At 45.6% G+C, this 60948-nt stretch overlaps 3 protein-coding genes across 4 annotated transcripts; 2 read left to right on the plus strand and 1 right to left on the minus strand.

Annotated features, from left to right (window-relative positions):
- Positions 1–11656: 11656 nt before the first annotated feature.
- LOC144740923 (polyunsaturated fatty acid 5-lipoxygenase-like) lies at positions 11657–40319 on the plus strand. The gene is made up of 19 exons (XM_078623881.1): positions 11657–11734; positions 12475–12515; positions 12912–13047; positions 17713–17865; positions 18575–18650; positions 20011–20223; positions 20699–20843; positions 22335–22476; positions 26362–26452; positions 27305–27468; positions 28152–28284; positions 28709–28852; positions 30853–30972; positions 31357–31565; positions 32253–32568; positions 33901–33992; positions 35223–35314; positions 36412–36562; positions 37079–40319. Exons 1-19 carry the CDS (start codon positions 11657–11659, stop codon positions 37244–37246), a joined length of 2664 nt encoding a protein of 887 aa, XP_078480007.1. The 3' UTR covers positions 37247–40319.
- A 6504-nt stretch (positions 40320–46823) lies between these two features.
- RRP7A (ribosomal RNA processing 7 homolog A) lies at positions 46824–50156 on the plus strand. The gene is made up of 7 exons (XM_078598564.1): positions 46824–46957; positions 47541–47683; positions 47903–48028; positions 48460–48583; positions 48674–48771; positions 49205–49403; positions 49758–50156. The coding sequence occupies exons 1-7, from the start codon at positions 46876–46878 to the stop codon at positions 49841–49843; spliced, it is 858 nt and encodes a 285-aa protein (XP_078454690.1). The 5' UTR covers positions 46824–46875; the 3' UTR covers positions 49844–50156.
- INTS15 (integrator complex subunit 15) lies at positions 49978–56557 on the minus strand. 2 transcript variants are annotated; one of them, XM_078598551.1, is made up of 8 exons: positions 55955–56557; positions 54772–54996; positions 54131–54296; positions 53416–53625; positions 52373–52500; positions 51658–51877; positions 51094–51133; positions 49978–50432 (listed from the first exon to the last, which is right to left on the minus strand). In XM_078598551.1, the coding sequence occupies exons 1-8, from the start codon at positions 56150–56152 to the stop codon at positions 50288–50290; spliced, it is 1332 nt and encodes a 443-aa protein (XP_078454677.1). In that variant the 5' UTR covers positions 56153–56557; the 3' UTR covers positions 49978–50287. The 2 variants fall into 2 exon arrangements, with proteins under 2 accessions (XP_078454677.1, XP_078454684.1); XM_078598558.1 differs by having other exon boundaries at positions 54772–54993; positions 55955–56549.
- Positions 56558–60948: the final 4391 nt, after the last annotated feature.

Genomic DNA, 60948 nt, shown 5'->3' on the forward strand with positions numbered 1-60948 from the left:
GCTGTCTCCACGGTGATGCATTGCAGGCGTGCGCCACCACCGCCTGACACAGATATGACCTTGGTAGCAACATTGCAATATGAGTACTTGATATGGATGTGTTTTTACTCTACACTTTACACAAACGATGTCCCAATCATATGGCAGTGTACGCTTTGGCTATTGGAACAAAGGGAGCAGATGCAACAGAACTGGAAATACAAAACAAATAGCACAGACAGAACAAAAACAGATATAAGGTGCGAGGTCTTGTAAACAAGATGACATAAACAAGACCGACAACGCAAACAAGACAGACGAAACAAACGAGAGACAGACAATCAAAAATATAAGGAGTGCAAATAAGACAGACGAATGAGACAGTCCAATTTAGACAGTAGATGCGCGAGTAACAATGCTCAAGAGTCAAACAAATGATTATTAAAATAAAATTACGACATAATTGTGACACTTCATCTCATCACGTGGGAGGTGAATTGCATGATGTGTTGTTATTTTGAATATGACTCTAGTAGAGGTCTCCTTATGTCAGCAGTGGCATGGAGCAAGCAATTGCAGGGTTGCACCTTTACCAACACAACAATTGTTATTGCGCTTTTTGCCCAACTTTAATTTATCACGTTCATCAAATCACTGCGAGGTGAACACACTCCCTTCCACGTAATTTATTACCACGAAATCTCCAGGGGCTCCCAACGAGTGAGAGACAAATCAGATCTGCCTGCTGAAAGCGAACGGCCATTTGTCAGGAGTCTGCTGGTGACAGGAGCAGTGTGAGAGAATAGTTTAATTGGCAGCTTCTCTGCACATTTACCGAGCTAAGAAGAGTGGATTACACTTCAGCGGGGCCGAATAGCCAGCCCAAGCCTCCGAAATGTTCACGCGCAGGGCGTCGGATGCTGTCGATGCACTGGAGCAGCTTGCTGGCCCAAGCGGGAGGAGGTTTGCCTCCTGTTGCAGAGGCTGCGGTTCGACCCCGGTGGTCGCGCTCGTTAATACTCAGTGGATGTCATCCATAGGCGGCGTTTGACTTTTAAATTTGGGGGAGGACGGGGGTGGCAGAGGTTCGCTTTGTCCCTCACATTAGGAATCGCGGGTGCATATAATTAATTATTATTTTATTTTAAACGACGGAAAATAAATTAATAAATGTGCCCTATTTTGGGGGGAGGTTTCCCCCCCCCCGCCCCCCGTGCTCCCCCCACCCCAAACTCCGCCCATGATGTTGTCCTCACCTCCGATTCGCTTCCCCTGCCTCCGATTAGCACGGTCGACTACGTACGTATGGTGCGAAAGAAGTCCAACACACATACAATGCACGCGTGTGTACTCTTCACAGTGTACCTTGAAGATCCCGTAGAGTTATTCGCAAAAGAGTTGCCGAAACTAAAAGATTACTTGCAAATGTATCAATTGCTACAGCAACAACAAAAAACACCACCGCAACATTGCCCCCTAACTGGCAAGCTATATAATTAGACTCGAACGAGCTGTGAGGTCAAAATCATCTGTAACTTGCCGGGTATCTGTGAAATATAAGACTTTTACACAATACGTATAGCGCCGATATGAAATGTTCTCAATTTCAGTAGTATTCATACGCGACTTTTGTTTCATCACGATGTTTTTAAATCAGCCACATGAAGGGTTAATGAGGCTGCCGTGTCCCAGAATCATGTTAAGTGCACAAACACACACATACACACTTCATGAGTGCAGATGTTCACAGGCTTGAGAAAATAGAAATTCGAACCATTATGGGATAAAGGCTATTTAATGTAATGTAATCTATAATGAATGAATGTATAATCTGTGTACTGTATTTAAATATTGTTTTCATGTTAATCTCTCAAATCCCTTCCGCGGAAGGTAATCGTTCAAGCCACGCAGCGGTGACACACATTATGTCATGTTTGAGTTATGGATGTATTGTTAGAATTATATAATGGGCATCTACATTGTACTTTATAGGAGCATTTTTAAGCCAAACGTCAAACTATAGATGGAGCAAAACGTCCCATCGTGTAGTCGTTAAAGTCTATGTTTTTTATGAATATGAGCACTGATAAACGAAAGAAAACAGAGTAGCGGACAATAATCAATGAGATCCCCTTGGAATTCACTTCTGGATGCAGCCCCCCCCCCCCCCATGGGGGTTATTCCACGGTGGCTTCACTGTGTCGGTCAATGAAGGTTGCTAAAGGAAAGTCCCAGGATCGGTTCAGATATTGCTCGCCAATCAATGGTGTTCGCCGTGGCCAGGAATTAAATTCGGATTGTGCTTTGAACCCAGTCACCCGATTTAAATTCCTGGTCATGAAGAACGTTTGTGGTATTGAATTGGTGGTCTTGGTGCCCCCCTTCAACGACTGCAACTCCGCAACATGATCAAACAATATTAAGCATTGCATTGACTCATCGTTATAATTTGTTAATAATTGTGCAGTTGGTTAATCACGATTGTAACATTCATTGCATTCATTCAGAATCTGAATCTCGATTTATCCTCGAGAAATCCAATGAGCTATGAAGCTCTTTTTCACATATGTCCAGTAATATGTATGTTGAACTTCTTTCGCACCGTACGTGCCAACCGTGCTAATCGGAGGTGGTGTAGTAATGAACAGTAGTATCACTTCAACTATTGTATACAGTTTTATTCATGGCTGATTCCAGCCAAAACTTTTTTGAAGCAATGGACAGAAAAAAAATTCCCAAGTGAATGAGCTTTTCACCAAGTCATTGAAAGCCAAACTAACATGCCAGTAAGAAGAACAGTCTGGGCACTTCCCAATCATGTATGCCAACATAAGTGGGATACGCTCCGTAAAGTACTACAGCTAAAATTCTACCGAATTACCTTCAACTCAAGAGCCAAAAGCTACCGCTAAATCGTAAAATCGGCGTCATTGCAACAAATCATTTATTTAAATGTTAGCAATGTCACGGGGATTAGCAAAGCGGGGTGGATAATTATTTGCGGCGCTCAACGCGCCCACGTGCAATTTACGCCCGGGTGCCATTCTGAGCTGTGAGAAGGTTTCTCTCATCGGTCGCGAGCACAGCCACATAACAAGCAAAGACGGCAGCCCGTGGATCTGCCGTGTCAACAGTGGCCAGCGCTGATGAATTTCGGAACCGTCAGTCCTGATATAAACAACACATCATTTCATTGCACTGGGCTTGCCATATGTCCGGAGTTTGGCCAGGTACAGTCCGGGCATTGCCATCTGGGTTTGGGTGGTGGCAGGAATTTATTTGTACCAACATCTGGCGCTGGTAGTGTTGTTGAACTTTATTCCAGGCTACTGTGCAGTTTTGTATAATAGACCGAGGCCGACTGAAAAATATGTCTCAGCTTGGTCTAGTAGACCAGGTCTACAGTGGAAAGGTGGCAACCTTAATTGCAATGGTAGTGGGGGGGGGTAGCAAAGGGCAAATGATGATACAAGTGCACTACTTTGGATAGCAGCACAGCTGGACTTACTCCCAGGTGGTGTATTTATATGCAGCTTCGACTGTGCGTGCACATTCTAACAGCACCCTATAAACGAGCTGAGATCTTCATCGTTACCATCGACCATGATCAATCCTCTTGTGGATTAAGCTCTCTCCAAGTCAGTGCCATCTCTCGCAGCCTCAGGATGCAACAATTCATCGAGGCCACTGCACCACGAGCTGATTTTATTGATCCATCTTTCGGGCATGTTCCCCTCCCTTAGCTCCCATGTCCCCTGCATTGAGCTGAGATATGGGTGTGGGGTTTTCTCTGCTGACTCCCAGTTTCCTCCCAAAGCAGAAGAAATCTGGTCCTCGATTCCAAGTTGCCTTAGCACGAACAACGCACTCGGTCTGTTTATGCAGAATCTTTGCGGCACAAGTCTGAAACTTTGAATGTCTAAAACAACAACTATCGACAGAGGCATTAGTCACTGCTTAAACAAATTGACTTCATGTCACGACGGTCGAAATCTATTCTACAGGACTCGAACTTCCTGATCATTTGCATTTGTAGGGAAATCCAGCATTTCCGTGAGAGCAGTTGCAATGACACTCCTGTTCCAATCATGCAATTATCCACGTTAAATTACTTTGGAATAAAACGAATGTTGACTTTTTCTTCATCCACGAGTATTACGTTTATTTTTCAAAATAGATAATACGTTACATCGCGTGCAATGGATTTCGGTAGAAACACGTGATGCAACACCAAACGCAGCTCTTTGGAAAATAAATCCCATAATGTCGCCTAATTGTGTGCAATGTTGCTCAATATTGAAATATTTAATAATTCAGAGGTCATCTTGGCCAGGACACAGCAGGAAAACTATTATAACTCTACGAGTACATTTGAAAATTACAACAACATTGCAAAAGACCCAGACGAATGAGCTCAATCACTATTTCTTCATACAGAGACATCGGCACGCACAACAACGTCAGAGAAATATATAGGCGGTTCGAAGTCGTGAGCAACACGTGAAGGAAGGTGGACTGTGGAGTGGACGTGGAGATGATCGCCCAAGGACAGGATTGAGTGGAGAGGGATAAATGGGAAGGCAGACTCCAGATGTTCAAATGCGGGTTCGAAAGCTGCCCTTTTCTCCGCTGCGAATGATTGGCTGCCGATTTCAGTCCTGGCTGCCGCTTTCTCGCATTTTTAGGCAATTTTGAAAATCAAAATTGTGTTGTATTTCACGTGTGAGAGAGTTCCAGGAAGAAAGTGCATAGCTTTTAAACCATTCGTCGCAAATTAGAAAACAAAATCAATCTTAAAATTGTGAGTTGTCCTTCCCCCGCACCTCCGATTCGCACGGTTGGCTATGTGCGGTGCGAAATAAGTTCAACATCATATATACAACTCAATTGTCAAACGTAACGTATGCAGCTTCTCTTGCTCGGTCATTAAAAAAATGTAATGAATTAATAAATGTGCCTTTCCCCGTGTAGTGCATAATTGAAGCTATAATTAACTGAAAGTTCATACATCTTAAATACGTCTTCATTTATCACAGCATGCTATTTGTGATATTGTACTTCATGTTATTCCTGGCTTTTCAAAGAGCATTTTGGAGTATGATAAATTTGATATCAATAAGGTGAGCGTATTTAATTAAAAAAATGATGCGTACGTACATGTCCTGCACAATTTAGAAAGATTTCCATTACCCTCAAGGTGTGGAACGTGCAAATACATTGGCAAACACTAAGCTTTCAAGTCGCTTACCCACACTAACAACAGCAACTTACATTTGTGAAGAACACGCAACTTTATACACCCATCAAGAGTGCATCTGCAAATACAATAATCTTATTGTTATATCGGCCTTGTACAATGCAGTCTAAATATCTTTAGAATTCAACCCATTCATTTAAAGCCAGGATAAAACCTGTTCAGACTAAAAGCCTATTTTTCTAAATCTGGATCACTTGTTTTTTTTCCCACTTATTTATCCAGAAAAGCCACACCGAGTCGTAGGATTATTTTACAGGAGGGTCCTCTTTGTTCAAGAGTGATCACAAAGCATCACATTATACAATACAAATGTGAACCATAATAACAATGCTAAATTATCCAATGCAAATTGTACAAGACTGCAGCTAAGTGCTCAACATTGTAAATCTTGCCCACCTCATGTTCTGGATTTCCCATTGTGCAATTTAATTCGCTTGTATGGTTACTAATGGTATGCAAAGTACAACCAATTGCGACATTCTTTAGGTTGTGGTCCACATTAAAAGATTTTCATCACAGAGCTGAGGGTGATTCACAGATTTATATTCCATGGTTAAATCAGTTTCGCCCACCAGCGAGCGAGCGAGGTGGTGGCGCAGGAGGGATTATGCTCGCTTCAGATCTGTGACCATTGGCACAGCACACCTCATGTGAGCTTTGTTCCATTCATTTCATTAGCATGGTTGGCTACGTATGGTGCGAATGAGGTTCAACTTACATACATACTTACATAGAGTTAAATTCTAAAACTAAAAACTGAAGTGTCCCCTTTAGGTGGCGAGATGTTAACTACCTCGCCTGGTATAGAGTAGATCGTGGGTTCGATCCCGATTCCGATCCCGACCCTGACGCCTGCTATATATTTGGAATGTGCGTGTCTCTCTCCCCGTGGTCGCGTGGATTTTCTCCGGGTCCTCCAGTTTTTTTCCTCCACATTTAGAAACTTGCGTTCAGAGTATTTGCCTGATTTAAATTTCCACGTGATAAGCCACTTCGTTGAGCTATAATGTGTGGCCAGGTCGCTTCTGAAAAATAACCTTAGCTGGTGAAATCAAATCAAATAGTTTAGTTTTATTTTAATGCAACAGGATGCTGATGTCTTCCAACCACAGAATCAGTTCCCCCTACTTTGATATTTGTAAACGTAAATTGACTTTGCGACTGCAACTATATGATTTAACTAATAAATATAAAGGTGCAGCCCTGCAATTGCTTGCCGATGCCACCACTCCTGGCTGAAGAATCTACACTTAAGGGGCCCTCTAGAGGACACATGGCCTCCTCTTCCACGCCTTAAAAAACGTGGAGCTGCCCACACTTTACCCCACCACATGTGATCTGCCAATCGACGAACTACAATGTACCCATGTATACTGCTGGCTGGACAGAGGCTGGTGGATTATAGAAAGTCACCCCATTGTTGCAACTGCTGCGCCGGGGAAACAACCCGGCTACCTCCGGATTGCAGATACACTCTGCTAACCATCACACCATGGAAGCATCCATCGTATTGCTGTATACATGTGCAGAGAGATATTGTCCCGAGCTCACCCCACGACCCCTTAATCCCCCCCCCCCCACTCATAACCGCCACCGTTACTTCCCCCTCTTCATATTCTCAAGATATGGCTTTCACTCATTCCCCACTTCATTCAATCAATTCATCATGATTTACTGCCGTAAATTTCGCTTTCAGCGAATTCAGCATCATCGCAGATTCGCACCCATTGCTTCCTCTCCTTTATTTCATTCACCTCATCTCCACCATTACGTTCATATATACCATTGTTAGTTCTGTGTATAGCACCTCGGTTAAGGTGTTATATAAATTACGTTAAGATAAAATAAGGTTTGTTTTAATTAATTACACCGGTTAATTAAAAGTTTAACATGAAAATGTACTACTTTACTTCGTAACATTACAGATGTATGTTTAATAAGTAATGCTTTATTTTATTCTATTAAGAAGATAGAAGTACTGCAGGACTGCATCGATGGATCCATGGATCTCTCTGCGTGGAGCTTTGAGTGCCGTCTCCTCACATCCACGGTGAGTTTTCTGAAAGTCTAATTTTAGTAATGATTCACTTGTGGCTTCATGAAAATTATCTCTGCTAATCATAGTTAAGCACACACATCAATGTGCCACGACTATGTGCCCCTCCTGGCAATCGCAACCCTTCTTACAACACCCACGGACGGACTGTCACGCAAGATGGGCAAGGAATAAACATTGCAAATTTACGCATTCCGATTGTGAAAGCGTGATTCCATCCTGAAAATAGCTAAAGCCAATCTGACACCAAATCCTATCCACTGTCCAATAATGTTTGAATGAATCTGTCTGGGATGGATAATTTAATTAAAAGATGCAGTTGGCCCGCATGACAAGAATTACTTCAACCTGCGACTGCCTGAAATGTATATGTAAAAATATTTTTTACATATTCTTAGGTTTTTTCGGTAAAAAACATTAAAAAGTAAAATAAAATACCACCACCTCCTACAACCATTATATAAACGGAGTGGTGGCTTCTGCAATCTCTCATTTACTTGATACAGCTGTCGTGGCTGTGACGGTACCACCTGAAGACGGAAGCTTGTGTTGCCTCCGAAACGTCGTGACTTTTATTTTATTTTACTTTTTAATGTTTTTTACCTACGTGACTTTACCGAAAAAACCTAAGAATATGAATCATTGCAGTCACGAAAGCTTCAAATCTAGAATAATTTTTACAGCAGACGGGAGCTCACCGAAAGCCAACGTCTGTAAGAGGAGACACGGATGGGCACTGCAGTAATGAAAGCAAACTGTACGATGATGAAATAATTAAGGTTTGACCAACTGGTTATGTTGGAATACTGCATGTTAGCAAATTGTAAACGTGAAGCCCTGCAATTGTTTGCTATCACTAATACTGGCACAAGAGACCTCGACCTAAATAGGGTGGGCCAAAAGTCAGGACACATGGTAATTTAATTTATTTAAAACACTGGCATTCAAACATTTTAATTGTTGTATTGTTTAAGTAAAATATGTTGTAGATTATTATTATTATCTGTCCTTATTCCTGTGGGGTCTCCTTAAATTTGTCGTTTACAAAACTTGACCAAGAACCCTGAATTAATTAAGACAAAACATAATTGATGAAAGTTCAAAGATTGCAGCTGTAATCTAAACAATATATAAGTCCTAGATTAATTTAAATAGAGAATTATTGCAAGCACATGTTAACGGAAGTCAGTTTGAACATTTGTTAAGATAAACTAAATCCCCCGAAGTGATTTGCTAAAATTCAGTAAATAAAAAAACCCTCGGTGTGTCCTGGATTTTGGGCCACTCGACTAAAGCGCTCCCTCGAGTAGATGTTTGGGCCTTCTCCACGCTGGCCAGATGTCTTGGGAGAAGTAGGAGTACCCACATTTTACCCCACCACACGCAACGTGCCGACCAACTGTGTTGTAAGCACATTTACAGTATGCTGAGTGTAGGGATATAGCCCTGGATTGCAACGTCCGGTGCAGCATTCAATTACACATTTGTAATTAGTAGTATTATTGACGTGCGGCCTCTAAATCAGGCATATATCAGACCATTCATGACAACTATGTTGCGTGGTCTTTGTTAGCATCTAATTTAGCAAAAAGCGAACAATTGAACCGCCAGCCACAAAGCGGCTCATGTCATGTAACCCTCTGACTAGCCACGCGTCGCACTCGAATCCCCTTCACGCGCTCTCTCTCTTCAGCACCCACTCGCCTGGCGCCAACATCCACCGCCTCTGCTCAACGGGGGGAGGTCGCGCCTTCTCTGCCGAGAGGTTTCTCCTCCACCGTCTACAGAGTGGTCTAGATGTCTTGTGACCCGTGACCCTCCAAAATAATTGACCCCTAGTTTTTTTTTCCTTTACATATTTATTTATGTTTTAAGAAAAATCTTAATTTAAAAAATACATTTTAGAGAAATAAATGGGGGTAACAAGACATTCGCACCACCCTGTAGAACTCCATCCCCCAGCCATCCATGCTTCCGACTCTCATCCCTGTTCAATCGCACCTTACTTCAAAACGACAAACCACTTCCCCCTTTCGTCCCCATGATGCGCTCGCGCTACTTTTTGGTATAACATTTCTGAGATGCAGTTGCACTTTATATAAATGATGATAGCTGCACCGTTAAAACAGGTGAAGGCAGTGCCGGATTATCCTAGGAGCAAACGTAGCTACACATGCTTTCAAGCTATCAATTCCGGTTCAGTGATCTGAACTTGCTCTATTACTATAGTACTATACTGCCTTCAACTTTTATGAACGACTTGATGTTTAAGGTTAGCGATTTTTCGTATTATCTGGTTGTATAGAAAATGAACAAATATAATACTTTACTATGCAAGTAAAACATTTGTCTTTTAATATTTACGTGTTTTTTAAATGTAGGGCCCCTTTATAACATGTGCTACAGGCCCCGCACTAGCTTAATCCGGCACTGGGTAACTCAAAATATGGAGCACAAGGTAACTCTTCCGTAGAGTTTTTGGCATACTCTTCCACGCTGTCGAGGCGCCTTAGAGGTGTGTGTACTCAAAACCTTACCCCAGACCACGCGACCTTGCCAATCGACTAACTGTGGGGCACCTGTTCATCCCGCTGGGTGGACCGAGGCAGGAGTGTTGAAATGAAAACCGCCCAAGTTCGTCAATTGCCGTGCTGGGAGATCTGTTCAAATAATAATAATCGCGTGTCAACCCCCCACCACCACCACCCAACAGGACGTAGCTTCCGTGGTGTGGACGGACAGAAACGCTCCCACCCAGGTGTGCGGTCAGCTGGGTGTGCTTCATGGAGCTGATTGGCTAAACGGGCCCTTTAAAGGTGACTCTTGCCAACGGTGAGCCTGCGAATTAAATTAGTCTGTAACTAGCACGGCACAGCCCCAGCTCACGCACAGGTAAGGAAACAACTCTCAGCAAGTTTGCCTCCGGTAATAATGTGCCAGCTGCTGTCTATTTGGGATTCAATAACTGATTATTACATTTTGTTTAAAAAAAATGTTTTTTTGTACCACCTAGGGGCATAACAGGAATTGTCTGCCACGCATGTAGTGTGACTGTATACCAGGTCGGCATTTGAAAGCAATGAAAGATAATATAACGTACAAAGTATAATTGATGTTTGTTTATAGATGTTTTTTTCATAGCCTAAAACAACATTCTGACATGAAAATGTTTCGTATTGAAAAATATGCTGCTGATGTACAAATAATTACCGTCAATGTGATGTACAGCATGCTGGCATCAAAAGCATTGCTGTTCGCCTCGTTGCAAATAATCCTAGTATGGTAACTGCATTGTCAATAGTTCTTTCAGGTTCACGTGAAGTTGTACGTTATTACGGGCTAAAAGTTCTGGAATGTATCTATGCCTTTCAGCTGAATTAACAAAAGGCAGATTTACAGTGAGAAATAATAACAAGACAGATTGTAAGCTGCCCAGTCAAAACTTTATGCGCTTCGGCGAATCATTATATAATCATGAAATGAAGAAAAGATTTGAGAAAAATATTCAAGGAAATTATATGGATATAAACGATTCAGTCTGTTTTAATATAGTGACCCCTTATATGAAGGCACACAGTATGCAGAATTTTATTACAGATTCATAAATATGGGGCTTCAATGTGTACTTTATATTACATTATCTTATCTTTTGTTATGATTATAATTTTTATTTATGAATAATTTTGGTTCTTTTATTACATTGTGGATCAGATTAACATCTTGACGTGTGACTATAAAAATGAATTTCACAAACATGTGCCAACATTTGGGCAGCAGGGGGGCACGGTGGTAACATGTGTGCCTCACAGCAACAAGACCCCGAGTTCGATTCCCGATTGAGGTGCCATTCTGCGTGGAGTTTGTGTTCTCTCTTGTTCTGCATGGGTTTCTTCCAAGTGCTTTGCTTTCCTTCAATAGCTAAACAAAAACATACAATGTAAATTGTATTGGACAAATATCCCAATGCCGAAAAGTTACTTGCCAATTACTCAATCGGGATAACACAAAGCAACATTGCAAAAATCTTGGCAGGACCCTTCTGATTATTGAGACTCATTGAGGCTTTCCTGGCAAAACAAGCTAAATAATAACAATGTAAATGAGCCAAAAATGTCAATATCATATACAGTTTCCCATTGCCGCATTGGCTTCACAGCATATTAAGAATATTTGCACAATCCCCGTTTCAACCATGCAAGATTTAAAAACAGAAAACTCAGCAAACTTATCTCACCAGGTACAGCAGAAATTCCATCTCTGAGCCAGAACGAAGCCTGGCAATGCTCTGACGTTAATGTCTCCGGAAGGGCTCGTTGAGGCGTACATTGGTTTTTTTCGCACCTTTGCAGGATACCGCATCGACCATGTATCGGACGGACGTGTCGGGTCTCGTGCGGGCTCCCATCGACAAAGTATGGACGGTATTCCGTCCCTTTGGCAAGGTAAATGATAATGCGTTGGGCACAACTCAACAGCGCACCGCAAAAGCCTGCAACAGGCCCACATTGTTCACCCATAACATTGCAAATGTTGTGGCTTGGCTCTTCAACACATCGGTGTGCTGTACTGGTAACGAATTGGCATGTTCTGTTTACGTGACAAACCTTACTTATTGGCTGTGTCAGGTGGTGGCGGATTTAACGACACATTTATATATTTACACTATCTACCCTAAACAACCTGTATTATGGATGATATTGGTCGCGAAAGCCTCCGTGTTAAACTCATATGTACTTTTGTCTACACGGGTTGTCAAAGAACCCTTGTGAGCACTGTTGTGTGTGTAGTGTGTGTCTCACGAGGCACACACAAAAGTCTGGAGGCACCACGATTCATTAATAACTTAACAGGGCTACGGGTTAACAATACTCGGGGTTATTCTAGACCTACAAAGGGATCTTTACATAAACTGAGTCACCGACGACCGACACTCCAAGACCCCCGAAGCGACGCCGCACGATCAGCTCTTCCCGCCAGACAACCCCGATCGCTCCGCCCCCGTCCCTCTTATTCTCTCGAGCGTGGCCTCGCTCCGCCTCCGGCCACGCCCCTTCCTCGGTCTCTCGCGACGGAACCGGAGCCAGCGTCACATGTCCCCCGGGTCCCCGTTTCCGGGTCCCCTTCACTACTCCGTGTCGGCACATCCCATCTCTCTCGTCTGTGACGGGACCCTGCTCTATAGGGCCTGCATCCCTGCCACGTCTCCGTCGGCCCCATCGAGAGGTACGTGCGCACTCATTCACCAGTTGTAGTTATAGTCGGCTTATATGCCGTAGAGATGCTATTTACGTCTCTACATCACCCCCCCCCCCCTTTATGAAACTCAGCCGTCTCGGCTGACTGACATATAACCCATGCAACGTGTGGGCCTCCAACTTTTAACACAACAGAACAACAACAACAATAAATAATTCCGAACGAGGAATAAACGATATTTACATTGGAGTGGGAGGGAAGGGAAACAAAAATAAAGTTGCAACTATTTACAATGGCCGACCCACCCCCCGGACAGCCCACGACTACACCCCGCATATGTAACGCCGCGCCCGAGCACAAGATGAGCCCGGGTCAGCCGTAGACCCATCTGGCTCGATCGGCGCCCGCGGACCGTGGGTGTAGGTGCACTGAGACGACGGAGGATGGTCATTTAAATCGAGCAGTCTTTGCCCGAGTCCTTGATGCCGGGCCGTTAAGCGAGGGGGGTGCGGACCCCTGGAAGTTCCGGGAACTGCCGGAAGACGACTCGATGAGCATGGTACCTCCCGAGGCGAAGAACCGCCAAGCAGTGGGGGGTAGGGCGATGGCGGCTTCGGACTCCTCCGTCCACCCCAGGCCGGCAATACTGGTGACGTTGGGGCCGTTAGGCACTTGGACCCTGTGGGCGGAACAATAGAACTGTCCTGAGGAAGGACATCGGCCGACGCGCGCCCCAGCTCTTCGGACTGACCAGACACCCGGCCCTCGGGAAGTGGAGATGAAAGACTAATGGCAGGTGGAAAAAAAGTTTTAGCCGTGACGGATACACAAACCAGTGGCGGCGACCACTGAATCCACATGCACTGCGGACTCCGCACCTCCACCACTTCAACCGGGCCCTGCCCTGGTTTGTGTAATTTCGGGGAGGTAACCATCGAGATATGGGGGCAGTGGAGCCACGCCTTGTCTCCTGGCGTCCATATAGTTGTGGACTGGCGGGGCTTGAGGAGCTGTTCGTTGGCCGCCTCCCTAGCTTCTGCCAAACGCTGTAGGGTAAGACGAATGGGGTTCGATATATTTGTACAATTTTCTAGCGGCTTGAGGTGTACATCAATTGGTGGGCCACGCTCCCTTCCATACATTAAAAAGAATGGGGAAAACCCGTTAGAAGCGTGCGGGGCAGAACTATATGCGGCGAGCATGCCCGGAACATGTACGTCTGGGCTTCATTGACATGTTGGCACAACATCGAAGTCAGGGTTCTGTGTAACCTCTCCACTATACCGTCCGTCTGAGGGTGATAAGGCGATGTGCGCACCTTCTTGGTACCCAATTGCTCGCAAATCTCTTTCAACAGCTTGGACGAAAATATTTTGCCCTGGTCCGTCATGAGACCTTCAGGGGTGCCTTTATCCAATACATAGCCATAAAGGAATGCGTCCGTGATGGTTTCAGCTGACTGGTTTGGTAGCGGCCTGTCCATTGGCCAATGCGACAAATACTCCACCCCCACCAATAATTCCCCAATGAAATTTCTTGCCTTTAGCAGTAAGGACATGCGGTGGTTTTGCGATAGGCGCAAAGCCGGGCACAAATCGACGGTAATAGGAGGCAAACCCGACGAAACTTCGCACTTCACCCACTGTCTTGGGAGTCGGCCACATACGCACACACGCCGTTTTGTCGGGGTCCGTCGCTATTCCCGATTCACTCACAATGTGGCCCAGATATTAGACCAGCCTCTGCAGAAAATGGCATGTTTGTGGCTTGAATTAAAAATTTGCTGCCCACATTTTGAAAAAGACTGCTCACATTTTTTATAAAGACTGCAACCGTTGTAGGTGCTCCTCGAATGCACGTGCAAAGACAATAACGTCATCGAGATAGATGAGGCACAAATCCCACTAGAACCCTGCGAAAACTAATTCATAAGCCGTTGGAATGTGGCTGGGCTGTAATGGAGTCCCATGGGAAGGCGATTAAACTCCAACAAGCCCAGGGGAGTTCGAAATGCCGTTTTAGGCTTGGACCTATCATCTAAGGGCAACTGCCAAAAGCAGGAAAGCAAGTCAAGGGTAGAAAAGAACCGTGCCCCAGACAGGGCATCCAGGGAATCATCCATCCGCAGAAGTGGGTACACGTCGGCAACAGATATCTTGTTTAACTTTCAGAAATCCACACAAAACCTGAAGGTGCCATCCTGCTTTTTGACAAGGACAATTGGAGCCCCCCACGGACTGTTGGAAGGGGCGATAATATCCGCGGCTAGCATCTCCCCGACTGCATGGCGAACATGCTCCTTCTCAGTCGGGCTCAGCCTATACGGGTTCTGACGAATGGGGGCCGCATTGCCTGTGTCGATATGATGGTGTACCAACAACGTGCGGCCAATGTCGTATTTGGATTTGCTGAAGATTTCCGAAAATTCCTTAATGAGCGCACGCAATGCAGATCTCTGCACCTCCGACTAGTCAGGGCTTTCGGCACAGAGTGCGTCCACCCACGTGTCGTCGCAACTCTCACCCTGCTCCGCAGCTGTGACCATCTTGACGGGGTCCGTCATTACCACATCGCCATCTGCTGGTGATGCGTGAGCTCGGACCGTGCCCACCTGTATGACAGTGGGCCCAAGACCAGCATTTAAAATTTGAATGAAAGGCTGCTGGTCATGTCTGATGATAGTCTGGGCCCCTACCAACGTAAGGCCACGGCTCACTTTGTTGGATGGTATTAGAAGAACACCTCCCTTGGTGGCATCCCCATCGAGTTGCCTCCTGAGGCGCAAAGGCACCAGCATTTGCGCTCCAGGGGGAATTTTAACTGTTTTCTGCACGAGTGCTGGGATCGCAGCGTTTACTTTACACAGTCGAGTGGGGGAGGGCAAAAAGGCCATTCTATGGTCGGACGGCAATTTCAGGCACCCCTGGTCAATGAGGATCTTGAGGGGCATTTTCCCTAGAAAATCCGTTCCAAGCAGGCAAGGCACGGCCAACGATTTTGAAACTAATACTGGGCCGGTTATTTGAATATCGCCAATGGCCACGGTAGCCGACATTTTCCCCATAATGCCCAAACAACCACCATTTGCCACAAAGCACGGGACATCAACTGGACAAAGGGTAGCTGATTTAGCAGGTAAGCAGTCAAAAATAATTTCAGATATGATGGTAGCGGATGCTCCCATGTCAATTAGCATCCACACCTCTATCACTTGCACGGTGCCAATGACGGCCGAGGATGCCACGGCTGCGGCCACAATGCATTGGCCAAACGCCAACCACTGACCAGGTCGCCTTGGCCATCCGTCGGCCGCCAATTTCCGAACTACCTGCCCCGCACCCCGAGCGGACGGCCCCACACGCCAATCAAGGCCGAGGCACACAAAGAAGTCTGGAGGCACCACGATTTATTAACAACTTAACAGGGCTACGGGTTAACAACACTCGGGGTTATTCTAGACCCCCAAAAAGGGATCTCTACATAAACTGAGTCCCCGACGACCGACGCCTCAAGACCCCCGAAGCGACGCCGCACGGTCAGCTCTTCCCGCCAGAAAACCACGATCCACTCCGCCCCCGTCCCTCTTATTCTCTCAAGCGTGGCCTCGCTCCGCCTCCGACCATGCCCCTTCTTCGGTCTCTCGCGACGGATCCGGAGCCAGCGTCACATGTCCTCCGGGCCCCCGTTTCTGGGCCCCCTTCACTACTCCGTGTCGGAACGTCCCCCCCTCTCTCTCTCTGTGACGGGACCTTGCTCTGTAGGGCTTTCTTCCCCGTCACGTCTCCGCCGGCCCCATCGAGAGGTACGTGCGCACTCATTCACTAGTTGTGGTTATAGTGGGCTTATACGCCGTAGAGATGCTATTTACGTCTCTACATATGTATGTTTACTTCTTTCGCACCTTATGTAGCCAACTGTGCTAAAATTGGAGGTGCGGGAGTTAATATTTAAATTCATTTTGCTCAGTGAAAAAGTGTCTCTAATCAGCCTTAGTACCTTGTTCACACCATCTTTGCTCAGGCTAAGAATAATGATAATAATTCCAGTTTTGTACCAAGGAAAGCTTGAGTGAGTCTCAAGACTCATTTAGAGGAAGGTACGGCATTGGGATGTTTGGCCAATTCCATAATGGGTGTTGGTTTTCATGTAGGAGGAACTGGAGTGCCCAAAGAAACCCCAGACCTCACAGCCCCAAACTTACATCTCACAAGCATCGATGGTCACTCATCCGAGCACCAACCGTGCTCAATCCTGCCGAGATTTCAGGAGATCTATCGCATTTTGGTAATATCGAAACGTCTACAAGTCCCCTGTTGATTAAATTACGTACACGATCTCCGAGTCAGCAAAAGCAAAAAGTCCTTCACATCGTGTATTCCTGCCACTTGTTTCATCTCTTTATTTTGAATGTTTGTGTTTTAATCAATTGAAATTAGACGTGTGGTCTCAATGGGTTCTTGCCTGCTCGGAATAAATGCAATTAATCAATGCAAATGCTGAACCCTGCTGAGCACAATTTTTTTAATTCGTTGAGGCTTTGCAAGATAAATATGCAACATGATAATTACTCGACCTTTTCCTACACTTGGGGCATCTCATCCACACAGTGTTCAACCACCACGCTTGCAGCTCATATATATTTCACTTCTTCTTTCCTCGCACTGCTTGACTTTGGAAATATCCTCCCATCATGTTTTCCCCACATTCCTATTAACCTTGGTTAGTTCAAACTAAACCTTTTTTTTCCAGGTAAGACCCACTGAGCTGTATAGATATTTTTCAGAAGCAACCTGGCCAAAAATGATAACTCAACGAAATGCCTTATCATGTGGAATGTATAGCAGTCAAACTCTAAAATGCGTAATGTTGATTATAATTGTGGAGGGGAAATTCCGGAGGACCCAGAAAAAAAATCCACGTGACCACGGGGAGAGAGACATGCAAAATCTAAATATACAGCAGGCGTCAGGGTCGGGATCCAACCCACGACCTCCTGTATACCAGGCGAGGTAGTTAATATCTCGCCACCGTGGATACGCATTGACTCGATCTAGTGTAGTGCTGTTTGTTGCTGGCCGCTTGGCAGTTTGGTTCCTTGGGCCTGTGCTCAGCAACTTTGATAATAGAAAGAAAAAAAATACCTCACTCACCTTCAACCCTATCGCCTCTCTCCATCCCTCCGCGTGGCTTCACGCGTCCTCGTTTACCCGCCCGGGTGGAATAGGAAATCATGAGTTGGTGGAAGATCTACGACTCGGTGGAGCTGGAGCACCCCGGGAAGGACGAGGTGGGAGCCGTGCGCTCCTTTGTCATCTCCTCCGACAAGAGCCGCATCCGCGAGGAGCTGGTGCTGCGTAACGACGCACAGCACGTGCAGGTACGGCGGCGCCCAACACTGCCACCAGCCTTTTATTGAGATTGGCCAAATATTTAAATCGTGACAAAAAATAAGAATAGGCTTTACCCCTTTACGCCAATAATACAGGAGGTGTTAATGATGTTCAAACTCCCAATAGGCACCAATTTAAAGTCATCATCAAGTCATCATCAAGTCTGCATTAACTACACATGCTTGTGGTAAAACATTGAAGCAAACAGACGTGCATTGACAATGTATGCATTGTACTTGAAACTGATTGGCCTCCACCACAGACAGCCTCCTTCATGGCCTCATCTCACCACCAGTGTTCGACCAGATGACAACGCCAAAAGGCGAAGAGCACAATGTCGAAACAAATATCAAAGCATTACTAGAGATACATATATTTATTAATTTACTCACAAATCACTCTTCTTCTTCTTGATGTAGAGCAACAGCTATCGTCTTACATTGAGGTGGTTGAGCCAGGCGATTGTGTCAGGAGTAGCGGGGCTTTTCGCTGTGACGACGCCTCCTTTATATTTGTGAATAGTGCATCAAAGATGGTAAATGCGTTGTGCACAGTGCTGGTATACATGTTTGTTTTTTGAGAAATGCCGATATATTTGATGAGAAACCTGCGTGTGTATTTCGACCACTGGTTAAAACCCATCGTTGGCCTTGTTACATTGATGACCGAGTGTCTGTCTCGTGCACAACTCGACAGGTCTACAAGCTGTTGTCCATGGAGCCTCAGACAGCTTCCATCCACAACGTCTCAACCTCCATTCGCATGAATGCATGTGAGTGTGCGTCCGAGTGAAGCCTGCACCTCCGATCAAACATTCACAAAGCCTCGATACCCAGCACGGTGAAGCATGACCATACGATCCCCACGCCCACCCCAGTTGTGGGGAGGCTTTCATTGACAAAGAGCTTCAAAATAACACTTTTGTGGACAATGGATTTACACGGAGCCCGGTTATCATAAACATTGCCACGACCATCACTTCGGCTCGTGTAACTCGCTAAAGTTTCTCGCACGTCGGTACAACACAGAGAGGCAATTTATTGACCGAAATAAATGGCAACTGTGCAATAATGCACAGTTGCCATTTATATAACAACGCTGAGAGTCTATCGAACTTTAATATATATTTTTTAACTATTTTCTGAAACTACTGAGTTTTCGTTAAATCCATCAACTCAAATATTCGCCCATATCCATTTCCATCGAGCAAATAATTCTAACACGCACTTCAGCCCCCCACCCATACACTGCCCGAGACCATATTTACATCGTTTTTAGACAACTTGAGTTGGTTATGCGACAGACTGAAGCTGAACAAAACAATACTACATTTCTGGGAGAGACCTGCTCAAACAACTGAAACAAAATATCAGAGAAGTGACACTTTCTTTACAAATTCGAGTCGTCTATTTACTCATTATTATGTATCCCCCCCCCCCCCCAATACTTACGTTGAACCATCAACTAGAGTTCTGGGGAATATCAGGGCAAATTGAGGGCAGTGGAGAATTGATTCGAGATGGCTGTTCATTGAAATGGAGATATTAATGTGGCGATAATGCCCCACAATGAGTAGCAGGGGGGAGGGGGGGAATTCAAATTTCAACTCCGTGTAAAAGAACTCTCATAGAGAGAGTGCACAGACCACGGGGCGACCCACTTAGCTAGATACCAAGGCTTCCGTCCATGGTTTGTCCACGTGTTGAGCATTTTTTCTTTCAACCTTTCGCAACACACAACTACGGGCATCTTCAGAGGTGTGCATCTGACGATCATATTTAATAATGGCGAAATTTACATAAAATAATACGTTATTTACTCATAGGATGGGACAACGAGCCATTGTGGGCAAACCTTCACGTGAAAGGTTCCCGCACTAGTGGGTGGCACAAGCTAGAAATAAATTACGCTCAACATGTGGCCTTACCAAGTAGGCCACCCTTGGACTGAAGCCTTGTGTTTAAGATTTCGGGCAAGTGGGGGTTATAGCCTCGTGGTCTTTGCACTCTATTGGCAGAGTAAATTCACACCAATAAATGAATTCATCTAATCTCCTGCCACGCAAAGCAAAATCAACCCTACGTTCTAAATACAAGAGGCTCGAGAGAATAATCGCGCTGTGCCGTTCGCAGCCGGGGTGGGCCACACGCGCGTGGAGTTCAACAACACCTTCGACTGCCCGAGCGCCGGCGTGGCGCAGGACGTGACCCGGCGCCAATCCGGCGCCTACCGCGCTGCCATCTCGGGCCTCGACCGATTCTTCCGGCCGGCTGTGGGCGTGCTGCGCATCCGGCTGCTGAGAGGCGACCTCCAGTCCCCCTGCACCCAGCACTACCAGCACCGCGGTGAGCTGGAGTGGACGCTGCTGTGCCCGCTCCATTATAATGATATGCACTGTCCTTGAAGTTGTTTCTTTTTGTTTGCATTTTGACTGCTTGTGTTGTGGTTATTGCAAACATGATGCCTTGTATAAAGTTGTCAGTTTTGTACCAGTTGAAAGGGTAAAAACCTATTACTATATTTTGCCACTGGTAAATGAGGTCTCATAGTGTAAATGACCTCAGAAATAGTTCCATGATTGTCACTTCTGCGGACCATTCTAACATAATGCGATGCACTGCTTTGTGAAAGCATGATATGAAAACGTTGTCTCGTGACGCGATTCCGATAGCACTTAGGTAACCCCATAGCAACAGGAAATGATGGACAGCATGTCAACGATTTTCTCAATTGAAACTTTACAAGATTTCAGATTTTTTTTTTGAATGCTTTTTCTCCTTCTTTGTGATTTAATTTTCCCGTGTGTGCCTTTCGCTGCAGGACTGCCCGGCGTGTTTGTGGTGCTGCAGATGAATGATGGGATAGAGCAAGTGTCCACGACATCTCCGCACAGCAACCCCATCTGGAACCAGAGCTTCTCCTTGGACCTCACAAAGGAGAGCACCCACGTGCAGCTCGCCCTGTGGTGGGCATCCCCCCCCCCCCCCGCTTGAACAATACAGCAACAGGACAACGCAACCCACAGACTACAAATGAAAACAATAACACCTTGGGTCGCACTACTAGTTGTGTTTTGAAACGTTTGTTTTGTTGTCATCCTGCTTACATTTGAGAACCAGGAGTAGTTAAAGGGGAGAGCTTTACACCAAAAAAATATGAGCAACTGTAATTCCGTGACCTGAGCTGAAGAGTGGGAGTGGAAAAAATCATTGAATGCAGCGACTAGTTGATTTTGATTGTGTGATAGAGACACCTATTCATGGATGACTGATTCACAATATTGTTTAAATCATCAAAGTACAGTACTGCAGTGATTATTTAATTCAAGGTATTTTATTTCACCATAACTGCTTTTAATGCATCCCATTTTTCTCCCATCATTCTGCTTCTAGCTAAAGGACCACCACATGTAATAACATTGATGTGTGTCATTGCAATCATCTCTGTGCTGAAGACGTCTTTCCAGTGTAAATGGAACAGTGACCTTTTTCCCTTTCTCTCGGAAGGGGGTTCCGATATTAACCATTTCTTCCTTAGCTCCGTGTCCAGATGCCCAGACAAAGTGGCAAGCTGTTAACTTCCTTGCCTTGTACACGGGAGGTGTGTGGGCTCAATCCCGACCCTGATGTTAGGTCTGAACGATTTGGGGAAAATATCTAATTGCGATTTTTTTTACAGATATTGCGATTTGATTTGCTTCAGTTCAATATTCACTGTGTAATAGATTTAAAACATGTGATATTTTAATGGTACCACATGATACCATGAAAATATTAACTGCTCTATATATTCTAATGCAAGGATGACAATTTAAAAGATATTAATTGCTTCCAACAATTCATATGCATTTATCAACATGTATTATGAGTTTTTTTTATTTAAATAGAACAATCAAACATAGAACAATTGTTAAGCTTTATTTTATTTTATACCTACGTGACTTTACCGAAAGAACCAAAGAGTATGGATTCCTGCAGTCACGAAAGCTTCAAATCAAGATTCAAATCAAGATTAAATAAATAAAGTTATAATAATTAAAAATAAAATAATTCCAATAAAAAAGTAATAGGACCTTTCACATCGCAAAAAATCGCAGCCTTTGCGATTTGCTAATCGCATTGTTCTAAATTGCGCTTTCGATTTGAAATCGATTAATCGTTCAGCCCTACCTGTATGTTCTCCCCGTGGTCACGCGGATTTTTCTGGTTTTTCCCTCCACAAATAGAAACATGCGTTTATAGTATTGGCTGCTGCTATACATTTCCACATAATGAGGAGCCACTTCGTTGCACTATCATTTGTGGCCAGGTCGCTTCTGAAAAAGAGCTATATAGCTGAGTGTGCCTTACCTGGAAAAATACAAAATAAAATCGTTGTATAGTTTATGATGCAGTAGGTGACGAAACTACAAGCACACGGATTTGATCGTTCACCTGTGACTCGATCGCGCCCGTAGGAGCGAGGAGAAGGGATACAACCGGCAGCTGTCGGCGGTCAAGGTGCTGCTTACCGATGTGAGCACGGACACGAAACACATGCAACTCAACCTGCCGGGCCACGGCTGCCTGGACGTGGAGATGCAGGTGAATATGCAGCAGGTACGCACGCACTCACGTGAGCAGGCAGCAGCGTTTATGTGAACACCAGATACTCTGAGCATCTATTAAGGCCAGTGGGCCACATGAGGCTCTTGGCTGCCTTTGTCTCCCCTGCGTTGAGGAGGCCCACACCAAACCTTGTATTCATTCGAGGCAAATTTTCCCTCAGAGGCTCTGGCCAGATTAAAATTATATTTTTACTTGACGTGCGTGGTCTGGTATCGAGCTATTCATGAGGAATTGTAATACGCCTGTTAAGCACTCGTGCATGGCGTAATGCGCAAGTTGAATAAATGAGTATTCGGGACAGGCATGCTGGCATGAGCAGCAAGTAAAAGACTCAAAGACATTAGTCCCGGTGAAATTCCACGGTCAATGACAAAATGAATTCCTTAATATGTACAAAATAAATAACAAGCAAGTAAGCCACTCGCACCCAACAATTGTTTTTTTGGTTTACGACAGCCATCACAATGATTATAGGACAGGGTTGCCACCTGTCCTGTTTTTTTTCCAGGATCACCCTCTTTTTAAGGTAGCTGCTGCCCTGGGAAATTTATAAATATTCTCGGGGCATTAAATTTAACAGATCTTTTTTTGTCAGTTGGGCAATAATAATAATAAATACACCACTTGAGATGATGCATGTTCATTAAGATCTCTTCTCCTTGTGGGATTTTGAGTTGTTCTTAATTCCATTGACATGTCCCAGGTTTTTTTGCACTTCAGAGGTAGCAAGCCGAGTATGAGAAGGGCCAATTTGTCTGAGTAATGGGTCAAGCTTTGGTTGAGTGACTTAGTGATTTGTTGTCGTGCCAGTACAGGCACGCCATGCAAGCCAATAAAAAACTACTAAATCACGCAGCACGCAGCACGCACACTATCAAGGGCCACCGCTTCACGATGGCTGACAGCCTGTTTGTCAATCCACTGTGGGATGAGGGCCTTCCCCATGTCGTGCAGGAAGTAAGGGTCATTTAACCATACTTCACCACACTGGTCAGTGCGGGTTGGTGAAGGTGGGTGCCCTCTACTGCCCACAATGCCTTCTACAGCTGTCTTATTTGTGGTTGTTGCTCATCCAAGTACTATCCAGACTCAATGCTGCTTAGCTTCATGACGTCGGGTGGATTCCAGGTGTTTGGTCAGAGGCCTCTGCTTAACAATGCTACAAATGAATTAACATAAAGTTAAGTAAAGCCCAATGGCTGTAATTCGTGTAATTCATGCATGGCATTTGTGAGTCAGACACCCTTGCTGTGTATCCGTAGCTTGGTTTCATGATTCACTTTCGTTTGGATGAACTGTAAGCACAGTTTTACCAAATCAACTGCATAGGAGCTGGACGCAGCTTGGATCTGACCAGTGAACCAGTTTTATTCCACTCTGGGATTTGTCAACGCTCCATGGCAGATGTAAGAAAAGTAACACTCCTCCAATTATAAACACAATTAGCTCACAGTTTTCTCAACCGTACCCTGCCAGGATAATTTTTTAAAGAACAATTTTCAAATCCTGTGAGAATTGTTTTTCTTTCTTTCTTTCTTCCAGCACCGTTTTATTCCCCGCACTCCAACCAGGCTTTGTACAGATTTGTTCAATATCCCAATGGGCAAACGTACAGCCCCAAGGCTGTTTTCACGAATGTTACCAAAGAAAGCAAATTTGAGGTGCAACAACTGGGCTCGTGATCGCGAGCGCATGACGCCCATTACAGGATTACAGCTTCTTTTTTATATTTATAATAAGCAGGGTGAATCTTGAAACAAGGCGTAGGTGTTCAGGAGATCATTCAGAACAAAGAATGTCACAAAGATCAGTGTAAAAGAGCAAATAACCACACACCTCACCGAAGTTATTTTAGTCAAACAAATTGAATTGCAGCTCTCCGACGTGTTTAGCGACTGCATTCTGGACGTGCAGCAAAACGTCAGACGCCAAAGTTGAGCCAGAAAACACATCAGAAAGTTCCGCAGCCAAATCTACTGCCAACACTTACGCAGTTGTAACGATGATAGCATGAGTATTAACAAGTACGGTATGTACCAAAGCAAACAATAAAATACTGTTTGACTGAACTTGGGACTTTTTTTTCCTTTATGTAAAATGGTCACTCTGTGTGCCCTACATTTGTGCACATAGCATATTTCCCCTGTTTAACACGTAGGCTTTCGCGACCAACATTATCCATAATACAAGGTTTTTGGGTTAGATCGCATAAATATATAAATGTCGTTAAACCCGCCACCACCCGAGAAAGCAAATTTTAAGGTTTGTCACGTAAACAGAACATGCCAATTCGTCACTAGTACAGCACACCGGTGTGTTGGAGAGTAAATCCACATAATGTACAATCTCAGTACGATGTTATGCCAGTAATTACCACTAGCATCATCAGGCGACGGCCAGATTTGTGAAACGTCGTTCTCATATTGTAAATGTTGTGGATTTATTCTCCAACACACCGGTGTGCTGTACTAGTAACGAATTGGCATATTCTGTTTACGTGACAAACCTTACTAATTGGCTGTGGCGGGTGCTGGTGGGTTTAACGACACATTTATATTTACGAGAACTAACCCAAAAAATGTGTATTATGGACATATCTCCCCTAATTGCTCTCAAGCAATGTGAACGGAGCAGTGTGTGACGTCAGCCGCACCGCATCGGAGTCGCGGAGTACATTATAATGATGATGATGACGGTGATGTGTCTGGCTGCAATTGGAGATTAAGTGGTCATCAACGTAATAATAATTGGCCTCAATCATTCAATCAAGTGACACGCCTGTAAAGTGGAAATCTTGATAAGGCAGACCATTAAACATCGAAAATAGCTGCCATATTCACCGAAATGACGAGCGATATTTAAATGCAGTAGATCCACACTTAGGAAAAACATTGCCACATCACCACCCATGACATACCAGGATTCATTGTAATAGTATTGAAAGACCAATTTGTATTAATTTTGTGGAATTGGTTAGGTTAATATAACCTCGTCATGGCTATGGGTACATTTCGTGCCCTCTGCCCGTTAAAAAAAAAAATACCTGATAAAACAAAGACTGTAATTTTCAAAGTATTACAGGCGCTAAGAAATGTTAACACCACAATTGAAATGTGCTGCTTTACATGATGTTCTGTGTATGATTCTTTAATTTATTTAGAGGTCGTTCTGACAGTTTTTTTTCCAATTTAATCATCCAAATCATAGGCTTGCTTGAATTCAATGTCGTTTGCATACAAATCACTTGCGAGTACAACCATGCGGAGGGAAGAACCCAGAGTAACAACGAACATCCGAGTTCATAGAAAATCACCAGCAACGGAATTCGTGCCCTGAAATGACGGCCATAAATCCGGAGGCCACGCACGCTGCGCAACTCTGATGGTGCGGGGAGTTCTTTGTATGTTGAACTTCTTTCGCACCGTACGTAGCTAACCATGCTGATGTGCGGGGGAAGGACAACAAACTAAACACAACAATCAGTTATTAAGAAATTAGTTTTCAATCTGGACGATTTAAAAGTGCAGAGCCCCAGTGGCTTCCTCATATCGGAAGGAAGAGCACTCCAAACGGCGGCTGAAGCGCATCTGAAATCGCGCGATGCAGTGACCGTCTTTGCTCGATGACCAGCCAAAAACCGCTGCTGCGAGCATGAGCGGAGTTCACGTGATGACGGTTTATGCTCATTGACGAGATCAGCAAGTTATTGTGGTTCATTCGTGGCAAATACTTTGTGCGCAATGAGCGCGACCTTAAAATGTGTTCGTTCGGCAACCGAAAGCCAATGCAGCTCGGCGAGCACTGGACGGACACGGTCGGATCTTGCAGTTACTGGTGTGCAGTGTGTGCCATTTGCGTCTGGTTGTGTGCGTCCAGACAGGAGCTGTGGCGCAGGCCACCCCCAGCGTGCTGGACACCATTCGTGACGACCTCCTGATGCTCGTGAGGTCCTTCATCGAGGACCCTGGTCAGACTCTTACCTTGTTACCGCCGGCTTGTGTTGACGTGGCTCCAGGTCAATCAGCTTGCCAGTGAATTCCACCACCGTCTTTTTAGCCACCCCTGGAAATGCATGCAGGCCTACGCAGGGGAACAGCACTCACGTGGTGCGCTATTAAAGATTGCCTCCACTTACCTGTTGTATTCCAATGATTGAATCCCTTCCTCATGTCACCCGCAATTTGAAAACCTGGGGTGCAGCTCACTTCCTACCTGAACTGGAGCCATGATATTACTGATATATAATTTTTCAACAAGAGCGCAGCAAGGCCAGTGAAAACAAAGTTAACATAAATAATGCATTGATGTATGTATGTATGTGGCAATGTACAGTAAAAGTGTAGGCACACATTCTTAATGATTAGGCACGTTTCAGGGTATACAAAATATGTGCCCCGAGTATAAATAAGCCTCTTGAAGTAACTTCAGAAGTAGTTCTGTAATGTCAGCTTCTGGGGCCGTCCTCTGATACAAAGTGATGTACTGCTATCTAAATATCCAAATGGAAATGTCCTTATGATGTAAATCGCGAAATTAGAATTGTGAGAAAAACAAATTCCAAGACCCGTGAACCACTGGCAGCCCCGTGGTGGCCTTTAGTGTGGCCCCCGACAAAACACAAACGTGAAAAGAACCCCAATCAGCATCGTGCTGCTGTCAAACCCCAATGGTTTCAAATGTGTGGCGGCCCTCGCACTGATGATGTCTTATTGGCGAAAGTGCCCCCCCCCCACCCACCCCCTCTGAAAATGCGTAAAGAACGCTGCCCTAATGGACCGTCGGTGACTGAAGGACGGCGAACGTGCGGCTCTGTGTGCAGACCACCCCTACACGTGGACCATCATGCCGCGGATGCAGTCGGAGCCCAACCTGGCGCTGGAGGCTCTGCCGGGCTACGCCGAGATGCCCATCTCCACCGAGATGCTCTCCCCGAACAAGATCGCCCGCGTCATCGAGCGCGCCACGGAGTTCGTCCACTCGCAGGTCACTCTCACAGACCTGTCCACCCCTTGTCAGTGCCCTACCTTATTACGGACCAATTCAGACCTTATTGGTCACCCCGTGCCCTTATACATCTCGACGTTCATCCTACAAAGTCCCTTCACAGGGGAGAAACACAAATAGACATTTTTGCTGTTGTTGCCCGTATTGAAACGGCTGTACGCCGTGTGGACCTGAAAACTCAATATCCCTGTACAAGAATACGGATAAGCGTATGGGTTGACAGGTGTGCTCTTGCCAAAGCGAGACTCACCCTGGCCTCTCGCGACTGCTCGCCTGGTTTCAACAAACACACGTGACTCTCGCATTGCGGACTTGTTGCATTGCTCGTAGTCATTATGCCGCATCATTATACGGAGAAATATCGAATAGTAAAACCGCACGAGCATCTCTCTCTCAGCTCCAGCCCCCTCGTCGTAGCCAGCAGCAGCAGACTGCGACGTTGGCTTTTAGCCCCTGAAATCACATTGCTGCTGCCATCAAGCGCACGCATAGAATAGAATTTCTACCGCTGATGATAATCGCGACGCTACCACATTACAGACAGGCGGACGACTGGACTGGTGGACTGGTGGACTGATTGAATAACCCCATTTCAAGCACTGTTGAAATTACGTTGAATCATCAGTCGAGGGTGCTGGCGTGCATGCGTGCGTGCGCTGCAGGCGGGCTTGACCCAGCGCTACAGGGAGAGTGAGGACAAGTGGACGGCCTTCTTCAGCGGCTTCCTCAAGCCGCCCTGCTCCATGATCGAGCGCTGGAGGGACGACGAGGAGTTTGCGCGCTCCTTCATACAGGGTGGGGGCCCTCGCTTCGCCCCGGGTCGCTCGCTCGCTCACTCACTCACACTTCGCCGTGGGGGTGAGCTGGCCACGCGCAACCAGCACCAGCGAGGCCACCCATGCGCCCAGTGGACGCGCTCCGAAACCCGGCGAGCCGAGTTCGATGCCTGCTCACAGCCGTCGACACCAGTGGCGAATATTTGAACTGGTTCAGGGCCTCCCCTACGTCGACTCAGCCTCATATTAGGACCTGATACGGTGTGTAAAGATAGCCAATAATGGAGGCAAAGGCAGGCAGGCGTGGTGTTGGCCACCCACCCCCTCGTGTGTCGTGCCACCTTCTTCGGTGCTCGCTACCAGCACTTGCCCCAAACGTATGTAAAGGCTATACGGGGGATCTTTGTATGTGGGTACATGGTTGCGTGTGTCCACGGCTGCAGGAGCTAACCCCATGCTCATCAAGGTGTGCAACAGCCTGGACCAGGTTCCGCCCGACATGCGCTGCCTGCTAGGACAGGACCGCACGCTGGAGGAGCTCATGAGCGAGAAGCGTCTGTTCGTCGTCGACTACAAGGCGCTCGCAGGTGAGAGCCGCTCACGCACGCGCGGCACACAGACGTGCGTGTGGCACAGACGTGCGTGTGGCACGCACATCTGCTGCGTGATCTGCGGAGTTGCGTAAGCATTCTAGCTGGGATTGTCTTTTTGAATGATTGGGTTGACTGTCTTGCCACGAACCTCACTCTCATGTGTGGAGAGCTGGTGGGAAAGTCCAAAATAGAGCCTTTTTGGGTTGGATCGCGTAAATATAAATGTGTCGTTAAACCCGCCACCACCCGACACAGCCAATTAGTAAGGTTTGTCACGTAAACAGAAATGTGGATTTACTCTCCGACACACCGGTGTGCTATACTAGTGCAGTGTTCTTCATGGAGGCACACACTTGAACTTGGAGGCAACACGTTTATTTCACGGCCCTAACAGGGCTACTACTTAAACGTTACAACGGTCCACTAGATCCCAACAGGGCAACTACAAAACAAGGCCGGTCAGTAACGTACTGCCGACCATCCCGTCTCATATGCGACCGACGACCCAGAGCGAAGACCGAAGAGCGAGGACTGAAGGCCGTTGGGCACGCCGACTTCCCCCAGAGAGCCCCGATCGCTCCCAGGACCCCGGCTTTTATGCCGCTGAGCGTGGCCTTGCCCCGCCCTCGTGGGAGCGGTAGTGTAGCGGTTAGCGTGCTCCACTACGAACCCAGCGACCCGAGTTCGATTCCTGCTCATGGCCAACACCAGTGACGATTATCTAAACTGCTCTTGAGCCTCCCCTAGGTCGACTCAGCCTAAAATGAGTACTTGGTTCGTAGTGTAACCATCGCCACTGGGGAGACAAAGGCGGCCGGGCGTGGTGCTGGTCACACACTCCTTGTGTGCCTTGCCGGCCTTCGTAGGTGCTTGAAAACAGCACTTGCTCCTACAGTCTGTCAAGGCTATATGGGTCTTTGTGTTCATGAGTATTTATATCAGTTGTGAGGATGTGGTGCTGGTTTTCAGATGAATCAGAAAATTAGGCCTAGAAAGAATATGTCGGATCTGAAAATTAATGTTGTCTTGAATTGATCTAAAAATGCAATGTCACAAGAAGTGGCATCGCTTCTGTAGTACATGACTATCCCGACAAAAATTCTGTCACGTAATATACTTTCGAGAATATTTGTTTAGAAATACTTACATTTAAATTATATGAAATGTCATGTTAAAACTTTAAAATGCTAGGATTAATATGAACAAATATGTTCTAATTGTTAAATATTGTGTGAAAACAATTAAAATTATGAACATGTATCCAATTTAAATATTTTTTTAAAATATGGATATATAAAATGAAATCGAAAATTGGGCCGAACAAATAAAAATCCGCCAACAGGTAAGTGAACCTGCCATGGGTCACCCTGAGGTCAAATTATCCTACAATGAGTGCTTAACCTAAAGGGCATCAGCAAGAGATCCGGTGCTACAAAGGTGACTGGTAATGGATGATTTGCCCAACAATATTCGTAAGCTGTGCCAGCTTAATATTTTGCGTTTATTGTATTTTAGTTAAATACATATTAAAATAAACATTCTACAAGTATACTATAAGTACATCTTCCTTTCTACTTTGTTACTGGACATTTGAATTTAAATATGTAAATAAACTCCCTATCCACAGTAAACTAAGAATGGATGTAATTCTGAAACAGGCTTTCATTTCAATGAACGTTTCTAGCCAGAGGGCTCAAGGGAGCCAAAATAAACCACGAAGGCAATTTTCACTCGCAAGAAGTAACACAGTCGGTATGACACGTGGCAGACGGCACAATAGGGCCTTTGTGTTTCGTGTTGTGTCCCAGGCAGATCACAGCCAATAGGGATATGTAGGCAGAGTTTGAAGCCTTAAGACAACCCCTGCCCCCCAGTACGCTAACTCCACACAGTGGGGAAGAGAGTTGCGTGACCGGCGTAGTGTGCCCCGCGAAATGTCTTTAAAGTGACAGCTAATCGCCAATGGGTGCGCGCTCGCGTGCTCGATACCACAGACATCCCGCTGCACCTGGAGAAGAAGTTCTATGCGCCCGTGGTGCTGCTGTACCGCGAGATGTGCCCGGACGGAACGGGCCGACTCATGCCTCTCGGCATCCAGCTCACTCGCAAGCCCCGTGAGCTCCACTGGCGCCATACACCCGCGGCGAGGGCCGGACTAAGCTTCTTGGGGGCCTGGGACTGCTGTAGTTGTGTTGTCCCCCCCCCCTCCCCCTGTATATTCAATTACTTCTCTCTCCTGCTTTACCACCACCAACACCACCCATGCACAATGGCACACGCCATTGTTGGCAACGACCAGCTTGGTTGTTTGAGGTCTGTTTTTTTAAATGCGATATATGAATTGTAAAGCTACATCAAGTAAAAACAATTCATATTTGCACATAGCAATATTATTATAAATCATGCAAGGTAATGGTATTAGGATGCATTTAAACCACAAACCACAGCCCCACCACCACCACGCTCATCAAATTCCACATTTTTGTCCCGTGCCACAGCCGGCAAGAACCTGGTGTACACACGGAGGAGCCCTCCCTACCGCTACCTCTTCGCCAAGATCCACGTGGGCTGCGCCGAAAACCAGATGCACCAGTTCGTGTCGCACCTGGCGCTCACCCACCTGCTCATGGAGCCCTTCGCCATTGCCGTGCACAACTACCTGGGGCCCAAGCACGCCCTGGGCCGCCTCCTGCGCCCACACTGCACGGTACGGGGACCTCAAAGAGGGCAGCGCGTAACTCACGCGCGTCATCAATGTCCAGCCGAGACCGATATTTGTGTCTCCTCGCCTGTTCGCCGAATAATCCGCCCGGTGGCTCAGAGGCAGGGCGAGCGCCGCGCATTTGTCATTTCGGTGGCCCAGATCGCTTTTGCAAATGAGACTATCCTGGGCCCTCGGATTCTTACCTGGTTACCTCCGATTAGCAGGTTTGGCGACGTGCGGTGCGAAAGAAGTTCAACATGCATACAAAGTAAATTAAACGCTATAACGTACCGACGGAGGTGGTTGGGTAGCTCAGAGGTCAGAGCGCTGAGCTGGCACTGCCAGGATCCTGGGTTCAAATCCAGGCAGCCACCTGTCCTTGAACTGGGTTTTCCAATATAGCGAGTTGAAGACCACATACCGGTTCTGCACTTAATTTGGTCAAATTTCAGTTCTGAGAATGGAAAATATATGTTCGCTTGTTAGGAGACGACCATTACTCTCCCGCGTGACAGGGCAGGTAGGACAGTGCTGCCAAATTTGAAATCAGCTGCGAGCCGTGTGCGCCAACCACAGCGCCACCGAGCCAGATCAAGCAGACCCAGCCTGCCTGTAAGCGACTTGCACACATACCACTGAGGCCAACCAGCACAATCGATCGCTCTCCCGCTGCCGCCCGCCGTTCCGCAGGACACGATCGGCATTAACTACGTGGCGCGGCACACGCTCATCGCGGCCGTGGGTCCGCTCACCAACTCCACGTTCGCCGTGGGCACGGTGGGCGGCCTGCGGCTCGCCGTCGAGAGCTTCCAGCGCTACCACTTCATGGAGATGAGCTTCCCACGCGAGCTGCAGAACCGCGGGTTCGACGCGGCCGGCTCCGACGGACTCGAGGACTTCCTGTACCGCGACGACGGGTTCAAGCTGTGGCGTGTGCTGGGCACGTACGTGCGCGAGGTTGTGTGCCGCCACTACCACACGGACGCCGATGTGCTGCACGACAAGGGTGAGCGCACGTGTCGGCCACGGAGAGGGCGCTCCAGCTTCTAGACGATGACGACAGCTTGGGTTTTCGTGGCTGGTTTGTGTAGTAGCTTCCCCAATGTTTGTTCAGGTTGTATTGCATGTTGCTTGGCTCATTGTTTAGCATTTCGCTTCATGTGATGGATGCTTTAGCCTTCTACTACCACGTGGATGGAAATGTTGGACATGGTGCCGGACAATACGCAGCACCGAGGGCAATAGATTCGTTCTACTCTTTATCTTTGAGTGCCAATCCGTCATACGTGTGGGATATATTTCCAGGTAATTTGGTTACTGTCCATGTGACAATAACACTACTCTTCTAAAAAAAGGTATTGGCCAAGCAGACTAATGTAGAACTCTCCAGCAAAAATATTAACATTGTGACTCTGCGAGTCTTTGCTGTGCAACTTCCGTATTACATTATACAATGTGGCAGCTTGGTGCGGGAGTAGAACACATGGCTAGCTGTGAAAAGATAGAGATAAAATCCTGATCAAGGGTCGTTGACTCAACCTTTTATTAGTCCAGGGTCAATAAAATTGAGTGCCACTTTTGGATAAGTCAACGATCATATGAATGTGGAATTCCCACCACTGACTCTGGAATCCAACGGGAGGTGAGTGCCACCCGAGGTTCAATTGGGTGGGAAACCACTTCATTGCCTGGGTGGGAAACCACTTCATTGTCTTCCTGCCCAACACGTGTCGAGTAGCATTGATTAAAGCCAATGATGAAAAATCCACATTGCTGTTGGCAAATGCCAGCCTCTGAATAAGACTCTCAATAAGACTGAGAAAGATGGTACACACGATGTGATGGTGTGAATTTCCCTACAGCAGAGATTTAAACTTGGGACCAAAATTAAGTCTGGTGCTCAGTCAAAAATAGATATTTTATTTATCTAGATATAACCTCATTAAGTTTTAGGACTCTTCTCACCTGGGCTGTATGGCCAACTTGTTTATAATTATTCTAACATATGGGAGGACATCGATTAGGGGATAATACTCGAAAATGCATACGGATAGTTCATCAAACAATTTCCTCAAATGCTACGTACAAACGACCTCATAGCCCAGCAGGTCTGGACGTCGCATTCATATTTATCTCTCGAAAAATCAAATCCTACAAGGTAATGGAAAGTATTATCATTATGTTAACGCAACACAAAAAGACGAGAGAGCCACCGCACTTTGCATCAGTAACAACCAATGTGCTGTGGGTTTAGATGACGATTTCCCATCACCCCACAGCAGAGCAGTGATGAGTGCGTGCATCACCGTGCTTTGCACGTTGTCCGTATGTGTTACAGGCCTGCAAGATTTTGCAGCCGCCCTGGCTGATCGTAGGAGAGGCAACGTGACTGGGTTCCCGTCTCCCATCACCACCAGAGAGCTTCTGATGGTAACAACTCCGACAGCTCGATATGTTCACCGAGTCACACGGCATAATTGAAGTCGATAGGTTAGCGGACAGACCAAATGCAGAATAAATGAATTATAGATGACCATAAGATGCATAATTGTGCAAATGAGTTGACGGATGCATTGTAGGTTCACAGACTTGATAACAGATGGACAAGCAGGACTTGAAATAATGTTTCATTGAATACCAACCATTACCAATGTACATATTTGAATATGCTACGTGCAATAAAAGGGCAACTCTTCACCTCACAGTCCAGACACGTTCCATCTTTACCCACTGATCTTTCATTTCCATCCGACCGATAATTGGATAACAGGCATTGCATGCATTTGCTGATTGACACTGAACGACGGGACTGTTGAGGGATGGCCTAGTGCTGGCCATCCCTCGTGCAGGTGATATCGCGGGTGGTGCGCATTACACACATTGCAGAGGCGCAGCTGCAGAATGATACGAACTGAACTAAGACGTGACTTGCATGACATAGGCTTAGGCACCTTCTGTGTGTTGGCAGTGGAAATTCCACAATCCCATCATGGAGGGGGGAAAGTCTTTTCCAAGGACAACACCTGTTGACTTCCCACATAGTGGTACTCATTTCAACCATCCTAGACAGATGATGGGCTGAGTTCATCATAACTATAATTCATAACAATTATCGTAATACTAGGGATACTGCTGTGGTGTAATGGTGGGAACAATGGACTTGGACCATGGACGATTCAGAGGTCTGCCCCTGTTGGGTCTCCTGGTGCGAAGTTGAAACAATGGGGCAGGTTTCTTTAATTCCATAACCACTGTTCTCCTGGCAGTATAAATGAGTATGCCACAGTTAGTCGATTTGGAAAAACCCACTTTGCTATTAATGCCATCTCCTGGTCACCGCACAGGTTTGGAATTTCACAAAAAATATGTGATGCATGTACGTTTAACTTCTTTCACACCGTACGTAGCCAACTCTGCTAATCAGAAGTGCGAGGGTAAGGACAACACACTAAACACAAAAAAATATGTTCTAAACAAATTATCTACCAACCCTAACCTCCAAAGCCACATATGACAATTTGTGCCAACACACAAGGCTTTAAACTTGGAACCTCTTGGCTGCGTATCAAGTGCTCGTACCACAGCACAAATTAGCCAGGCTCTTAAGAAGTAAATTATGTCATTGGACAAAGTGGTGTGTGCCTGTCCTCTCTGTTGTAGGAATGCCTGACTAACATCATCTTCACGGCCAGCGCTCAGCACTCTGCCGTTAACTTTCCCCAGTGGGATTTCTACGCGTACGTCCCGCCACGGTAAGCCGGGCCCCGAACACGATCCTAAAGCACCGCGTCGGCCACTCTAAATGGTAACAATCTCCAGGTCGAGTTAAACTAGGGATTACAAACCTCTGAGACAGGAAAACCCAGGACATTCCGTGAGAAGGAGAAGATCTCGCAATGCCGGAAGAGAAAATAATGACATCTAAACAAATTGTCTCCGGTGGTCATTGCGAGTTGGTATAGAGCAGTGGTTGTTAACCGGCGGTGCACGCACCCCCTGGGGGTGCGAAATGCCCTTTCTGGGGGTCCGAGACATGCCAGATTTTTTTAGAAGGTAAATCTTCGAAACCACAGGCACGTAAGTACAACTACTTTGTTTCATCAAACCCTGTGTATGTATTAACATTATACATGTCTTAACGATTAAGACCAAATGGGTGCAAGGCTGCAGTAAAAGTGAAGAAGCACTGGTATAGAGGCAACCAGAACCGATTCGTATATCAATTTGCCACTGATATTAAACGTGGCCAGGAATCGAAATTAGGTCACCGAGTTCAGAGCACATTGTACAAACCATTGTGCCAGTGTTCCTCAGGTACATTTTGTGGTGTTTAACACATTGCAATTCGGTGTAGTGTGGGTTAGTTGTATATTATAACTATGTGATTAGATTGGAAAACCTCACTGAGTCTCACGATAATATTTTTCAGGTTTCTGCTTTGGGAAGTTGGGTCAATTTTATATGTTTACTTATTTCAGCAAGAAGGGCCTAAAACGCTGTTAGGGCTCTATTGTATGGATAAATCCCATGCATATGAGTGACTCTTAAGCGTTCCACACAGACATATTTAAGAATCCCTGGCTGTACTGCCATCTCTTGGCCACCTCACAGTCCATGCCTAATGCAACTTGATATCATGTAACTGTGACACTTTCTAATGCTCTTAGTTGTTTGCGATGCACTAAAAATTGTAAGGCATTCTGCTGTGGTGTAAATTAGTCAACACAGACGAGTCGACCGAATGCCCTCTAGATTTGCAGGGCTGTACCTTTGCCGTTGTTTCAACGTCGTTTGCTGTGACCGTGTGGGTGGCCATTGCCCGTGCCTCTCCTGCCGTGTGTGCTCACAGCCCCGAGCAGCTGACCAAGTTCATGCCGGAGGGGGACGAGGACATCACGTGGGACTTCATTGCGAGCGCGCTGCCCGACATCGGTGTCTCCATGTTCCAGATCCTCTTCTCGCACATCCTGTCCATGCCATCGCTCGTGCCTCTCACTAAGGTGAGGCTCCGGGAGTCGCACTCCTCCAGGGTCACACATTAAGAACAATGAGCGGGGGGGGGGAGGTCGGGGGGGGGAGAAAATCCACATCATTGAACTGAGCTCAGCAGATTTGTAATTGTGCAAATTTGGAATGAATTGAAATCTTGCAGTTTTGTTTCACTCCGTTTCGCTAAGTGTAACATCAGACAACGCTTACCTAAACTGAAGATAATTAAGTCTTAGACACGTGATTCGATGCATGTTACCGTAAAGCACGAGTAACCTATAATTAATGAATCAACGCTTCGTGGCATGTCTGGTGCTCACTCAAAAATAAATCTCCATCCAGGAAACACACATGCATCAAAGCCGTAAGTGAAATGGACAAGAGGTGTTTATTCTTATGCACCTCGCATTTCACCCGCCCTGCAGAATGCCGAATGAGTGAAACACAGTACGGTTGTTTAGAGTTTCCGACGGCTCTCTTGACATTTGAGCGTGACCTCGCGGCCGTTCCCCTGCTGTGTATTTCAGCTCAACGCAATCGGAGACGAGTTTCCGGGCATCCAAAACGACTTTCAAGCTCATCTGCGCAAGCTGTCCAGCGAAATCAAAGAGAGGAACGCACGGTTGGAGGCCGTGGGGAAAGTTCCATACCCATATCTGGATCCAGAAAATGTTGCAAGCAGCACCGACATTTGAGCATAGTCGAAGAGCGGTTGCTTATCCGTGGATCTCAATGAACTGCAAACACTCTGTTTAAAAGAATGTGCTGCATGCCTCTTAACCCTTTCCCATTCCGTATGTCATCGAAACGGAACCGGAAGAAAAACTTAAATAAAATAACACAAGTTCATTGGACGTTAGTAAAACATGTGCCTGACTGCATTAGACCAATTCCACATGGGAGTCTAGCCTGACCCTTGACCTGATCAGTGAATAAGGGAAAGAAGCTGATTAACAGCAAGTTCATTTAAACAAAAGTGTCCGTATGCAAAAGCGTTCGCATTCAGATACACCTACAAGCTTACAAACATACACACGTAAAGAGACCTTCCCGTCTCTCTCAAAACCAGCACGCTTAGCGGTCACCTATTATGGCCAGCACGGGAACGCTTGTCCTGCAGCTGTTGGCACGCTGCACCAGATGTTTCATTGAAAGCACAGATATTCAGGGGAAGGCAGACAAAGCAACAGTGATTAGCTGTGCCTACCGAACAATACGTCTCTTCTAACGTGCCTATGCCATTGCCTATTTAATTAGTTTCCCAGAAACTAAGCGTGTCATATTAGCCATATATTCCACCGGCTACGCCGAGCAATGAATACACTGTGCACGGAATGGTTATAACCTCCTTTTGCATTTGATTTAATGTAAAAACCACCGAGGATTGGGGCTCTCGCCTGGTTACCGAGGCAGCCGTTAGCACCGCTCTATATTTTCTTTACGAGCTCTCTCGCACAACGCGTTACATGAATGAACTCCATTAATCTCTCCTCCCACTATGAGCCAGCCCTCCGAGTTCATGTTTCCCTAACATGGTAATTGGTATTCACGGGCCGTAAGGCAAGGAGCTTTCAGAATATCAAACAAGCCTCATTAAGCCTCTCGATTTCCCTGTGTACAGTCATTACGAGCGCATAACTGCCACGCTCACTCGTCACTCTTGAACAGAGTGTTATTATATTTACATGAGCCTGTAATTGCACAAAATGCCACATGCCACTGCAACCCTTACGTAGAGAGTGAAGCATTTAAAGATACCCCCCCCCCCTACAATAATATGGAGAAATTATAGTGAAAACATCATTTGATTTAAAAACCTGGAAACACCTACAACCAATCTCAATGCACTTATACAATCCTTTAACACCCTCTAAGATATGGAGCCATTGCCTTGACAATTTCAATCGTCTGTTGATGATAACTGGGTCATTAAAAATCAATGGGGTGTCTGTAAATAGATCACCCTTGGCTACGAACGGTGCGAAATAAGTTCAACATCCATGCATAACCCTGAAGATTCAAGTTTAGTTTTGTTTAACCAGATGAAAGCTCAAGAGACCAGGATTAAATTTATTTGCCAGTGACCTGGTGCAATAGAGGGCGATGATGACTGTGCACTAACCCAATTGAGTAATTTGCGGTGTAATTTAAGAATTTTGCAAGTTTGGGCACTGACACCGGCATACAGTGGCCTCCTCTTTGCGAATGGCGTCAGGGGATCTTTAATATCCACTGTGGAGCAGACGGCGCGTAGTGTTATCGTGGTTATGAGGCGCCACGGTGCGAGATGTTAACTACCTTGCCTGGTATGCATGAGCTTGTGGGATTGATCCCAATCCTGACTCGTGTATGTTTGGAGTTTGCATGTCTCTTTCCCTGTGGTCTCGTGGATTTTTGTCCGGGTCCTCTGGTTACTCCCTCCACATTTGGAAACAACATGCATTTGGAGTATTTGGCGACTATAAATTCCCACGTGATAAGCCACTTCGTTGAGCTATCATTTGTGATAGCCATGTCGCTTATGAAAAAGTGCTTTATAGGTCAGCAGGCCTTACCTGGACAAAATAAAAAAAGTTAGTTTATTACACTGGCAGTAATAACCAGAGCGACCGCTGGATTCTAACTGTAAACCTGCAACCAGCGGCGAACGCGCTAGTGCTAGGGCCGTGCCACTGTCCAATGCAAGTTCAGTGTGTATGGGTCTGCACGCAAATACGTAGAGTTATTAAACGTTAACCAGGAACCTTGTTTCATACATAAAAATGGTAACTGGTTCTAAATTCACTAACCGTTAACTGATTCCAGTGAAGCTTTAATATAATGAATACACCGATTGAAACTTGCTCCATTGCTTCAACTGGATTTCAAGTCCATTACGATAACCACTATGGCAACATCCTCATATTTCTCGGTTACAGACATTCCTTTTAGTACGGTAAACCGGTAACCAATTTTGTACTGGTTCTTTTTTTTTGCAGTTACCAGTATAGAACAATATATATTTTAACAACCCAAGTATGTTTTGGGAGCAGTGACATCATAGATAGTAGCTAAGATCTCGCCAGCTTGGCTTCAAATGTCCTGCCATGATGTATGTGCTTCAATATTAACTGGTGCCTGGATTTCTCTTGGGTTGAACTATCTTTGAACATGTCTACCTGGTACAGTGTTTGAACAGCAACAGTGGGAAGACAAAGGTGGCTGGGCACACTCATGGCCACATCCACTCGGCCAGGCTCAATAAATGATTGCCTCTAAATTCTAGAACTTTTCCCTTCCAGTTTAAGGCTGAACCAGGAGATTTTTGTCTTTTGATACACTGTCATTTATAGGCAACTAATTCCATCATAGCAGTAATGACCAAACACGTTTTGTCGCAGCGCAGCTTTTAAATATTATAAACCAAGGATATGTGCAGTAGTATTTCACGTTATAATGGAGCAATTGAGTCTGATGGCTGGTAATTGTACTTGTCTTGTGTCTTTTAGAATTTCCCATGGTATCGGGCTAAAAAATTTACATTCGGTGAAATATTTGGGTCAACAAATTGCATGTTTTGTGTATAGAGTTGCCTTTGATTACACCATGTAACAGCATCGTATTCAGCCACGTGATTTTCAGGTTATTCCTCTGCTTAAGTTACAAGTTTTAATGAAATCTATTGTATTCTGTATATACTGGGATTTATATATATCCTGTGGGGTTGTGGCTTGTTTAAGCCAATGTATTTTTGGTGTAATTGCTTTTGAATAAAAGGCATACAACTTGCATGGGACTGTGTTTCCACTATCTGCACAGTATTGTTATAATAAGCAGCATGTGTGGTCTGAGCTCTAAACATTTTTGCCGAAAGTGCATTTGTAACCATGCCAGGTATCCAGGTGTTTAATACAATTTATACTGGTAGGAACCTCCTGGTTACACCAGCCCACAGGGGATTATTGTGTCCGTCCGTCGTGAAGGAAGGGGCTGGGTGTGGAGGGTGGGGAGGGTGGGGCTGGGTGGGGAGGGGCTGGTCACCCCGTGGTGCCCTTATAAAACTCAACGTTTAACCTACTCACGCCGACTTGTGCCAGCCCTCACAGTCGGCCATATTTGCGGAATACACCACGCCGCCGTTGACCCTAGCCATTGAACAAGCAACCCAACGTTCCTACCAGCTCCCTCCGAAGGAATGTGTTATTATGTACAGGGTGGTCCAGATGTTTTGTGAATGCATCCAGATGTTCAATACAATTGAGATAATGTACAGAGCGGTCCAGATGTATCGTGACCCCCCAATTAATTGACCCCTACGATGTTTTTTTCCCTTTGCATTTTTTTTTTACATAAACCATACTTTAAACATATATAGTTTTAGAGAATTAAATGGGGGTCACTACATATCTGGACCACCCTTTACAATCTCAGTGGCATCTCACCTGGCAACTGAATTGGAATGAACCTTTCCTGGTCGCATGTAAATGAATGAAGCTCTTGTGAATTCAGCTTTCTTCTTCCACGCGTTTGTCCCACTCATGTCAGGGTGTCCACTGTCCTTGCCAACCTGTCCTGCGCCATCTCTCTCCGCTCCTCGGGCCACCGTGTCCCATCGCACCACATCGCTCCCCCACCTCTACTTCTGCCTTCCTCTTCTTGATCTCTTTCCTTCCGCTTGCATCACTCGCACCTTCTGATCCACGTCATTTTCCTGTTGTCTCTCCACATGACTGAACCACACCCAGAGCCTTTCTTGTTCAACCCAACATCCACCGCAACATCCTCATCTCTGTGACTGCTATAGCGTGGTCCTCCCTCTTCCTTGTACCCCAGCAGTACTCGGCCCCATACAACAGCACTGGCCTCACCACCGTCTTGAACATTTTTCCCTTCAACCAAACTGGGACCCTCTTATCGCACACCACACCAGTCATCTCTCGCCATTTAAGCCATCCAGCCCTTGTTGTTGTGTTTATCTCTCCTTCTAGTGATCCATTCAACACACATCGTTGCACACAGACACTTTCAACTCATTCTTCTTCATTAACTGGTGACTTCCAATTTGCAATCCTTCTGCATTATTTATACTGAAATTTCCCACCATATATTCAGCCTTTATCCGACTGACCCTCAACCCATTTCCTTCAATATTTTGTACCCAGATCTTCAAATCATCTTCCACTGCTTTCACCGCATTGCACAAGGTCGTCTGCAAACAGCATACACCAGGGGGGCTCCCTCTGAATACTTCCTGTTCGTGTGTCCAGCACCAGGATGAACAGGAAGGGGCTCAGGGCAGAACCTTGCTTCTCTCCTGCCTTGACTTGAAAGCTCTCCAGCACCCCACAGCTGCTTCGCACGTGCATTATCCCTCCTTCAAACATATCCTGGATCAGCCGGACATATGCCTCAGGAATGCCTCTTCTGCTCATATGCCACCAGATGAGATATCTAGGCACCCTGTCGTACGCTTTCTCTAGATCAATAAACACCGACATGCAGGCCCCGTTTCTTCTCTCTGAACTTCCCCATCAATACTCTCAGTGCAGAGACTGCACTCATTGTTGGCCTTCTCTTTCTGAATCTAAACGGACTCTCGCCAATATCCACCAGCTTCCTCAGTCTCCTTTCTATGATCCTTTCCAGAGTTTCACGGTGTGACTCATCAGTGCTATTCCTCTGTAGTTTCCACGCTCGTGCACATTACCTTTCCCTTTAAAGATGGGAACCACTGTATTATCTCTTCACGCATCCGGCATTGTCTTCTCCATCCAGATTTTCCCCAACAACCCCATCAATATCTCAACACCCCTTTCTCCCATTAATTTAAACACATGAATTGGAATCTCATCTGGCCCAACTGCCTTTTTAATGTTTCATGCTCCCCAGAGCCTCCACTTCCTCTTCTCTGGGGAATAGTATCTGCAACTACTTCAATTATTTGATGTACCTCAACCATATCGCGTCTTGGGTTTTCCACATTCAGCAACTTCTCAAAGTACTCTTTCCATCTCTCTCTAACCTTCTCATCTCATCTAAGATTGTTCGTCCTTCACTGTTCGAGTTTCACATGGTCGCTGTCCCTGAGCTTTCTCTCTCTGGCTCTTGCCAAACGGTATACCATCTTCTCACCTTCTTTGCTGTCAAGCTTCCGATAGAGTTGTGCAAATGCTGTTGTTTTTGTCACTGCTACCACTCTCGTGTTTTTTGCCATTTCTTAAACTTGGCATTTTTCTCTCTTATTGCCTTTTGCACTTCATCACTCCACCACCATGTTTCCTTCTGTTGCATCTGTCTTCCTTTGCTCACTCCCACTCTACCACTACCTGCTGCTTCAGTCTTCCACTCGCCAGTTCTCATATTTCATTCACAGTCCCCCTAGGCCTGACGCTTATACAGGTAGGAACAACAGGTTCCACACTGCCCACCATGGAGTATTTGTCTGTCTGTCGTGCATATTTGTCTGTCGTGCACGAATGCGCTGTCCAACCAAGTTCCTACTTGCCCACTCCGAAGGAACGTGTTTAAGTTTTCTGTCTCATTGTTTAGTCGCCACCACTTCACCCTGCTACAGTTATGTTGTCTTACCTTCCTCTTCCTAACACCTTTCGCTACGCAATCTTCCACAAGTAGTCTATGTTGTCCTGTCACACAAAACTCTCCAGGGATCGCTTTGCAGTTCTTCACCCCTTTCAGGTGCTTCCTCATTCACCAACATAAAATCTATCCGGCTCCTCGCCTCTCCACTCTGGTAGGTCATCAAATGTCCCTCCTGCTTCTGGAAGTAGGTATTCACCACTGCACGTTCATTTGCCTTGGCCATTCGAAGAACGTCCTCTCCTCCCCCATTCCTACTGCCATATCCGCATTCTCCGTGGTTCCTTTAATATCCATCCTTACCTCTTCCCACTCTTCCATTTAAGTCTGCACCCATCACCACTGCTTCATCTACCGGTAAGCTCTGAAACTCTTGGTTTAAGCTCTCCCAAAATCAGTGGCGGCTCGGGACATCTCCACTAGGTGGGGCTGTTGTGAGTGACCTCTGAAAAGATGGTGTTCTAATTAAGAAAAACCTCGTCATGTTATTGGCCTTCCCGTGAAAGTCTTACCTACCGACGGCAGGCATTTATAAACAACAGGAAACAAAACAACAAAGCAGTCAAATGCTGTCCCCATGACACTCGAGTCCACACTACACAACCCCTTTGACACTGCTAAAAGCCTAAAGAACAAGACGCTACATACTGTACAATAACAGCCACACACCGTCGTACACCCACCTACACAACAAGCTTTGATCTGTATTCACTGGCGACATTAATGCAATGCACAAAGGCCTACTATTTACTTCACTTTTCATGAGACCATTTTTCGTTGTGTGGTCACTGTTTGTCTGCTGTCTGTGGGCCTGTGGCAACTAATATAATTTGTTTCCTCCTGGAGCATGTACGCCGTGACCTGCTATATTTGCACAGTGCAACCTCGCGTTGTGACATCGTCTCATTACAGTCACGGGCGCCTTTTTCAACTGCCCTGAATGGGTCTCCAACGTCGTGGCTACAATGCTAGAAACTCATCGCAATTATTGAACGGAAATCTCGCACTCGGACGACTTCACAGCCGCCCGGAGACCTCCCCGAGGCAACTTTAAATGTAATCTTGATTCGGCAATTAACGTTGAAATAATCGTTATATATAAAATTTAAACATAAAACTTATAGAAAAGTATTTATTAGAAAAAACATTTCTCATCTCCAGCCGCCCCGAGTGGACGAACCGCGCCTGCATCCTTCTCTTGCCCAGTGCAGCTCATCTGCGAGGCATACGCACACACCACATTTAACACGTTCCTTCGGAGTGGGCAGGTAGGAACTTGGTTGGACAGCGCATTCGTGCACGACAAACAAATATGCACGACAGACAGACAAATAATCCCTGGTGGGCAGTGTGGAACCTGTTGTTCCTACCTGGAGTGGAGAGCACGGGGGTCCCTCGGGGCAGCAGTGGACGGAGCATGGCTCTGCCTCACTCTGACTCACCCGTCTCCTCTGAGCTGCATGCGATTGTGTGTGAGTGAGCCGTGTGTGTGTGAGTGAGCCGTGTGTGTGTGAGTGAGCTGTGTGTATGAGTGAGCCGTGTGTGAGTGGATCGACCGTCAGCTTTCCGTGGCTGCGTCTCCGGCGCTGTGGCCGTCATGTTGCTGCTTCTCGGGCCTCTGAGGTGCGGGGCGCACCACAACAGGAAGTGGCCAGCTCGCGGTCACGTGACGCACTTCAACCAATCCGGGAGCGTACATGTTTGGGAGGGGCTATGCACGACAGACAAATAATCCCTGGTGGGCAGTGTGGTACTGTTGTTCCTACCTGTACAACCCCACTGTCCAGTACTAGTCTGACTCATCAGTCTGTCAGATGGCTGATAATTATTGATAAATCTTAGCAATTTTATTTTTTATAAATATTGCCATTGTGTTGACAGATCTTGCCAATTCTTGGTATAAATGGGAAATATTGATCATTTGGTATGAATAAGAACTCGCATGATTAATTAAACATTGCCACAATTAAATAAGAATTGCCATGATTTATCAAGAACTATACTGACTTAGCCTAATATGAGTACCTGGTGCGATGTGTAAACTTCGCCACTGGAGAGACAAAGACGGCCAGGCGTGGTGCTGGCCACCCACCCCTCGTGTGCCGTTCCGGCCTTCATCGGCGCTCGCTTACAGCACTTGTCCCAACAGTCTATTAAGGCTATGCTGGGGGATCTTTGTCTTTGTACATCTCTGCGTGTGTCTCCATGTCCGTCTGCTTGTGTCTTCGTGTTCTGGCCAACTGCGATTGCCTGACCGGGGAAGTTGAGAGGGACGGGGGTGGTGACTGACGGCTGTCTGCTGCACTTCGAATGGAGAGGTGCAGGGGGATGGGAGTGCGGGATGGAGGTTTTTTCCCAGGCAGAACCGGAATTCCGAACATCCTGTTGCACGCCAAATTAAGCTTTGGTGCGGCACACCGGTTGTGAAAACCCAAACGCAGACGATCCACGGGTTTGATCTTCCACGAAGCTCATGGTCCACCCTAAATCGCATCCGCACAAACTATGGCAGCAGATCTGGATACCTGATGCACAAAAATTTTAAGTTAAGAACTCTCCAGTGTGCGACTGTGGTGATCCAGAACAGACCGTACAACATATAACGACGCAATGCCCAATTCACAAATACGAAGGAGACATTACAGTGATCCACTCCGCTGCTCCTGGCTTGATCACCTGAATGTGAAATTGTATGAAAATCTGAATATGTATTTATACTGGAAGAATCTGATGACCTATAAGCTCCTTTTCACAGATGTCACTGGAGGCGGGTCAGAACATTACAACAAACAATACAAAAACACAATCGGAGTAAAGGTGAACAAACCAGTAAAAAAAATACAAACAAAACTAAATATTTGTTTTAAGGTAAAGCCCATTGCGCTATTAACTTATTTTTCAGAAGCGACCTGGCCACAAATGATAGCTCAACAAAGTGGCTTATCGTGTGTAAATGTATAACATCTACATCAGCCATACGAAAGAAGCACTGCTCTATCCCAGACACGTATTGAAAGGGACAATCGTCCACAACAGCGTGCTTTGCAAATTTTCAGAGGAGGGCCACTTTCGCCGATAAAACATCATCACTGTTTTCACATGTTGAGTATTGTTGGTGGAGGGCGGTAGTGTAGCGGTTAGTGCGCTGCGCTACGAACCCGGTGACCCGAGTTCGATTCAAGCTCACGGCAAACACCAGTGACAAGTATTTGAACCGGTCATGGGCATCCCCTAGATCGACTCAGCCTCAAATGAGTACATGGGGCGGTGTGTAAACGTCGCCACTGGGAATACAAAGGCGGCCGGGCGTAGTGTTGGCCACCCCACCCCCTCGCGTGCCCTGCCGGCCTCCATAGGTGCCCCCTAACAGCACAGTCTGTTCAGGCCATACGGGGGATCTGTGTTTGTTATTGTCGGAGGCCGCACATGAGTCCACCAGGGGGCCCGCAGTGGCTCGCGGGGACTTCGCGATGAGGGAACACTGCCAACCCCATACGCGTATCCCGAAAGGACGACGGCGGATGAACATTGGGCCACGCGTTGTGCTGTAGCGCCCCCTCCTGGCTGGTCCACGCCACGGCTCGACCACGTGCGCGCCGCCATCCACGTGGATCGCACGTGCGAGCGCGCGCCCAGCGAGGAGGAAGTCACGTGACCAGCTCGGGGGCGTGGGGAGGGGAGGGCTCGACTTTGATCACGTGCTCACTACCCAGAAGGCCGCGCGCGTTGCACCCACGGAGGAAGAAAGATGGCGCCGCCCATGAAGAAGCACGCCGCGTCGCCTGGCGACTCTTCTCTCGAGACGTTCGCGCTCTCGGGGGGCTTCCGAGGTGACACGGTCACCTTGTTTGTGAGAATAGAAAAAAAGCATTCGATGGTCGTGTATTTTTGCTTGCGATCGAGGGATTTGTGTATCCTTGTACCCGGCCCACTCAAATGAGGAGTTTAATGTGTGCACATGTTCATGGTGGTGGAGCGGTTAGCGCGCTGCGCTACGGACCTGGCCATGGCCATTGACGATAATCTGAACCGCGACCCTGGGCCGGTTCAGATATGTCGATCCAGCCTCAATTGAGTACCTGGTGCGGTGTGTAAACATCGCCATGAGGGCTTCAAAAGCAGCCGGGCATGGTATTGGCCACCCACCCGCTCATGCGCTGTGCCGGCCTTCATAGGTGCTCGCGAACAGCACTTGCCCCAACAGTTAAGAGGCTATACAGGTGATCTTTGTCTTTTAATGGTCACTATATAAGTACCTACGGTATAATTCATTGAACATACATTGAGAGCAGGTTATGTGAAGCGCTGGCTGGGTGTCGAGGCATTAGTTGATGCAGAAATATACATGTAGCAAATCATTGTTCAACAGTGTATTTACATGCCTGTGGCTTTTGCCATGTTCTTTCACCACAGTACTCCCTGCCAAGTTTTCAGAGAGCAGCGACTCCTGTCATTTCCTTTACATCAAGGAACACAAAGTCCGGGATGGCAGTGACACATCCAGGCCCACAGACAAAACCCTGTTTGTGCTCAATGTGCCTCCGTATGGCACGAAGGTAAGGCCATGTGTTTTTTGTCTGAAAATTGATGCAACAGAGCTGTAATTGAATGGCAGTAAATTACTTACCAGACATGACGCATCCGTTTGCTTTTACCCAAGTTGCACTCAAAACAGTTTATTCCAATTTTTTCTTAACCATTAGGTCATTTATAAAGGTGCATTATAAATTATGACGTTCTGTAACTTTTCATTTTTCTGATCGGTTGTATGGCAGGAGAGCCTGAAAACAGCCTTTTCCAGGTGTGGAGCAGTACGTGGCGTGTATCTCCAGCAGAAGCCAGGTGCCTTGCCGGCTAAATCTACACCCCCCTCCAAATTCTTTGACATTCACTGCACCAAGGTATTGTCTTAAACTGACGATTTCAACTTAATTTCTCGTCCATGTTAATGTTTGAATAAAGTGTGTAACAACCCCACCACTCCCCTTATTTTGTTGAATTGTCAATTCAGTTTCACAATGTGTCTTGGATAATATTATATTATCAGTTTTGTATGCTCTATAGTCTGTCCCATTTGCCAAATTCTCTCTTTTTTTTCCACAAGTACTTTTTTTACAAGCAGGATTTGATACTGAGAAAAACATGTTTTAGTAAACTATTTAAAGCCTCTTTCACATCATTGCTTTTAATTTAGTACAATTACAATCCATCTTCTGCACCTATGATTACTTTATCAATTGTATATTTCATCATGCCTGTAAAGCTTAATTGCGTTTTTAATGATAAAAAATACAGTTGATGTTTATTTGTGATAATTGTTTCTGATATTCAGGGATTCAAGGTGGCCTATGTGGTGTTCAAGAATCCTCAAGGACTGATTAATGCCATGAATCTTCCTACGATCGAGCCATTTGTGTTTAGTACGCAGAAATGTCCCATTTCTGTCGGCATAAAGAGTAAGTCTGCTTTACGTATTTATGTTTAATCACAAATAATATGATCTGTCTGGGGCGGCGTTCAGAGATAACGTGTGTTTGTGATTGTAGAATGGGCAGAAGAATATCGGTCTGCCCTTGTGAACCCCACGGATCTGCAGAAAGATGTGGACGCTTTTATGCAGCTGCATGATAAGAAACTGGAAAAGGTAAGGGCATGCTTTTGATTCTGCAGTGGCATAGTACTGCATATTTCCCAATATGCATCGTGTCCACTGGGGTGGACTGCCATGACTTGCTGGAATTTCATCTTGGGTGCACATGCCCCCACTTTTGTTGCAGTCCTCTCCAGAGGATGTCACCAATTCACACTTCAGTTTTTTGCAAATTGGAAGCCCCTAGGAAATATATAAATTACACATTGTTGTATGGTGTTCACTGCAGATGTGATCAGAATTTTGTGAACATTAACATTTTGAACACATTTGACCCAAAGAAATAACTTAACTGAAAAAAATGATTTTGCTTTTAATCCTTTAATAGTTGCATTGCACTCTGAACCTTAAATTCCCCCTGCCTTCACCTTCTAAATCTGGTCCTCTCACTCCATGGTATCACCCAATGGTTCCTTGCCTTTTGCAGGAAGACGCAGCTGCAGAGGCAGATGCGGGAGTCCCAGATGAAGAGGGCTGGATCAAGGTGACACACAAGGGTCGCAAACCAGGCCTGAGGCGCACCGAGACCGTCAGCAACAGGATCATGGAGCGTGAACGACGCAAACGGGAACGCAAGGAGCTCCTAAACTTTTATACCTGGCAGCAGCGTGAATCAAAGCGCGAGCGTAAGTATTCTGGCACACTGTTGGGCCTTTGTAATTGACAGTACAGCATTGCACTGCTTACGTAGCCATATACGTGATTAGAACACGACTCTCAATCAAACTGCCAAATATGTAACAAATATGTACATTTAAAATATATAATAAATCTAAATTCAGTCAACAAAATCAAGGTTGGGCCCAACTAAGCCGCATTCAAGTCTGATGAGAACTTAATTGGAACTGAACGGCATCCTTTGGTTAAATGGCCCCTGCCATGAATGTGAAAATGCTATCACTGGTTCAGTGCACCTAACAGGAGTGAGCACGACCCTCACTCTTATAACATCTGCAATTTTATACCTTATGTTCTTACAGACATAGCCCAGCTGAGGAGAAGGTTTGAGGAAGACAAACAGAAGATTGCACTCATGAAAGCTCAACGCAAGTTCAGACCTTACTGAGGCATTAACAGTGAGCTGTACATAGCATGTGTAGTCTATTGATGCTACAAATTAACTTTTGTATAATAGTCCTAACATTTGTATTGAAAGCTTGTTGATGCACATTTTACCCAGAATGTGATATGACAAGCAGGTAGTTTTGGATCAGATTTTATTGAACCTTAGAAAAACAGCGTTTTGCTTTATACACGACATTTGCGAACATCCTAGAACAGAAGGTACATTTTTACATGTGTTTCGATCAAACTTTTGTTTTGTGAGAGGATGGACATCCGATAATACGAAAATAAAGTTTACATCCTTGGCCACGCAAGCCTTGTGTGCTGTTACAACTGATATAAAAGACCGCTCCGTTTTAATATGTACATTGAATACAAAATCAAGCATTGTAATGCGAGTCTTGGGTGATAATTTAAAATGTTTTTATTGATGTGCACGCAGCACTCAGGGCCCCTGCCTGTAAGGGAAGGTGACACCTGGACTGTAGGACTGAGTGGGATATGCTGCCGTTGGGTGCATGTGAGAGTAGTGCCCTTGGGGAGGTCCAGGTGTAGACTGCACGGGACCAGCTAGGACCAGTTGCAGCAGGCTGTAGCAGAAAAAAAGCAATTTCTCAGATCATTCCAGTGTTACATACAGATACAAATATAGGAGCTATAGGTCTGATTTTAGTGGAGGCCCAGTCTATACAGAGGGCAGCCCTGCCTTTCATATCCCAGAAGGAGACTCCATGCACTACAGCTGCCTGGGATAACTTTTTATGCATGTTGAACTTCTTTCGCACCATACGTAGCCAACCATGCCATTCATCCCGTGGGTTTTCACACTGAAGATTACTGGCCAACTGGGACTACCACCAGGCCGCCTACTTCTCAAGACCACTAGGACTACAACATGATTACATGCTCATGTAAACACAACAGATGTTCACGCATGTCCATAAATAGAGATTAACATGGGAATTGTCTATAAGAAAATCATGATTTCGTCCAGGATGGAATCAGGAATAGAATACGATTGTTCCAGGATCATGGAGCTCAACTCCAAACTACCATGATGCACCGCACAGCCAATTTCCCACAACATCTGGTAAGCCCTGGTGGCTACCCAATCGTATATTAACCACTCAACCCTAATACAAGTTTCGAGATCGATGGGATTGTGTACAATCAATGTGATAGAGTACAGAGGACTATCAGCCTCAAAACAGCAGTAAAGGTGATGTTCATAATTCAACATTCACGGCTTACCTGTTGGGAGGGAGGGAAGAGCACACTTTTCGAAGGTCATCTGTTAAAAAAAAATCAATTTGGAGACTTAAGTTAAAATAGTACATTGAACATAGGTGCAATAAAAAAAGTGTACATAAAAATTGCATGAATACGCATTAACACACGAAAACTCCGTAAACATCTATTTTAGCCATGCACTTTTCACATGCAAATAAATCCTCTGCATTGCATCTCTGTAAAAGCCAAAATATTGAAAATGATATGTAAGAATATACTGTCTCCTGGTTTTGCATTCCAACTATCTTCCTTGTGATGAATACTGGTGAGATTAATATAAAATATCCATAAACTTGTCCAAAGTTTCAACTGGAGACTGCTTGTGATGCTCTACACTGCAAAATTAACCTTGTGGAATTGCATTTTAAACAAAAGTGTATGCATTGCCAACAACAGAAAATCACCTCAACACATGAAAAAAAAATCAGATGCCAAAGGTTCATGTCTGGGAATAATTCTGAAAGACTTAATTTTTAAAAAAACGTGAAAGATGGATAGGTTGCAATTGGGTATTTCGCTACTGACCTCTCGTGCAGAGCAGAGCTCCCATCGCCATCGCCACCTGCACTGCCTGTGCAAACCTGTCCAGCGCAAGCTCCGTGTGCGGTGCGGCCCCGAGCGGGTTGGCTTGCTCGGCGGCACGGCGCAGGTCGGCTGCCAGCTGCGTCACCTGCTCAAAGGCCACCAGCGGCAGGCGGCCCAATAGCTTCTTCTCAGCTAGATGGCTGTACAACAGCTGCAGCACCTACACAACCGCCCAGCCAGGTGAATGAAGATGTTATGTTTTTTATTTACAAATGCATAAAAATGAGGTATCAATATTTGTGCATATTCGACGTTTTTCCTGGATCGGCATATTTTTTTGTGATCCAATTGATTAATATTTTTTTGCTTAAATAACATTCTCAGGACTCTTAATACTATTTTTACTGCAGTATTTTAAAGAAAAATATGGGGGTGTGTCTAATGATCTGGTATGTGTGACCAACTTTGTATAACGTTATTGAAACAGCAGCGCTTTGGGGTACATCTTACTTTCCAGAGCATTTTATAATCTGGAGAATACATTATATATATAAAAAAGTTAAATACAATTGCAGTGATACGGAACAAAGATGTAACAGTCCAAAGGTTGCCGAAGAGTAGATGTACTTCTCGTTGATTTTATTGGCAGTCATTGATCTTCCCTTAGGTGTAATGAAGTGAAAAAATGGAAACAGATAAAATGTAGTGCTCACACCTGCAGCACTCCCAAATGAAGACGTGAGTACATCATGTTGAGATCCTTGACTGGTGCTCCCTGCTCATCCTCTTCTTTTATCAGGAGCACTTCCTTGTCCTGCACACGTGCACATGAAGAGTCTTCACCTGCAGAAGGAAAGGAAATGCAGGATGTAGACAGATGTGGTGTTTCATAAGTTGAAGGCACCAGTATCAAACACTTAACTGCCCAAAGCAGTCAACTGCGATTTTCATCATAACGCCCCACTCTCTCCATGGTACTTAAATATGTATAACAGCTGAAATTATCCATTACAAATTATATAGGAACTACATGAAAGCTCCTGTTTTTGGTTTTATCATACGAGTATTAGGCCAAACCACACACCAAATTCAAGACAAGTTTCAATGAAGGCACATTTTGCAGAAACAATGCTGAAGCTTGTACACTGGGTCAAGAAAAGGTAAATCGCAGGATCTCCTTAAACATGATACTTGGTGAGTTTTTAATCTGTCCATAAACATTGACATGAGTGATACAATTCCTAAGGTCATGATACACAAACAATATTTTGGCAAAACCACTGGCAACAAACACATTTACAATTCACGAAAGCATCTTGGTACAACAATGACAGGGTGACGTAGTTCTGTCTAGCCAATGAACACAGGCGTTAGTCAACAGCGATTGGTCTACAGACTGCAACCTTGGGTGGTCTTTTGACATGTCTGTGATGTTGTAATATGAAGGGCCATTGCCCAAAACATCAACTCTAATATATTTATATTTTCAAGGCAGTAATATTGACGAACGTGTCAGTTTTTTGTTATTTGTGCTTGTGCACCACTACCAATGCAGTATCACTAAATAATGTGTCTTATTTGATTGCAAGTTGATATTCCAGTTGCCCATTCAGTGGAATCGTAATCAGATTTGTCCAGATTCGGGCAAGCATTTTTATTTATTTATAACATGATGCCACAACTATTGCTGGTGATGCCCACCAGTGATGACTGTCGTTACATTTCTGTAGTGTATCGTAGCTCTTTGCAATGACGTACCTGCAGCTTGCTTGCTTCGGCGATGGTGGCAGGCCAGTGGTGCCTTGATGCACCAGCGCATGAGTCCTGCTATAGGTGTAAGCTCCAGATACCCCGGTGGGCTTGTAGCTGGGATGGGGCTGTTGAGGAAGTTGTAGAGCGTGAGACGTGGGTCGTCGCACACCCACGATACCACCGTCTCCAGCAGGCTCTCCGGTGGTGTGTGTGAGTCTACAAGGACAGTGGATTTTATGGAATGGGAGAGAATTAATAACCTCTGTAAATTCATAATTTAATACTCTTTGGTTCTTCCGGTAAAGTCACGTTGCACGTCAGCAGTTCTCCTGCTGTGTTTGTTTCACCTGATGACGGTTGCTTGTGTTGCGATCGAAACGTCGTGATCTATTGTCTATCTACGTGACTTTACCGAAAGAACCAAAGAGTATGGATTCCTGCAGTCACGAAAGCTTCAAATCATAATTTAATGTTTACTTCATCATCATCATCATCATCAAACACTGTCTATCCACTGCTGGATGAAGGCCTCCCCATACCATTGGCATCCCTCACGGCCCAGTGCTGCTACTACCATCCTCCTCACTCTAAAAAAAATATTTTTTTATAAACATAATAATTGAACAAACAATACTACGCTTTAAAATGTTGTCTTACAACCATAAATTACAATTAGAAATGGATGCTAGAAATGTAACGTTTTCAACGTTTTGGCACTCACCAGAACTGAAGTCGTACAACGCTGTGACAGCGGTGATGAACTGGCAGTAGAAGCGTGGGCTGGACTGTACCATTTGGCGGAGTGTTGTGATGGAGCCTGGAATCAGGTTGCAGTAATCCTCCACCAACGACTTGGCGAGGTCAACGCAGTACCCAACAGGTGTCCTCTGAAACCCGCAAGAACAAGATTTACACCAGTTAGAATGCACACCAACTCTACTGCTACATTTGAGGCCTCTGAAGTAGTTGCAGGGGTGTGGGCACTATTACAATGAATCAATATTTAGAGACACTACAGTTGATTCTCATTAGGCCATTGAAATATTTGTAAAGTTGTGTTATCCAACTTTACACCTAGTAGCAGGATATTGAAACAAACACCCCTCGAGTAAATGTGTATGCTAAGTTATATGCATTGAATTATGAACTGATATATACACAATGAATCGATGAAAAGTCTCACTATATATAAAATTGTACATTTAAGCTACGTCCTGCATTATGTTACTGATGCCAATGACGTCACTAAGTCACGCAAATCACCTCCCATCCAACAGTACACTTTGGAACAGAGGTGAGACTTATTTTGTTGATCCCACAATTACATGTCCTACAACATGAGTCGCATCCCGACACTGTTACCTGCATCCAGACAGCCGCGCAGTCCAGCACGGGTGAGCGACCCAGCGCGATGGCCATGGAGACAAGCTTGCTGAGCAGAGAGAGGCGTGTGCCGTCCGCCCTGCTGCCACGCGGACTGAAGAGTGTGGAGAATACGAGCTGCCGCACAGCGTCTTTGCTCTGCTCCTGGAAGTAGCTGCACATGAGGTCAAGCAGCTGCAGCTCCTGTACGCATGACAGCTTCTGCTATGGAAGAAAGAGACATTGAGCTTTGAAATTGTGGCATATAGAGGTACAAACCTAGATGGCAATAACCCTACAAAACCCAAATCGTCTATGAGCATATCACCGGACACCCAAATCCACCAGACCTTGGAAGCTTAGCAGGTTTGAGCCTTGGATGGACAACCGCCATTTAAATTCCAGGTGTTGTGGGCAGTAGAGGGTAGTGCAGCAAAGTTGATTGTTCTCTACATCCTCCACCTTAACAAACTTACATTGAACACCGAGGTGAAGTATGGTCTAATAACTCTCACGACTTGCAAATGAGACTTTACATTAACCAAACTCATCATCACAGGATTAACTTTAACCGCAGCCCTAACAAAAGTAATTTCACGCTCAAACAAACGAGGCGGTGCCCATCTCTTTACGGACCTGAGCCAGTCAAAATCATTCAATGGCAGCCAAGGCATGAAACGCGTCTGAAGATGCCATCCCCTGTGGTGATAGAGCGATAAATCAGCTCGCGTGCAGGTGCTAGGTGGAATATTGCATCTCCTGATCGCGACAGATGGCCTTCGTCCAGCAGTGGATTGATCATGACTGACGGCGGGGAAGCGCGGTGCTGCACCGTTCACCAAATAGCGAACACAGAACCGATTCTGGGCCTCCTTCCCCGTCACCTATTCGCAACGACCAGCATGGGGAAGTATGGCCAAAACAACTGCCACCACCGACACGGTGTGGGAAGACCTCCCATCATCACCCGTTGATTGGCAAATTAGATGTATATTGTTTAAAATTATTCACCATTGCCTCTCCATCTCACAACACTAATTGCCACAACCCAAGCACCATGATCCTATCCCAGTCATCGTGCCGGTCCATACTGTATAACTTACACTATTAAAACAGCCTCGTTAATTATCAGTTAAGGCAATTCCAAGCCTTAATCGTGGAGCTCAGTCACGGTCTGGTTCACCTTGGCCGGGTGGAGGCCGCGATCGTGCGGCTCCTGAAACATGAACTCCTCCAGCAGCTCCACGATGGCCCTGTCCACTGTGGGCACCGTGTAGCTCTGCAGCTGTCCGCACAGGTAGATGTCGAGGTGGTAGAGAACCTCCCTGGCGGCGCTCACGGGGTCACGGCGCAGCAACGCGGCGCGAACCTCCGACGCCATCTCTCGCGGTGTCTCTCGCCCACCGCCCGCGCGCTTGCCTAGAACGCGATACCGAGCGAGGCGGAGGGACGCCGGCAGGGAGAGCTAGGCCGAGCAGCTCAGCTCCCGCGCTTGCCTAGAACGCAATACCGAGCGAGGCGGAGGGACGCCGGCAGGGAGAGCTAGGCCGAGACGCTCAGGCCCGAAATGCACCCGGTGTCTTATCTAAACGTTAAACGTCCACGATAATAATGTCCTTTGTTAGTAGCCTGTTGCTGTTGTGCTAATGGCTAACGTTTCACGGTTCCGATAAAGGGTTGTGACAGTGCTCGGAAAACGAAGTTGGCGACGTGTCGTGAATACAGAGGCGAAGGACCGGCCAGGTCGTGGCAGGCGCCTGCTGGCTGTGAGTGGCGGCACTGGGTGGGTGGGTCGCGGTCACTTGGGGGCAGCGTTGCCAACTCCTCCTGCTGCAAGTCAAAGTCACCACGGGTGGCACGGACACCCTCTGTGTGTGTGTACGCGTGTGTTGAACTTTAAACACAGAGACTTTCGCAGAAATACATAAAAGTGTCGTTAAAAAAAGTGTTGTTAAAAAAATAAAAAGTGTCAATTTTTTTTTAAAAATGTCAAAATAAATAATGTGTCGTTAAAAAACATTGCTGTTGCCTAATGAAGCTAGTTGTAATTACTGGAGATTGTAAATGTTGTTGCTTTGCTCTCCAACACACCGGTGTGCTGTGCTGGTAACGGATTGGCATGTTCTGTTTACGTGACAAACCTTATGAATTTACTGTGTCGGGTGATTACTAAGTTTGTGTACAAACCTTTGATGGTAGCCGGGAGGTTTGCAGAGAACCTTGGTCTCGGAAAAGACAATTTCATGAGAGCCCACCGAGTTGTAGCAATGATCGGCAACGGCCGAAGAATCAGTTCTGCCGTGTTTCAGATCTGACTTGTGCTCGCGGACACGATCAGCAACATGACGTTTCGTTTCTTCAATGTAGCAGTCACCACAAATGCAACTCAATTTGTAGACTCCAGGATACTGTAAGTCAGGAACGACATCCAACACAAACACAGACATAATTTCAACCGTGATGATGGGTACAAACTTAGTAATCATTGGAAAGATGTTATCAACCACGCAAAAAAGACTTAATTACAATTTTTTGGAACATCTTACCTGACAGGCACTATTTTACTTTACTTTACCGAGTGTTAACATCCCCAGTTATTTTTTAACAGTACTCTCTTCATTGTTCAGCCAGCATTGGTATAAACATGGGCATTTTCGTTCTTTTGTCTATCATGTGTATCAGACCTCCCCTCCCCCTCTCTGTCCATTGTGTTGGCGTGTGCAGTAGTTTGTCGCTTGCGCACAATCGCTTCCACGCCGTCGCCCACCCTTTTGGCCCCCCCCCTCCCTCCCGATACGTTTCATTCATTGGCTACCATATTCTGATGAGCTCCCCCCTCCCTCTCCTCCCCCCTCAACTCGCTTTTAAGGGATTACATCTTGAATCATTGCCTCACTTGATGCAGCTAATCTGGCTGTGACGGTCCCACCTGATGACGGAGACTTGTGTTGCCTCCGAAACGTCGTGATTTTTGTTTTTATTTTATTTTCATTAATTTTGATGTTTTACCTACGTGACTTTACCGAAACAACCTAAGAATATTTTAAGCAATGTTTTTTTTATATATATACAGTACATTATATTTAATTCGCTCATTACTTGATGACGCGTTGGAAGTGGATCACAAGCACAAACAACATAACACTAATTTCTCAATATCACTGCATTAAACATAAATAAACATACACACGTATTATTGGCGACGTTTCGGGCAATAGCTCTGTTCTATCTGTCAAAAATGAACATGTATTGCCCAAAAGATTTCACCTGCGCCCAACTAAAAGCCCAAAAAATAATACTACTTTTAAATATAGTTTAAGTCAGTGTTGTTGACGATTTCTTTGATATCTTATTGATTTTCTTAACGCGTGTTTTGAGTTTCAGTAATTTAGGTTTTAATTACTTGGATTTATTTTGGCGCAGGTAAAAAAAACACCCTTCGGGCAATAAATACTATTTTTTCGATGTAGACCTGATTACATCATAGAGTGCAACCATATACTGTAATGTTATGCAAACGCCGGCATGTATGTGAAAATCTAGAGGATGTTACACCAAGCACATAGAGTTATAAAATCAGTTTGTGTACAGCTGCTGGGTGGATCATCATTACATCGCAGGATCGCAAGATGTGGCAGCAGCGTGGGGAGGCCTTCATCCAGCAGTAGATTGAACATTGCTAATTAGAAAAAATGGATATAAACACATTATTCATGGAAAGTCGCCAAACAAAACTTACAAATACACTACCATAGATCTTGATAAACCGTGTCATCAAATATTTATAAAGACCATTTACCATAGTAAACTGATTCCAAAGTTGTTCATTTGTCTGGAGTAACTTTATCGACAAAAAGTCACTAGGAAACCCCAAAAATACGTTAGATCCGTCCATAAAATTGCCAAATGCAACTTCCCAAGCTGTATAATTGTTGCCTGTGATTGCTCCAACATGATTAGTTGAGCTTCACCGAGTCTCTTGGTTGCAAGAAGAAATTTAGAACATACGGACTCAGTTGGTCCGGTATATCAGTTTCTCACTCGACTGCCAATTTGAGTTTAAATTATCCGTGGCAAAGTTATCCGTGGCTAATTTAAACTCAGATTGCTGGAATGCCTTCGCAAGAACCACTGAGACCAGTGGCGGCTCGTGACATCTCCACTAGGTGGGGCTGTTGTGAGTGACCTATGAAAAGATGGTGTTCTAATTAAGAAAACCTCGTCATGCTTACTGGCATTCCCGTGAAAGTGATAAAACTGTCTTATCTTCCAACGATAGGTATTAATAAACAATACGAAACAAAACAACATAGCACTCAAATGCTGTCCCCATGGCACTCAAGTCCACACTACAAAACCCCTTTGACACTGCCAAAAGCCGAAAGAACAATTACATATCAGCTGACACGACTCAACAAATTAGTCAAGGCAACCAAGACACTACATACTGTACAATAACAGCCACACACCGTCGTACACCCACCTACACAAAAAGCTTTGATCTGTAATCACTGGCGACATTAATGCAATGCACAAAGGCCTACTGTTTACGTACTTTTCACGAGAACATGTTTCAGTGTGTGGTCACTGTTTGCTATCTGTGGCAACTAACATCATTTGTTTCCTCCGAGAGCGTGCAGGCCGTGACCTGCTATATTTGCACAGTGCCAACTCGCGTTGTGACATCGTCTCATCACAGCCATGGGCGCCTTTTTCACCGCCCTGAATGGGTCTCAAACGGCGTGGCTACAATGCGAGAAGTTCATCGCAATTATTTAAGGGGAAATCTTTCACTCGGACGCCTTCACAGCCACCCGAGACCTCCCCGAGGCACAAATCAGACTGTGGTGTGGCAGCGGTTTCTGATATGAACAACTTAAAATGGTATCTTCATTAGGCAATCTACGTCGAAATACTTTTTTTAACACAACAAAACAATTTAAAAAAAGTATTTTTCTTAGAAAAAATATTTCTCATCTCCAGTTTGCTTGGTGGAGCGGTGCCACAACACCCCTAGTGGAAGAACCGCGCGTGACTGAGACACCGCTCCACCTCGTATGGTGATCCTTCTTGGGCGCCATGGTGGCGAGATGTTAGCTGCCTTGTCTGGGTATGCAGGAGGCCGTGGGATCGATCCCGACCCTGACGCCTGCATATTTGTAGTTCGCATATTCTCCCCGTGGTGGCATAGATTTTCCTCCGAGTCCTCTGATTTTACCCCTCCACATTTAGAAATATGCGCTTCGAGCATTTGGCTCCTATACATTTCCACACAATAAGCCACTTCGTTGAGCCATCATTTGTGGCCAGGTCACTTCTGAAAAAGAGCTATATAGCTCAGTGGGCCTTACCTGTGAGTAAATCTTCCTGAAAACATAACCATCATTATTCTGGAATATTTTATCTTGGTGGCCCGGAGTCTGTGGTAGAAATTCCATGTTGTTTTATCAGGTGAAATCTCTGCACAGGTATGACCATTGTTGACTTGTCACGAAGAAATGCTCAGCAGGAGGTGATTAAATTGCACTGACCCTTTCAGTTAATTTGGACTGACTTACACCTATGGCGTTGGGATTATGGGCCTTCCGCTCTCCATATTGTATTAATTGGTTGTTATTATGTACATCTTGTTTGTCAATTTACTGCTGAATGAGGGCCTCCCAATATACCACGCGGGCATTGCGAGTTATTTTACCATACATATTTCACCATGCTGGTCGGTGAAGGTGGGAGAACATAATTACAATACGAGTTGATACACTGGCCTTTGCTGCCCACAATGTGTTTATATACGTGGTGGTCGCCTACATGAGCACTCTCTGGGCTCTGATGGAATTGAGTGCATTCCAGGTGACTGGGTTATAAGCTATGATGTATACTGTAGTAGAATATATACCTGGAAAAATTGCATGGTAAAATATATTTTGATAACTAGTAATCCTGCCATCTTCCAGGTAAACTGCCTAATTGGATGTTTTGTAATGATGTATTTGATTTGCAATACAATGTAAGCCTAAACGGTACAGTATCTGCATGTTTGTTTAAACTTATTGACCAAGTTAATGTTTTCTGGACAGTTAATCTGAGGCAGCATACCAGGGCTGCATTTTAGCACAAGTATGGCAAGTCTAAACGATACTGTATGTGGCAAGCAGAAAGACTTATATGCCGGTCCCA

The sequence above is a fragment of the Lampetra planeri genome, chromosome 1 (genome assembly GCF_965212315.1).
Source record: "Lampetra planeri chromosome 1, kcLamPlan1.2.h2, whole genome shotgun sequence".
Taxonomy (NCBI): domain Eukaryota; kingdom Metazoa; phylum Chordata; class Hyperoartia; order Petromyzontiformes; family Petromyzontidae; genus Lampetra; species Lampetra planeri.

Coding starts and splice junctions, on each gene's coding strand:
- LOC144740923 (XM_078623881.1), top strand. CDS start 11,657: ATGTATCGGACGGACGTGTCGGGTCTCGTGCGGGCTCCCATCGACAAA. Junction 18,651..20,010: donor CTCCATTCGCATGAATGCAT/GTGAGTGTGCGT, acceptor TGCCGTTCGCAG/CCGGGGTGGGCCACACGCGC. Junction 26,453..27,304: donor GTCCTTCATCGAGGACCCTG/GTCAGACTCTTA, acceptor CTCTGTGTGCAG/ACCACCCCTACACGTGGACC.
- RRP7A (XM_078598564.1), top strand. CDS start 46,876: ATGGCGCCGCCCATGAAGAAGCACGCCGCGTCGCCTGGCGACTCTTCT. Junction 46,958..47,540: donor GCTCTCGGGGGGCTTCCGAG/GTGACACGGTCA, acceptor CTTTCACCACAG/TACTCCCTGCCAAGTTTTCA. Junction 48,772..49,204: donor ATGATAAGAAACTGGAAAAG/GTAAGGGCATGC, acceptor TGCCTTTTGCAG/GAAGACGCAGCTGCAGAGGC.
- INTS15 (XM_078598551.1), bottom strand. CDS start 56,152: ATGGCGTCGGAGGTTCGCGCCGCGTTGCTGCGCCGTGACCCCGTGAGC. Junction 54,997..55,954: donor GCGGCCTCCACCCGGCCAAG/GTGAACCAGACC, acceptor TTTCTTCCATAG/CAGAAGCTGTCATGCGTACA. Junction 51,134..51,657: donor AGCTCTGCTCTGCACGAGAG/GTCAGTAGCGAA, acceptor TTTTTTTAACAG/ATGACCTTCGAAAAGTGTGC.